General features: G+C 38.0%; 6 protein-coding genes across 7 annotated transcripts; 5 read left to right on the top strand and 1 right to left on the bottom strand.

Annotated features, from left to right (window-relative positions):
• The first annotated feature begins 17097 nt into the window (after positions 1-17097).
• On the top strand, positions 17098-19300 carry LOC121049339 (F-box/FBD/LRR-repeat protein At1g13570-like). The gene is made up of 2 exons (XM_040506138.1): positions 17098-17217; positions 17856-19300. Exon 2 carries the CDS (start codon positions 17906-17908, stop codon positions 19121-19123), a length of 1218 nt encoding a protein of 405 aa, XP_040362072.1. The 5' UTR covers positions 17098-17217; positions 17856-17905; the 3' UTR covers positions 19124-19300.
• Positions 19301-20341: 1041 nt separating this feature from the next.
• Positions 20342-22874, top strand: LOC112164562 (thioredoxin). Its single transcript, XM_024300790.1, has 2 exons — positions 20342-20730; positions 22333-22874. The coding sequence occupies exons 1-2, from the start codon at positions 20472-20474 to the stop codon at positions 22644-22646; spliced, it is 573 nt and encodes a 190-aa protein (XP_024156558.1). The 5' UTR covers positions 20342-20471; the 3' UTR covers positions 22647-22874.
• An 18865-nt stretch (positions 22875-41739) lies between these two features.
• On the top strand, positions 41740-44699 carry LOC121049499 (E3 ubiquitin-protein ligase RMA3-like). The gene is made up of 2 exons (XM_040507034.1): positions 41740-41899; positions 43747-44699. The coding sequence occupies exon 2, from the start codon at positions 43758-43760 to the stop codon at positions 44526-44528; it is 771 nt and encodes a 256-aa protein (XP_040362968.1). The 5' UTR covers positions 41740-41899; positions 43747-43757; the 3' UTR covers positions 44529-44699.
• Positions 44700-46751: 2052 nt separating this feature from the next.
• On the top strand, positions 46752-49066 carry LOC112164953 (expansin-A12). The gene is made up of 3 exons (XM_024301319.2): positions 46752-46956; positions 47459-47771; positions 48549-49066. Exons 1-3 carry the CDS (start codon positions 46806-46808, stop codon positions 48865-48867), a joined length of 783 nt encoding a protein of 260 aa, XP_024157087.1. The 5' UTR covers positions 46752-46805; the 3' UTR covers positions 48868-49066.
• A 2607-nt stretch (positions 49067-51673) lies between these two features.
• Positions 51674-55753, top strand: LOC112166982 (RNA-binding protein 25). 2 transcript variants are annotated; one of them, XM_024303917.2, is made up of 8 exons: positions 51676-52348; positions 52555-52600; positions 52751-52800; positions 52964-53005; positions 54316-54429; positions 55046-55124; positions 55227-55298; positions 55384-55585. In XM_024303917.2, exons 1-8 carry the CDS (start codon positions 51792-51794, stop codon positions 55426-55428), a joined length of 1005 nt encoding a protein of 334 aa, XP_024159685.1. In that variant the 5' UTR covers positions 51676-51791; the 3' UTR covers positions 55429-55585. The 2 variants fall into 2 exon arrangements, with proteins under 2 accessions (XP_040362981.1, XP_024159685.1); XM_040507047.1 differs by lacking the exon at positions 52964-53005 and having other exon boundaries at positions 51674-52348; positions 55384-55753.
• An 86-nt stretch (positions 55754-55839) lies between these two features.
• On the bottom strand, positions 55840-57909 carry LOC112166981 (F-box/LRR-repeat protein At4g14103). Its single transcript, XM_024303916.2, has 3 exons — positions 56651-57909; positions 56347-56553; positions 55840-56224 (listed from the first exon to the last, which is right to left on the bottom strand). The coding sequence occupies exons 1-3, from the start codon at positions 57662-57664 to the stop codon at positions 55925-55927; spliced, it is 1521 nt and encodes a 506-aa protein (XP_024159684.1). The 5' UTR covers positions 57665-57909; the 3' UTR covers positions 55840-55924.
• Positions 57910-71570: the final 13661 nt, after the last annotated feature.

The following is a 71570-nucleotide window of genomic DNA, read 5'->3' as shown; positions in this document are numbered from 1 at the left end:
TTTGTGATCCAAGTCCACTTCATCTTTTGTTTTCCTTGTGACAATGGGAAATCATGCATTGAATGGTTATAGCCCAATATACTTACAATCTCCCCCTTTGGGCATTCCCATTCAACTCATGATTTTTCATGTTTTACCCTGCATGTTAGTTCTCACAGATAAATACTAATCACTAAACAAAGAGTGCTACTTGGATTAAGGAATCAGTTTCCATCCTTTTCCAGATCCAAGTTGCCAAAATAAAATTACTTAGAAATAATAATAGAAAGCATCCCAAAAGTATCTGTGCTTATGCACTTACAAAAAAGAAAATAACTTTTGTCCATCAAAAATAAAAAATGCAGAAAACAGAAATAACAAAGAAAAATCTTTACTTCTCCCCCTTTGAATGGGAGGGCACGTCGAACTCCTCAATAAGCTTGGTGACAGTGTCTAGAAACTCCTCTTTATCAATGGAATCTGAGCTCTCCTCTAGTGCGACAGGCTCCTGCATGGCGTTGGATGGACTGGGAGCGTCAAACCTGGGAGGGTGGCGCTGCATGTTCCGGATCTCCTGTGTGAGGCTGGTCAGATCATGACGAGTACGAACCAGAAGGGAATGCATGTCATCCATGTCCGTAGTGAGGCAGGCAATTCGCCAGTCAGACACCATGATCTGGTCACGGAGACTATCCAGAGAGACAGGAGGAGGAGCAGCAGAAGAGGTACCAGAGGATGAGGAGCGAAGAGGAGGGCTCTGACTGCGTGCACGCTGCATGCCGGGATGGAGAATCCCGGCTCTGGCAGCGGCCTGACGGCCTTCCACTGGAGGAGGCAGGCGGCGATGTCCACCAAGTCAAGTTGTTTGCTTTGTGCGAACCATGGTGAGAAAAACCAGTTAATGAACGAACCTGCACACAGAGACAACCAAGAGTAAAATCCGAGGGAGACAAGAGAGGCTATATATGGAATAGTTAGGTTTAGGGAAAACCAAAGAGCACACCGATTGGGATAGCATCTCAATTGAAGAGAGAAGTTATGACAATTTATTTTTCCTAGAAGTACGCATGCAGAGAACGTCTCCCCCTCAACTTAGGCATAATCATTATGGAAATTAAGTACAGTCAGATGGCCGTCAAGGAAGGAAACGAAGAGACAAAAGACAATCGTAGAATCAGCATTTATATCAGATGATCGTTTCCTTTGCTAAGAATCAAGACAATGAATGCATAGGTCATATTGAAGAGAGAAAAAATAGCATAGTTTAATCACAGAGAGCACAAATCATGTAGTGAGGTGAACATATTTCAAAGTATGGAACATGATGTATTCTATCAACAAAGAGAATTGGTACTCATATTCAGACCTTAGTGAGTAACTCCTCTGATAAAAGTGAGTATAACCAGTAAGTGGGGCTTAGAAATACGTTTAGTGACAGAGAGAAAACGTATGAACTAAGCTCATGAGATCTCCTTAGAAGGGGTAGGAAACATTGTTCCTAAGCACGTATTTTATTGAAGTCATAGACCGCTTTTATTTAGTGACAAGTAGTACTCATGTAACAAGACTCTTCTCAGCAACTCCCAGAACAGATATTCTTAGGGTACTAAACATGACAAGGATGCTCCATGGAGAGAGTCTCGAGTAGTTGTCTGCATATTTTATTTTACGTGCAAATATCACTCACCGACTCGTTTCTTGCAAACCTTAGAAAGTTCACCACAACTAAGGCCTGATTACTCAGAGAGATGGGATGTAGGTATCCATTCTCGTTTCTTACAAAGCCTAGAAAGTTCACCACAACTAGGAACTGATTACTTTGAGAAGAGGGAAGGGATCATTTGAGCAATTCAAGTAGTTCACTTATTTCACCGAATCTCTCTGGATAGTAAACAATGAGCAGGCCACCACATATGCTATAAGTGAAAGTGCATATGAGGATTTGCTGAATAAGATACTAAACATGAGTACACAATTTTTGTCCAGAATAAGGCATGTCAACAAAGAATACATAGTGGAAAGTATGTACATTTCACTAGTGACTGTGGTCAAGGGATACTAAGATCACAAATTTCTCAAACAACAGTGGACAGTCATTCTTGTGCCTTAGTGCTCAGAACATATCCCAAGTGCATTTCTCAACATCTCAAACCTAGCAATGTCAAGGGGCTTAGTAAACAAATCAGCAAGTTGATTTTCAGTGGGCACAAAGCTTAATTCAAGTATGTTTTGTTCAACCAAATCCCTAATAAAATGATATCGAAGATCAATGTGCTTTGTTCGAGAATGTTGAACAGGATTCTTAGTAATGTTGATGGCACTGGTGTTGTCATAAAAGATAGACAACTTACCTTGAGAGATGCCATTGTCATGAAGCATTTGCTTCATCCAAAGCATTTGCGTGCAACAACTCCCAGCTGCAACATACTCAGCTTCTGCAGTAGAAAGAGAGATGCAATTTTGTTTCTTGCTATGCCAGGCAACCAAATTGTTGCCTATGAAGAAACATCCCCCTGAAGTACTTTTTCTATCCTTTAAGTTTCCTCCCCAGTCAGCGTCAGAATATCCTGCAACTTCTACGTTAGTGTCAAAGGTATAGAAAATGCCACAGTCAATTGTACCTGAGATATATCTGATGATTCTTTTGACAGCCTCCAAGTGTGATTCTTTGGGATTTGCTTGAAATCGAGCACACACACTCCCACACTGTAGGAAATATCAGGTCTACTGGCAGTTAGATACAGTAAGCTTCCAATCATGCTTCTATAGAGAGTGGAGTCAATTGATTTTCCATTTAAATCCTCGCTCAGCTTTGTAGTGGTGCTCATAGGATTTGTAACCACCTTCTTGGATTCAAGCCCAAACTTCTTGATGAGATTCTCCGCATATTTGGTTTGAGAGAGAAAGATACCTGCATCAAGTTGCTTTACTTGCATTCCAAGGAAAAAGGTTAGCTCCCCACACATGCTCATTTCAAATTCACTTTCCATGACCGATTGAAATTCATTTACAAGATATTTAGACGTAGAGCCAAAGACAATGTCATCAACGTACACCTGAGCTATGATAAGATCATTTTTCACATGTTTTACAAAGAATGTTTTATCAATTGATCCTCTTGAGTACCCTTTTTCCACCAGATGGGTGGATAGCCTTTCATACCAGGCTCGTGGAGCCTGCTTTAACCCATACAAGGCTTTCTTGAGTCTATAAACATGATTCAAATTATGTGGATCCTTGAAACCTTGAGGTGGTTCCACATAGACTTCTTCCTGCAAGACACCATTTAGAAAGGCAGTTTTGACATCCATTTGAAACAACTTGAATCTTAGGTGACAAGCAACAGACAAAAGCAATCTCACTGATTCTAACCTTGCAACAGGGGCAAAAGTTTCATCAAAATCGAGACCTTCAATCTGTGAATAACCTTGTGCTACTAGTCTAGCTTTGTTTCTGATTATGTTCCCTTTTTCATCACATTTATTTCTGAAAATCCACTTAGTGCCTATTATATTGCAGTTTCTAGGTCTTGGTACCAAGTACCACACATCATTCCTAGTGAACTGATTTAATTCTTCCTGCATAGCACTAATCCATTCATCATCTAGTAGAGCTTCCTTGACATTCTTTGGTTCAATTTGGGAAACAAAACCCCACTGAGATATAACATTCATTGTTATTTGATTTTCTGTGATAAAACAAAGTAAGGCATTACCTCGACTTACCTCATCTACACTTACCTGTGGAGCAGTTTGACTTCTGGTTTTGAGACCATCAGAGATTTGTCCAAGAATGTCTTGACGAGAATGATCTTTTTGGACTTGCTTGAACCCTCTTTTCATTTGAAGAGCTGGCTCAAAGATATTGTCAGCATTCTCTTCCTGTTCATCAGTAGTTGGTGAGTCTTCTGATTCTGATCTGAGAATAGGTGATGTTTCTGCAAAAATTTCCTCATGAATAGATTCCATAACAATCCTAGTTCGTTTGTTATAGACTCTATAAGCACGACTATTAATAGAATATCCAAGGAAGATACCATCATCACTTCGAGCATCAAATTTTCCTAGTTGCTCTCGATCTCTCAATATGTAACAAGGACTTCCGAACACACGAAGGTGGTGTATGTTTGGTTTCTTACCTTTCCACAGTTCATACGCTGTTTGGTCAGTTCCAGGTCTCAAAAAGACTCTATTTATGGTGTAACATGCAGTATTGATTGCCTCAGCCCAGAAGTTCGAGCTTAGGCCAGCAGAGTGCAACATTACCCTTGCCATGTCTAACAGCACTCTATTTTTACGCTCAACTATTCCATTTTGCTGTGGAGTGATCGGGGCTGAAAACTCATGGGACACACCTAACTCATGAAAGTAGTTAGCAAAAGCAGCATTTTTAAACTCAGTTCCATTATCTGACCTTACTCTTACTAAGCACATGTTGGTGGACTGTTTTTCAACTATCATTCTTTGGTTGAGACCCTTGAATGATTCAAATGTTTCAGCTTTGTCTTTTAGGAAGTTAACCCAAGTGTACCTTGAGAAGTCATCAACTATCACAAGTATGTATTTCTTACCTCCAATGCTTTCTGTTTGAGATGGCCCCATGAGGTCCATATGTAGCAATTCCAATACTCTTGTGGTAGTGGCAGAGTTTATTGATTTATGAGGAGATCTGGCTTGCTTTCCGGTTTTGCATTCTCCACATATCTTGTCAGTCTTACCGTTTAGTGCTGGTAGACCTCTAACACATTGCTTAGTGGATAATTTGAGTAGATCCTGATAGTTTACATGTCCCAATCTTCTGTGCCATATTTCGAAGGTTTCTTCGGCAGATCTCACAGACAAGCAATCCTGTACATTTAGAAGTTCATTAGATTGAATGTGATAACAGTTATCTGAAGATCTCTTACCTCTCATAATATTTTCTCCCTTTTCATCAAGAATCACACATCTTTGCTTGTTGAACCAAACATCCTCATAATCATCCGCCAAGTGACTGGCACTTATTAGATTTGCAGTTAAACCCTCAACATACAAAACATTTTTAGATTAGGAATTCCAGGAGTATTGACTGTTCCTCGTGCAAGAATTTTGGCTTTTCTTCCATCACCAAAGGTAACTGAGCCAGTAGTGCTTTCATCTTCGAACGAGGTGAACCAAGCTTTGTCTCCAGTCATGTGTCTGGAACAACCACTGTCCACATACCAGAAATCCTTTCGCTTGTCTGCCAATGCAGTGAGTGCTACCAGGCAGATTGCTTCAATATATGTTGAAGGGTTATCTGTACTCACACTTGTCATGAGACAGACATCACTAATAGAGTTGGTTGAATCAGATTGATTAGAATGAGTAGTATTCAAATCCTTTCTAATCCAGACAGGTTTATCTCTATTTTTCATGTTTGCTTTAGTAATTAGGTTAGCCAATTTGTTGATAAGCTCTTTCTGCTCTTTAAGCTCACAATGTAAAGATTTTACAGATAGCTTTTCTTCACTAAAAGGAATTGACTTATGTCTCTCAATGCATCTCGGTCTGATATGTCCTAATTTACCACAGTAATGACATGTAGGAATAAAGGATTTAAAGGTTGAGTACCTGTTATGATCAGTCGAAAGCATTTGGTTCATTCTTACCTGAGTGACATTCTGAGAAGGTTTTGGTTCCTTGTCAGCCCGTGTGATATTATCCTTGATGACTTGGGTGACTGGATCACTTTTCTCCACTTTTGAACTTGACTCTCTCACAAAGTGTGTGCCTTTGGAGCTTTCTCCAGAATATCTAAGTCCGAATGTATCATGGTGAGCTTTTCCGGAGCTGAACAGTCTAGATGCTGTTGCAGAGCTTATTTCAAACTTTGTGAACTTCTCTTGAGTGGACTTCAGCTCTTCCTGCAATGATTCATTTTCAGTTAGCAGATTTAAGTTTAGAGAATGTTGTCCCTTTACCTCAAGTTCAAGAATCTTGATTTTGTTTTTCAGTTCATCACATTGTATCTTCCAGGTCTGGGAACTTTTGTTACTTTGTGAGTTCTACAGCTCTTCTATGAATGTGTTCCTTTCTTGTTCCCAAGTGTTTTGAGAAGTCCTCCATTTAAGCTCCAACTTCTCATTCTTAGCCTTCAACATTACAATTTCATCTTCCAAACCTGCATTTTTTATTAATGTGGCTTTTGACGCTTTATAGAGTTGTTTGCAGCGGACATTAGTCTCATCATCTAAGAATTCTTCATCACTTTCAGATTCCAGTGAAAGGGATGACACGTAGGCAACATTTTCAATCTCCTGATGTTCATCATCACTCCATGTCGAGAGGAGGGATTTATTGTTGCTTTCCATGCTTCCTGTTACCACAATCAGTAGAAATATGGCCATAGCTACCACATTCATAGCATTTTATTCTTCCAGATTTATTTGATCTAAAATTTCCTTTGTTGTTGTTATCATTGTTAACAACATTTTTCTTGGGAGCAGTGAAATTTTGAGAGGAGGATTTATTTCTAAGGAGTTTTTTGAACTCTTTGGTCAGAAGAGCAAGATCAAGTGATTCATCTTCCTCTTCTTTCCCTTTCACAGCCTTGAAAGCCACACCTTTGGATTTCTTTTCAGGTTTTAGTCTCAGTTCATAAGTTTTCAGATTTCCAATGAGTTCATCCAAGGGGTATTCATCAATGTCAAAAGAATCCTCTATACTAGTGACTTTAGAGTGAAACTTTTCTGGTAAGGCTCTAAGTATTTTCTTGACTACCTTATCTTCATCAAAGGGGGCACCAAGACTACGACATTGACCAGTAATCTTTAGTATTCTACCATGGAAGTCATCCACAGTTTCATCATCTCCCATGGTCATAGTTTCAAATTCATATATCAGACCTTGCAGTTTTTGTGCACGTACCTTTTTGTTTCCTTCATATGTAGTCTGCAGCAGATCCCAAGCTTGTTTTGCAGTGTCGCAGTGACTAATCCTCAGCTTTTCACGTTCAGAGAGAGCAGTGAAAATGCTATTTTTGGCTTTGAAGTCGGCTTGAAGATCACGTACTTCTACGTCAGTCCAGTCCTTTCGTGGCTTAGGAATAGAGACTGATGAGCCCTCACCTTTAGCTGGGATTATTGGTGTCTTCCAACCATTTTCCACGATGTTCCATACATGTTCATCTTGCGCATACAAGTATGATTTCATGTATATCTTCCATTGAGTGTACTTTTCACATGCTCCATCAAACCATGGAGGACTATTAACAGATCCACCAGCAGCCCTATCTCGATGTTGTTCCATCGTCCCTGCAATCTACTAGAATATTCTAGAACCTGCTCTAATGTCAAATGAAAATACTAGATGGAACAATAATTGTACAGAACTTTTCTCATAGGAATTTATCTAACGAAAGTATAATTCATAACACGAAGAATTGCTGACGCAGTGTAAACCTCTCCATTGAGGAAACTTCACTGCGTGGCTTTTAACGTAGCCAACACAAAAAGATAATCCAATATGAAACACTAGAGTTTACAGAATACAAGTAGTGTTGTTCTCAACAAACACTTTCACTTAGCAACACATGCTGACTTGTTTTACAACCGTTCTAACTTCTAATCCACAAATCTAGATAATCTATCTTCAACTTTCCTTGCTCTCTAATGAATCACTGATCTTGATAGTAAATATGTATGATTATGCAATGGAAATACACGAAACAGGTAAAGAAGGTTTTTCAAAAATGATTTGAACAAGTAGTTCAAAAGTGGACGATTTTAGGCATACAAAAACCCTACCTTGAACTTTAGTTTTTGAGACCTTTTATAAGGGAGAAAAACTCCCCCTTAATCGAATCTTGTCTTAATTATCAATTAAGATAAATATAGGAAGGTTTTAAAACTGTTTTTTGAATAAACAATCGAAACTTTCCTAACCAAGATCAATCAATATCTCAAATTGATATGCATGATAAAAACTCTTTAATGCAAATGAGAATATTGAATCAATCTAACCAATATGCATATCAATTAAAATCATGCAAAATGATATGGACTGAATACCATATATGAACTCAAGATCAGTGAATCAATCCTGCTTGATCTTCTCTTCATGATCCGATTCTGTGATCTTCCTCTTTGTGATCCAAGTCCACTTCATCTTTTGTTTTCCTTGTGATAATGGGAAATCATGCATTGAATGGTTATAGCCCAATATACTTACAGATCTCCTCTAGAGGAAACTGATACTTTTTAAAAGATGCACAACTTAAACCTTACACTCAAATATCATCTCTGGTAATATAGTGATCAAGCAAGGGTCATTACCCGCTGAAGATTGTTCCTAAATTGCTAACCAAATGTCACAAACTACTCTAAACCATGCTATTGAACAGTTAACGAAAATAAATTAATTAACTTACCTAGACTCAATGGAATTTTCTGGAAATTTTACAGGACACTAAAAACACTTTTAATAATACGTATACAAAATTTTAGAATAATCGGAGTTGATTTGATATTTGAAATAATTCACGTAAAACTGAACACAGTAAGATAACAAAGCAGAAACAGATTTTATAACTTTAAAACTATTGACAGAAACAAAGCTAAGGACTCATTCTCCACCACCAAACACACTCAATCATATCAAAGCTCAGTTATGGAATCTTAATTCTCAATTGAATTTACCCGAAGTTAACTCACAAGCTCGAATTAACCCATTACCCTTTCTTAGTTCCTCGTTAAGTGAATACAAGCTAACCACTTAATCTATTTCCGATTATGCAACCTAGACACAAGCTTGCTAAGTTTAACATATCAAAATCATTAAGCAATAAAAGGGTTTGGATAAATCTAGGGGCACAAGTACATTGGTAGTCTTGCTAAACCTAGGGTTTGAGTCACATGTAATTCAAGAAAACATTTTGCTACTCAATTGGAATCAACACACGACATACACGAATCTAGTGTTACTCCTAGCATTAGAACCCTAACCTATTCATTTAGCTGCGCACCTAAACAAACAAGCAAAGATTCATCTTGTAGACATGGTGAAACAAACACTCAATTGATAATATAGAAAACCAAAAACTAAATTATCATCAATATGAATTGAACATGTTTGGGGCTTTGAAATCGCCCCTAGCTACAAAAGTATTTAGATAGACATAGTCATGAACAAAACAAAAACTAGAAGAAAGGAAGAGGAAGAGATGGCGGCTAGTTGATGGCAGAAGATGTCGTCCTCTCTTTCTCTTGTGCGGCCCTCTTTTATTGCTTAGGTTAGGAGATTTTCACTTCTTTTCCTTTTAGGAATCAAGTAGCTTCTCCTTTAAGATTCCTAATAATTTTCACCCATAAAAATATGTCATATATCTCTAATAAACAGAGATATTCAGTTAATACTAGTCGGTGGGCTTCTAAAAGGAATTCGGGCCTCAAATCATGGATTTCCGTCAAAGTGTCAGATTCTCGGACTGCTCGACCTTGCTGTACTAAATCGGCCATAACTTCTTGTAGAAAAATGATATAAATGAACCGTTAAAAGTTCTGGAAACTAGATATCCAAGGCTTTCCAATAATATAAAGCTCACTATCTAGTTCATTCTGAGCTTCTCTCAGTTTCATGTTGAAGTTGACTGATCTGCACAGGCATATTTACTGATTTAGCTTCCTTTCTTCTACTTTGCTCCATAACACCTACAAAACATAAAAATAAAGTAAATGACTCAAATAGATGGAAAACTAGCTAAGAAAACATGAAGAAATCAATACAAAATCATGTACATTTATGAGCTTATCAGAAACCAGTGAGCCAGCTAGGGTTTCAGGTTTGAGGAGGCAGATAGAAGAAGACGAGGATAGGAAACAGCCTAAGCAGAACCTGGCGCTTGCACCTACAGAGTTGTAGCTTGAGAATTTAGGACTGGAAATGTACTCTGTAGGTTTATTTGAGGTGACCATTACTTCTACTGAAAAGGTATAGAAAAGGAAGGGCAAGTCCCGTGGCCGAAAGAACAACCCAAAACTCATTCAGCCGACTACAAGGTTGGCTCGTTCTAACTCCATGCAGACTAACTCGTTGGAGATAGTCTCTATGTCTCAGTTTCGGGGGGATTCAGAGAATGAGTCACTTTTATGAGTGGGTTAAGAGGCCTAGTCCTACATTGCTCATGTTTGCTCCTTGATGAGTGGAGATGTACACCATGAAAGTGTTAGGGGTCAATGCTTGTCAAGGGGGTTGTTTGATCTAGTGTAGTGTAGGAGCATCTTTTTATTTTTCTGCATTTTTTTGGGAAAAGTAAATTCACACTCACCATCTTACAATTCACACTTCATGTTTCCTTTTATAGTATCTTAACATCACATGTTTACAATCTACTCTACAAAAGGATGAACTTACAATACTAAAAAGAGAAAATATGGAGTGTGGCATTTTAAAGTGTGGATTTCACTTCCCTTTCTTTTTTGGATATTAGTCATTGAATAATTGAGCATATTGATGTATATTGAGAGATCCTTGGATCCCTCTAGCTTGACCTTGTAAGGTCGTATGATTTTATATCAATGGAATACTTTTCCTTTCCCCTAAAAAAATAATAAAAAATAGTCTAACATAAGTGATAAGCCCAAGTCATATCGGCTTAAAAACAGATTGCGCAATGCGGGAATCAAAAAAAAAAAAAAGGGTCTCTTATAATTAAATGAGAGATTGAGAAGAAATGATGCTTCGTTTGAAAAAAAAAATGATAAGTTTTTTTTTTATTTGTCAATCACACGGTGTCCTCAAAAACTTCCTAGGCCCAGAGACTAATTTGTGCTCGGGGGATCTTGTCAGAACGCTTCCTCCCCCCTGGCCACCAAGAATATATTGGGATTTAACTCCAATAAGCGTCGGCGGGATTCGAACCCGGCTGTGGGGGTTCCACACCTGGAGGCTCTTACCAACTCGACCACCTGTGGTGGTTAAAAAAAAAAATGATAAGTTAAAGATTGAGAATTATCCTCTCTTTGTTTGACATAATGTGTTGGAGGTCAGAAGAGAAACTGTTTTTCTTTCTTCATTTTCCTCCTTCAAGTGTTTTATTTCCTTCCTGGTAAAATTAAAAATAAGACTAAAAAATTAGAAATCAATCTTAAATTAGTATTGGACAAATTTGAGACCCCAAGCATCATCGTCAAGGACTAAAATATCTTCAATACTTTCTTGAAATTTTTGTTTTTTACAAGCATAAACTTTTTCAAATTATATTTTTCTGTTGATTATACAATTTTTATCCAAAATTTTGATATTATTTCTAGGGCAAACGTTATAAATGGTCCCTGTGGTTTGGGGTCATGACTGTACTTGCCCCTGTGGTTTAAAAATATCCAATTTTGGTCCTGTGGTTTGATTTATCAACTAATTTTGGTCCAACTATAGCATTCCGTCTAACACCGTTAGTGAGGCTCTCACATGCGCGTCACATGCTGGGTAATTTTGTCTTTTGCCTTTAACCCACACTCACCCATTCCCTTTTTATGACTCCAAGTTAAGGACTGCACGTTCCATCTTTCGAACTTCTCAAACTGCTTCTAGGATTACCAAAAGAATCAACTTCCATTGCCCATGTTCTTGGTCAGATGACTCGTAGAGGAGATAAATTCGATAGACGGCCTCAAGACCTAGGTTAGAATATCATAATCTTTCTTTGTGCTATTTTTCTTGGAAGGGAGTTAGCAAATTAGTTATACTTTGAGGGTTCGAATTCTATGTTTGGTATTTTAGTCTAGGGTTCGAATTCTATCTCTATAAAAAGGCTATGTAGTGAATTTTAGTCTAAGATTTATATAGTATTGTTGGGTGATTAGATGAAATAGCTAATACGCTAATTGATGTTTGTCGACAAATGAAGAATACCTGATTGTTGAATGTTATATATCACTAAAGAATTAACTATAATATCCATTTAGTTCCAGTACTGATGTGTTGGTATTATTATCCAAAATAGAGCCTAGTTTCATTAAAGGCAGTTTTGATGTATAGTTGTATACAAATGAACGGCTTTTCTTTTTATTTGTTTTTAAGAAAATTGTACTAATGTGTTACTTACAAATATTTAATCAAATTGAAGGTAATGATACACTGATTTATAATTGGGATGAGATTCCTGATGACCTGCTCTCTCAAATCCCAGATGAGTTGTTCAGTCAAGTTCCCAGTCTTGATCAACATACTAGAATGTCAAAGTCTCAATTTTCTTGCGAAGTGGAACATGGATTGAATGAAGAAGAGAATTGTGTAATTGAAGAAGAGGAAGGCATGTATGATAATTTTGTGCAAAATAAAGGGGAAGATGATCAATTGCAACAGAACCCTCGATTTGAACATGGAAGTGAGAGTGATGACTCCGATTATGAATTGTATGATGAAGAAAATGATGTTGCCATAGAGGATGATCATTTATTTGATGATACTGCTGTACATGTGTTGACTCCATTAGGGAGACCAAATGTTGAAGATGATGATACTTTGTCACTAAACCTTTCACAAGAGAACACTGTGTTAGAGGATGAATATACCATGGAATCTGGTTCCCTGTTACCATTAAATTTCATGCAAGATAACATTGTCCAAGAGAGAGAATATGATTCAGATGATTTGAACAGTCCAGTGAATTCAGATGATGAAGAAGAAGGAATGATTAAATATCCTGAGTTTAATGCTGCCACAGATATGGAGAACCCCGTATTCGTGATCGGGATGCTGTTTGCCACAAAAAATGATGTGAAGGAAGCAATTAAGGAGTATTCAATCAAAGGGGGTTATGAGACAACTATAAAAAAGAATGACAAGACCCGGATGACTGCAAAGTGTATCCCAGGTTGTCCTTGGAAAATTCATGCATCTCCGAATGAAGAAGGTACATGGCAAATCAAATCTCTGGTAAATGTGCACAACTGCAATAGGCAATATAAAAAGAAGCCTGTTACCTATAAGTATATTGCTAAGAAGTGGTTGGATCGGTTTAGAGATGACCCTAAGTTATCCTTAAAAACTTTGAAATCGACTGTTAGGAGAGAAATTGAAGTGGATGTATCTCATGGTCAGTGTACTAGAGGAAGACAAGAAGCCATTAAAATGATTGAAGGAAGCTACAAAGAGCAGTATAGTAGGATCTGGGAGTATTGTGCAGAACTGAGGCAAACTAATAAGAATAATAGTATGTTTGTGAGGGCAAATCCTCCATACTTTCAAAGGCTTTTTGTGTGTCTTGAAGCTTGCAAGAATGGCTTCAAAAAAGGATGTAGACCGATTATAGGAGTAGATGGATGTCATCTTAAAGGCGCATTTGGAGGTATTCTCAATTCTCTCATATATGAATTAACTTCCATATATAATTGAATTCCTATAAATTAATATAAAGAAATTGAGTAGTCGATATATTATTATAGGGCAACTGCTAGCTGCAGTGGGCATTGATGTCAATGACAATATGTATCCAATAGCCTATGCAGTGGTGGAGAGTGAAGATAAGGAAACATGGTGTTGGTTTCTACAACTTCTAGTTGAGGATCTTGGACCTGTTGAGATGTATGGATGGAATTTTGTCTCTGATCAACAAAAGGTAAAGTATGATTTCTAATGTCTATTACTTGTTTTGTGCATAAGATCGATATAGAAGAAAAATTATATATTAACTTAATATTTTTTGCATTTTTGTTTTTAGGGTTTAGATGAGGCTTTTAAAATTGTGGTACCAACTGCAAATTATAGATGGTGTGTGAGACACTTGTACGGGAATTTCAAAAAACTTCACAAAGGTAAGGCTTTGAAAGACTCGTTGTGGAGTGCTGCTAGGGCACCTAATAATGCCGAGTTTGAGACAGAAATGATGAAGTTGAAGAAGTTGAGTAAACCTGCATATAATTGGTTGGTTGGAAAAGATCCTAGAAGATGGGCTAGGTCTAGGTTTACCAATAGGTTGAAGTGTGATATGCTTTTGAATAACCTATGTGAGACATTCAACAGTTGGATACTTGCTGCTAGAGACCAGCCCATATTAACCATGTTGGAGATGATAAGGTGTAATCTAATGAGAAGATATCAAGTAAAAACACAACAAATTGTTGAATTTCAGAATGCGGTATGTCCCAAAATTCAAAATAAGTTAAACAAGGTTATTCATGCATCTAGGTACTATATACCAACATACTCAGGGAATTTTGAATTTCAAGTGGGAGAGACTATAAAAGACAGGCATGTTGTTAATTTAAGAGAAAGGACATGTAGCTGTAGAAGGTGGGATTTGACAGGAATACCATGCCTACATGCTGTTGCATGTATTCATCACAATAGGGAGAAGCCAGAGGCATATGTTGATAAATATTACCATAAGGAGACGTACTTGAAGGCTTATGAGCCTATGATTCACTCAATCAAAGGGTGTGACATGTGGCCTAAGTGTAATCAAGAGCCACTCATTCCCCCATTAGTGAAAAAGCAACCAGGGAGGCCAAAAAAGGTTAGGAGAAAGGACCTAGAAATGGAGAAAGATCCTAACAATCCTATGCAGGTTGTGAGTAGAAAGGGAAAGACCATTACACGTACCAAGTGTTATGGAAAAGGTCACAATAGGAGAAGTTGTAAAAATCAGCCTGTAGATGTCCCTCCAAATGTCTACGTTGATAAAAGATATGCTTATCCAAGGCCAGCAAGTGTTGGTGAGAAAAGAGGTGAACAAAGTGGTGAAAATTTAGAACAATGTTCTAGACAAAGCAACAAGGTAAACATACTATAGCTAGTAAGCTTGATTCATTAAACGTAAGATTAAATTGTATGTGATTTATACTAGATTTTTATTTTTGATAATATTCTCTATGTTTTTTCTTCTTTGTTTTTTTTTTTTTTTTTTTCAGACAAGGAAGACTACAAGTGCTAGCCCTACTTCATGGCCAAATATACAGCCAACTGAAAATTCAAATATGCCTAGTGCAAACACAAATTCATGGTAAGGGCTGTATTGTAATCCACATGAGACGAGCTCTGTATATCTCTTATTACAGCTTATGCTTATGTTATATACTTGTATGACATTGTATGTAGAGAGCTGTAATTAAGTGGTCTTTCGCTTACAGGTTCAAGTTCCACATCAACCTACCATTACAAGAGCGTCAAGAGGTGGCACATTCACCAGAATTCCAAGGCACATTAATAACTCTTTCAAGACGAGTAATATCTCAACTTCTAGAGTAAACATGCATAAACAGAAGGTTGGAACTTCAGCTCCTAAGTTTGGCACATCCACAACTACAACGCAAAAGAAATCTTCCAAGAATAGTACTAGACAAGGTTCTGCACCCATATGGAGACCACCTGGAATGACTCCTCGGCAGAAAAACTGAGCAATGTTGGTGCTGCACGTCCATGAATTTTTCAGATGATTGTGTTGGTTTGGTTAGTGGCCACATGATCTTTAACTATTCGGTAGTCTATTTGATCGTCAAAAAATTATTGTCAACATGCTTGGCATAATAAAAGAGTTTGACACTATTATGGATGCTTGAGATGATTTTCAATTATGTATGTTTTTCATTTTTGTTTTGTTTTGATAAGATGTATGTTTTTCATAATTTCCAGCCAACTAGAGCTGTCTAGTATCAACTCTAGGTCGTCATTTATACATGTATTATTTTTCTTTATTTTTGTTTCAACATGAACCTAAATGCACAGAATTTGTCATACCCAAAATCTCAATCTAAAACGTATGTTTAATTACCCTGCCCGAAAACCAAAAGAGTTCTCCTCAATTGGAAGATTAGAGACAAATAACGAGAGAGAGAGAGAGAGAGAGAGAGAGAGAGAGAGAGAGAGATATATATATATATATATATATATATACAGATCCGATCCAGAGCGAAGCTCCGCTTTGAAATTAACGTGTGAAGTTCGAGTTTTGGGTCACTTTTTGGTCGCATATCCACATCTCGACAGTTCAGTTTTTAGGTACTAGTGTATAGATCATCTCTGCAAATTTTCAACCAAATTGATGATCGTTAAGGTATCTAACTCGCTTAAACCAATGGACGGACTGAATCTGTCAACCTGAACCGTACTAGCTTTAAGGCAGTTATCAATGTCTTAACGATCATCATTTTGGCTGAAAATTTGCAGAGACGATCTATACACTAGTACCTAAAAACTGAATGGTCGAGATGTGGATATGCGACCGAAAAGTGACCCAAAACTTGAACTTCACACGTTAATTTTCAAAGCGAAGCTCCGCTCTGGATAGGATCTGTATATATATATATATATATATATATATATATATATATATATATATATATATATATATATATATATAGTTTACCTGCACCATGACAATAAAATCTTTGATGTGCAAATTTCAATTCATACAGAACCATAATCTTTCAATAAAGGGATGCAATTGAAACTTCAGCAGCGCGAAAGGAATGCAATTGAGAGTCGTAAAAAGGGAATGGGTGAGTGTGGGTTAAAGGCAAAAGACAAAATTACCCAGCATGTGACGCGCATGTGAGAGCCTCACTAACGGTGTTAGACGGAATGTTATAATTGGACCAAAATTAGTTGATAAATCAAACCACAGGACCAAAATTGGATATTTTTAAACCACAGGAGCAAGTACAGTCATGACCCCAAACCACAGGGACCATTTATAACGTTTGCCCTTATTTCTATGAATAATCGATATTTTCTCGATATTCTCATCTTTCTTGACATGTTGGTCATTTGACCACAAATGACTCAGAACTTGGAACCCTATTATATGAAAAGCAAGGCCCAAAGACAACAGCAACCAAGAGCAGGCCCAAGATTAAACAGGCCTGAAGGCAACCGTACGTGGGGTTTAAGTTACGTTAAAACCCTCTACATCAATTGTTGGAGCAGCTAGGGTTTGCTTCTTAAGTCGTTAGGGTTTGTTTGAGATATTGCTTTGTTAATTATCCCTATTAATTAGGGTAGTGCTGTAGGTTTGAATCTTTCCTCAACCATATTCCACGTTTTTAGTTAGTGTTTAACGTGGGTTGTTACTCGCATTTTCGATCAGTTTCCCTTGTAAGGCTTCATAAGCCAACAATTTGCTTTGAATTCAATAAGACTATTCTTCCAGATATTGTAGTTTCTTGTGCTAGAGTTTGAGTATTCAACATCAATTCGATCATTCAATTCATTTCCAACCCCTTCTTCACGAATCACGACTGAACCACAAAACCCCTCTCTCTCTCTCTCTCTCTCTCTCTTTGAGGTATGTTCTTGCTTGAAATCTTATTCAAATATTTTCACTGAATTGTGACACTGAATTTCTTGTTTTGGCTTAACGTACTCTATTCATTGCTGTTGTTTGTTTTTTTGTTTTTGAGTAGTCCATATTTTGGATCGCTTCTCTGTGTTCGTCTGTTAGTATTACTTGGTCTATTGATTCATTGATGATGATGGGTTTTTATAAAACTTCAAAACCCACCTTCAGATCTTCAAAATTGATTGCACGATTTGCATCAATGTATTATTGGTAGGTCACGAAATGGGGTCCAAAAGTGCGTAGTTAAAATATGTATTTTCACGCATGATTGTGTTGATTTCCAAATAAAGAAATTAAATGGTGATGGTTGGAATAGAAATTGAGCTAGTTTTGTAGAGAAAACAGATGCATAATGTGTCCGTAGAGAAAACAGATGCATAATTTTATTGGTCATGAATCCATAATGCTTTCTGCACTCGTCAGTTAGATTTAAGCCCATAAGATAATGGGATTCTCACTCTGTTGCTTACCAACGCTCATTGGCTCCTGTTATTGCGTTAAATGGATAGTATAGTGATATTCCTAATTTTGGTTTGGTTAATGGTTGTAGTGATATGTTAATGCATTGTCCGTGTTAACAACAGGGACGTGATATAGAGCAAAAAGCACCGCCCGATTCCAATTGGATATAGAGATGGAGTTGGATAGAATTAGCAACTTACCAACTGGCATCATAGAAATAATATTGTCATGCTTGCCAATGAAGGACGCAGCGAGGACAAGTGTTCTATCAAGCCAGTGGAGGTACAAAGCAGCAATGCTTCAACATCTTGTGTTCGATTATCAGTGTCGCTCAGCTCACAATGATACTACATTTGCGGACATTGTTGATCATGTACTTTTAGCTCACATTGGCCCCATACACAAGTTCAAGCTTTTTCGAGCTCATTTAGCTAGTAAAGACATTGATCGATGGATTCTTCATCTATCAAGAAACTCTATCAAAGAGTTCATACTTCACCATCAGCAGAAGCGATACAAGATTCCTTCATGTTTGTTTTCTTGTCAAGATATAATTAGTTTAGAGCTATCCCGCTGTTTGCTACAGCCTCCATCCACTTTCAAAGGGTTCAGGAGTTTGAAGAGCTTTTACTTTGAGAATGTTATCTTTGCCCAAGATGTGTTCGAACACCTGATTAGTTGCTGTCCTTTGCTTGAGAGTTTAACTTTGGTGTACTGTGACAGTTTCAGTCATCTCATGATTGATGCACCTAATCTCAAATTTCTTGATGCTAGAGGTTCTTTTAAGGATGTTCTTCTGGTGAATACCTCAAATCTTGTTGATGTCTCCATTGGTTTGGAAGATTTTGAATTCTATGTTTCCCAAAGACGGGTTTCTGACAGTTCGAGCAATTTGGTCAAGATTCTAAGTTGCCTGCCTCAGGTTCAGAGGCTCGATTTCTACTGTTGCTCTTTAATGTATCTGGCTATTGGTGCTTTTCCAGTAAAACTGCCCAGACCATGTCTGTATCTGACCTGTCTTCATATAACTCTAAGCTTAACTAGTTTGGAGGAGAGTTTAACTGCTCTTTGCCTTTTTAGAAGTTGCCCAGCTCTGCAAGAACTAAATGTTCAGGTCTTCCCAGGGCAAGAGGATGTTGGAAAAGGGAATTCTTGGTTAGATGACAACAGGAGATGTTCATTCAACCAACTGCAATATGTGTTCGTAAACGACATCAGAGATGTCAAAGCTGAATTAGATTTCATCAGATATCTGCTTTTCAATTCACCTGTGCTCGAGAGGATGACTGTTCAGCCTGTTCCTGGTGTTGAGTCGTCGAAACTAGAAAAGAAGTTGCTCCGGTCTAGGCGTGCCTCAGTGCATGCGAAGACAATCTTCCAGGACCAATGATTGATCATTGATTTCGGCTGCTGACAGGACTTGCTTGCCGAAATGTAGGGTTGTTGAAGTCCTTGATGAATATGTCTGCATGTTTTCCACCGGCAGTACCTATCCAATTATCTAGAAACTCTTCTTTTCTCTATGTACTAGCACCTTTATATTCCAGTTTATCTTTCTCACTCTTCCTATTTGTTCTTATTAATGCTTTTAGTATACACTTTTTGCCAAAGATTGTTTAAGTTTGTGGTAAATACAGACGGGATTAATTATGATAATGTTCTTGGGGACTCAGAATACCCAAAACACATTATAAGCATAGCAAACAAGCACAAGACCACTTAATAAAGACGACTTGACCATACATTAGCTAAAATTGTTCGATCCACCATGAATAAGTAGTGCTTTTACTGAGACTTGGGAATGATCATGCATGTAGTTAAGGTCTTGGGTGTGGCGTGCTTCTCAAGGTTCAATTAAGCTGATCAACATTGTGTTACTGATTGTGGTTCATCAGTATTTGAGGATGCTGGTATTCACTCTTGATAGCTCCCTAGTCTTCGTTATCAACTGATTGTTCAGGTCCCAAATTTGAAAGCCCTCCAACCAAAAAAGAATAGAAAGATCGATCACTAGCGTTTTTCTTTTATATATAGTTGAAATCGTTTAAATTTTGATTTGATTGTTGAAATTAGTGTTAAAAATACAGGCTTACACGTGATCATGTTCCTGGTGAGTTATGGAAAAGGAGACCCACCTAGTAAGAAGGAATGCATAATTGAGACTTTGCGTGTGGCATCATCCCATTTTGAAAAGGGTTTTCGAAAGCTAAAACGGATGAGAAATTGAGAATGACATTTGATAGGCTAAAAAGTCATCAATGCCCTTTACAGGAATTTTTTGGCGACTAAAATTTTCTATTTTAAATCTATTTTATGCGGCTCAATTCAATTCACCAACTAACGTCGTCACTAGAATTCAATTCATCAATGATGTTTCTCATCCTTTAGTGGCCGGGAAAAGCGCGCACACAAAAATGGTGTTTCTCATTGGTTAGCTCCGTCTTCAATTTTTTGTATTTTTTTTCTTATCGCTCAGATGTTGGAATCCAATCAATCGGTGAGTTAACCACAAAAATAGGGAAGAGGTCAAAGTCGTCATTCCAGCCTCGTATGCTCACTTTTTTTTTTTTCCGTTTTTGTTTGGCAAGTGGATCCTCATCTAATGCTCGCCTCCCCCACTCAACACACTCTGGGCCATCCGTCATCTTCCCCTGAAAACGCTACCAGCCAAACTCTCCCTCTCTCTGCCTATCCACATCTCTCTCTCTCTCTCTCTGGAGCTCTGATCCCCTGCGGAAATGGCCACCGTCCTTGAATCCATCGTCATTCCTCGCTCCTCCGCTCTGCCTTCACCTCCTCTCTCTCCGATCGCCGCCTCCTCGGTTTCTTCCCTCACCGGCCGCCGTGGATTGCCTCACTACTCCGGCCTCAAGGTCAGCTCCGCTCTTCAGACTACTCGCTCTGTCGGATCTCTCAGCTACGGTCCCGCTTCCGGACTCGCTCCTCGTCGCCGGCGTGGTCTCGTTCTCTGCGAGGCTCAGGACACCGCCGTCGGAGGTCAGTTTCGTCTCTTCAACTTCTGTTCTGCCGTTTGTGCAAGTGTTTGGATTCTTTTTACATATAAAGTAGAACAGACTTGGAACTTGTATGATCGACTCGTTTTATGTTTTTGATTGTTTTATTTCACGGCTTTGTGTTTGGTATTGATTTGAATTTGTTATGGATGTTTCGTATCGTTATGAGGTGATAGAGTGAAATGGTTTACTGTGTAGAGTGAAGTTTTTTCGAACTTGTAGCCAAGAAAGTGGCTTTGTCTTAGTTGAGAAGATGAGTAAATACAATTCTCAGAATAGAACTATTAAGTTGGTGTAATTGGTGATGTTCTTAGGAAGTTTGAGAATTAAATGAAAGGATTCGATGAGAAAACTATTGGTTGGATATTGAAGAAATGATAAGAAGTGTTGGTGACCTTATGAAACCGATGAAAGGTATCGGTTTTGGAACTTTCTTAAAATCGTGGTTGGATTCACAGAAGTTTGAGTTTATGAATAAAGAGAAGATAGCAGGAAGTAAGAACTGAGGATTTGCCCAGCAGAGAAGCATGGAATGGGCTTTAAGGTCTTAGTTAAGAGCTATCTCAGTGAATTGAATTCTGGTTCTGGTTTCTTGTAGTTCTTTGTTTGAATCCATCATGAGTGCGAAATGGACCTACTTCTTGATGGGCTAAAGGCAAGCTAGCAGTGACACTATCAAGGGCTTATTGATGCTGGAGGGCCTAATAATGCAAAGTTAAATAGTAAGAGGTTCAGGAAAGATTTTGATAAAATTATGTTGAGGCGGTGACCTATTATTGAAGATTGAAGCAAATAATAAATGCAGGGATATCTCTGGCTCAAGTGCATAACTCTCGAGTTGTTCACCATATGGAACCAAAGTTACTTTGAAACATGTACTGCATTAGTTTGCAAAAGGTACTAGTTTATTTGGGAAAGAAAGTTGGGCGATGGGAAAGGTCTAATAGGATGACCGTGTTTGTGGTAATTTGGTTGGTAAAGAAAATAATAAAAGGATGTTTAAATCTTTAGGGAAGAGGGAGCAAGTGAATGTTTTGAGCTTGTGTATGTTTAAATATTATTTTGAAACTATGCTTATGGCGCATAGTATCTTCAGAGTTTTAGGAAGTTTCTTTATGGTAGAATTGCAGATTCAGGGCCACGTTATATAGGAATCTGTTGTTGTAATGCAATTTGGCTATCCAAATGCCAGTTACTTTATTAGACTAAAATAAAGTACAGACTTTCATCAGGGTTAAGACGTTAAGTCTATTCGTTATGGCCAACAGATGTGTCTTTTATGTAAGAAGTGAAGCATTAGAAATATTGTAAAGTCTTTTGATTAGAACATTGTGAACTTGATAGGAAGTTTTTGGTGTAGAATTCATATATTGTACATGTTGGGGTTTGTTATGTAAGAAGTGAAGCATTGGAAATATTGTAAAGTCTTTTGATTAGAACATTGTGAACTTGATAGGAAAAATTTGCCATATATTGTACTTATTGGGGTAACTGTTTTCAATAGAAATGATTTACACATATTATCAACTGCTTTTAGTACTACCATAATTTCTTTATGATAGTTTTCTGCTCTTAAAAATTACAGTGCCTGCTGTTTCTGATGCAACATGGCAGTCACTTGTCCTTGATGCTGAATTACCTGTTTTGGTTGAATTCTGGGCCCCATGGTGTGGTCCATGTCGTATGATCCACCCTATAATTGATGAACTGGCAAAGCAATATGCTGGGAAGCTCAAGTGTTACAAAGTAAACACCGATGAGAGTGCTTCAGTTGCAACCCGATATGGGATCCGAAGCATCCCCACTGTCATCTTATTCAAGGATGGTGAGAAAAAAGATGCAGTTATTGGGGCTGTTCCCAAATCCACATTAACCACCAGCATAGAAAAGTTCTTGTAGAAGTGGTAAGTAATGAATGTCTTTTCTGGAGCTAAGTTGTGTCTTGTATCTGTTTCTTCTCCTTTTAGATTCTGCGCCTTCTCTCAGAGTTTAGATACTTGTCTCTCAAAATAAACTGACCTCCTCTGCTGTATAGTTATTTGGAAGAATCTGTATCTATTTTCCATTTTCAGAGAATGCTAGTAACATTATATATTTATCCATCTGAATATCCCTTTTAAAACTGCAGTTGGTGTACTTTTGAATATTTTTGGCATACTATCCGTATGATGTGTTTCTTTATGTTCTGATTGAAGATCATAGTGCATTGCGGTAGAACTATGCATGTAGAATTGCATGGAATCTATAAGTAGTAAAGTGATGCTCTTCATAAGGTAATTCCATGGGGTGGGTTCAAAGGACAGAAGCATAGTTCTAGAAAGTCATGAAAATTGTTTCCAACCCCTTTAGAGGCCTTTAGGGAGTTTTTACTTGGTAAATTGTTGCTACATCAGGGAAACTAGCCTTGTAGTCATCACCTTTTCTAATGCTGAGCTCATTGTCATTGCAAGATGCCTGAGCGAATATAAACTGGAATAGAATCACCTCAAAGAATTTTCATCATGCAAAGAGTAGGCAAATTTGGCTCGTTAGTCATGTAATTAAATTTTCATATTCAAAATCCAACTTTTAGTAGCTTATTCTCTGCAGTTCCTACTTTATAAATGTATAGTAATGCTCTCTTTCTCGATCAAGATCACACATCCAATACATACTACTTAAAAAGTTCTCTTCAAAAGAACTCCATGAACATCGCATACCAATTCATGTTCAATGCATAAAATTTTGCATATAATTCTAAATTACAGTATTCCCTGGGCTAGATCTTTGCAATTTGCATCCATTGAATTAAATAGTTTTGCCCCACTACATAAACATATCACCCTCATAACCACGTAGGTTTTAGGCTTTTAGCTGTTTAGGCAAAGTTAGTTCTGAAATGGGGGGTTTCCTTAAAAATGGTTTCTTGGCACTTTCAGTATCAAGGTGATTTCCTTTGCCATATGGTTTCTGGCTATTCAAACAAGGACAAGTTTAACGAGTCTTGTGGCCCATCTTCACCAGCTCCTTTTCCCCAGAGACAAAATTTCCAGACTCTCTATGTTTCTTCAATGTCAAGTATGCAAGCAATCTGTTCTGTGTGTCTGCATGCAGATTCCTCTAGTTATGTGTGATCTTCCTTCTGGAGGATTCAATCAATATGATGAATTCGTCCTTTTGCAGTATATAATAACAGGGATGAAGATGACAGCAATCTGTAGGTTTTAGTTTTGTACTTTTTCCTTTTATTTCTTAAGCTTCATTATTTGAACTAATTCACACCTTATAAGATCCACTAACATTTGGAAGGACTCATTTTTGGATTCAATATCAAACAAGTTTTGATCTAATTGCTGCTGTCCCACCAAGCCTTGCTCTTTCTTCTATCTAGAAATATTTGAAAAGGTGGATGTTTTGTCAGAATTTTGGCGAATGGTGGTCACCAATTTGTTATTGGTCTAATATTTTTTCTTATGCCTGCCAGAATTTGGGATGAGTTCTTCCAAACAAATTTATGAATTGATGTTGGCTTATGTGTTGGAAATACCTATGAGATTGAAGTAACTTATTCACAATGAGTTCATCAAAGATATGTAAAGACAACACCACTCAAACCTAGCTGGTTTAAAAAGGGAGCGAACCGAAACCATTGCTCCGGGTTTTCTTCCGCCTTGATAGTCGACGGTTTCATCCGCCCTTTATGAGTGGTTTCATCCAATTGAAGACTTATTATTCTTTTTTCCATATTGTCCTTTCCTTTCTGTTATCTTTGTGCTCTCTTTGTTTGCTTTTCGTATTTGCTCAATTCCTTTAATTACCCCAAGCTCTCCTGCAAAATCTATTCCCCTTCCTATTCTAGATCCAATTTCGGGTACCGATGCGTTAAACATTTTCACTGTTCTTCAACCACCAATACGAACGCGGCCGTCACTGATGTTCCTCCTCAGAGTGTTGGTTTGAGCGGTTTTCTGCTACCGCACACATGATTCTACTTTCTACCTAAGAGCAACTCGAACTATGGAGTCAAAAGCCAAAATGGCTCCCCCAATCAAAATCCACCATCTCCAACAATATGCAACATGTAGTCATTTTGACTCAAAAGCCAAAAGCCTAGTCAAATTAGCTAAAGATTCTAGAACGAAAGCGATATTGGCTTCGGTGGGAAACAGACGTGGGCCCCAGCGTCCACTTACATGTGGGCTATCAACAGTTATAAAATCAACGGCCTCGATTCACTCATTTTAATTCAATTTAAAATGAAATGCCCAGATTAATTCATTCTAAAAATAAAAAAGTAAATATATATTTACAATCTGAAATAGGAGAAAATGACATGAATTAATATCAACAGTTAATAATAAAGTAATTGTGTTTTAAACCTAAAAAACCTTTAAAAATACAAGAAAATTTTCTAAAAAATCATAAAAATGTTGCTTTATTGACACGTGGCACGAATTTATAGATTCCTAAAAATAAATATAAAAAAATTAAAAATTCAATTAATGATGATATATTATATAAAATAATTATGTATGATATATAAACTCAGATTGTAGTTAAATACAAGGTTGCTCACCTGCGGGACACATTTTAAGGGACAAAACGGGACAAATCAGTCTCAGCTGTTGGATCTTAAATGAATAAATCCTGCGGATCTAATGGCAGCAGCATTTCATCCCATTTCTTATCCAACTCCTGCAAATCTGTTCTTCTTCTCCTCTCACCTCTCACCTCTCACCTTTCTAAGCCACATAGCCAAATATGTTCATCTTCTTCTCCTCTCATATCTATCTAAACCCAAATCTGTTCATCTTGTTCTCCTCTCAAACATATCTCTCTAAACCATGCTATCTGCTCTTAAAACACATCTACGCTCTGCTCTTTTATTTTCATGGGATTGGTCTACTTCAAATTAATTTCTCATATCAACGGATATAAAAAGCACCCCTATGCTTGTTTGTAGGATAGGTTCTTCTTTTTCTTATATTGTGATTGATTTTCTCTCGAGATCAGATATTTTATTTTTCTATTTTTGTTGGATTTAGTTTACATGTTGCTGAATTCAAATTACACCAGTCCTATGGAAGATGAGGAAAGAATAACATGTGAGGCTCTTAAAAAATTGGATGATGAGATGCGGAAAGAAGAAGATGAATAGAGCTGGGTTGCAAAGTCTCTGAAATGGTGGGATGAGGGAAGAAGATGAACATATGAGAATTGGAATGAAATTGTGTTTTTATTAGATCTGTAGGATTTATCACTGAAAATCCAACTGCCCAAATTGATTCGTCCCGTTTTGTCCCTTAAATTGAGTCCTACAAATGAGCAACCCATTAGTTAAATAATTGTCTAAAATGATTAATTTATGAAATGACTTTGACTTTTGACTAAAGATGGTTGGAGATGCAAAATATGAATAAATAATGATGACACTAGAGGGAGCCATCCAATTGATCGAGTTCGGTAAGAAGATGGCGGTGGTGGCTCCGTCAGTATTGTTTGAAGAGGCCGTGGTGAGCCTGCTTGGTGGAGAGGATGCTATATATCCATGATTCTTTTTTCTATCTCTGTGGCCGACTTCTGTCCAAGAAGGCGGTGGTGCTTTCGTCTTTTTCGGCGGCGATCTCCAATGTTTAGGGATTGAAGGAGAGGGTTTTGATCCGGCAGGAGGAGGAGGACATCTTTGTCTTCCAATTTAAGGAGATGGAGGTGAAGAATCGGGTTCTCTCAGGGGGTCCTTGGTTCTATAACAACTCCATGCTATTGCTGGCGGATTACGACGGAGTTTTTGACCTAGAAGCGGCGCCGCTGCATCTCCTTGAGGTGTGGGTGGCTGTGAAAGGGTTGCGAATAGTGATGCGGAATGAGAAAGCCCTAACCCTAATCGTACGAGCACTGGGGGACTTTGTTCGAGTTGATCAGGGGGCGGTGCAGAGAAATGATCATGTCTAGAGGATATGTGTGATTCATGATGTTCGCCGGAGGATTTGGGCGCGACGGAGGTTTGACTTTTCATCGGTTGTTTCGGTGATGGTGGAGTTGCAATATGAAAAATGCCATGGGTTGTGTGTGGCTTGTGGTCTTTTTGGCCATGGGGGAGGTCCGTGTGACGAAAGGTTGGCTGCAGAGGCGCTCGGGCTGGTGATGCCGGGCGATGAGGTATTGAATAGGGAGGGCCTGGGCTCGGTGTCCGGACCGCAGGATTCTCCGGTGGCTGCTGTCGTGGGGCCGGAGGTGTTTTCTCTGGTGTCAGAGGCTCTGGGTTTGGTGGCGGAGGCGACTGGTGAGCAGGTGGTGAAGGTGGGTGGCTCGGAGTTGGAGGTTGCAGACGCTGCATCTGGGCTGGCTGCTCCGGAAAAACCGGCGAGAAACCCTAACTTTGAATTAGGGTTGACCGCAGGTTTGACTGGGGGCTTGATTGGGTCTGTTGGGCCAGGGGAGCAAAGTTTGACTGGGTCCAAGTCTGCAGGGCCTTCTGCTACTGCTGGAAGAAGTCCAAACTTGGGCTTGGGTGTGAGAAAAAAGGTTTTTAAACCTAGTCTGGTAGTTATCCCTCCGGAATTCCAACTGGGTGAACTAGTGGAGGTTCCAATTTCGATGGGATTAGCTCCAAAGAAGAAGGGTCGTCCACCTGGACGCCAAGCTAAGCAGTTACAATCTCCAAAGAAAGTGGAAGGTAATGATGTCGGTGTGGATTTATGCTCCAACTCGAATAGGAAGGAGCTGCTTATTGTTTGATCGTTCTAGCTTGGGTTTAAGCCTCTTTAAGGGTGTCTTAGTTTCTATGAGTCTTCTATGACGTTTCTAGTTTCTTTCTTGTACCACAATTGCCTGATTGGCAAGGGAGGGCTAGTTGAAATTTCTTTCCGTAGGAGGCGAAGCTTTGTCACTCTTGGGTAGGCTTGCTTAATTGTGAGCTTCCCAATGATGTTAATTAGTTTGTTGTAGCTTGGATAGGTTTTACCGGATTTTCTTGCCGGTTTTTCTTATGTAAGCTTTGTAAGCTATGGCCAATTGGCTGTTGATTATTTGAATAACAATCAACTTCTATTCAAATGATGACACTAGAGGAGTCAAATTTTGCAAATGACTTTGGTTTTTAACTCCATTGTTGGAGATGCTCTAATAGTGCAACAGAGTACTGTTAACCATTTGGTCTACACTCCCCTTGTGCTCATTTCACCAAAGCACTCTTCTACTAATTACCATCCTCTTTATCTTCCACGTCTAGAACTGAAACCCTAAACCCTAATCTGTAAATTCAGATGTAATATAAACAAATCACTACATTGGTTTACAGTTTTACACAAACTTATTTGACCACTTGCCACAGCCTAGGCTCACCAAAGATAATCGAAGGGCAATATAACAGTTTGATTTTGATTGAGAGATGAAGGGTAATTTGAAAACGCAAATAAGACTAAGACATGAAATATTATATATAAAAAAATAAAAAAATCAAATGGGAGTGTGAATTTCACTCCCCTTGATATATGAGTGTTTTTTTTATAATTATTTTTTATTATGATGCCTAAACCCCATATTACAATGCACCAACTAGCAACTAGGGGTTCAGGTTTTATGTCCCCCCTGATGCCTAATTTACCTTTAATGAATGAAACCGGGTGCGCTTTAAAAAAAAAAATGAAACCGGGCGTGGGGTGAGCCTCCCAGTTAGGCTGGGTTCCAAACCCTATTAAAAAATAATAATGATAATAAGCATCGAGAGAACTTCTCAAATAATGCCAAACTTAACCAATTCTATGTATTTTAACATACACCAACTAATAAGAGTGCTCCAATGGCTACTCTATTTGCTTTACAATAACGGTGATATATTGAAAAGATAACGCTAATGTAAAGCTATAAGACAATTAAACCAGCTTTTCCACTATGCTAATCTGTTTATTATTGGTTTTCTTTTGTTGTTTATAACTATTACAGTTGTGTGAATTTCATGATTCCTTTACCTTGAAGTAAGAACCCAATATCATTCTTTGCGACAAAATAGTTCTAATATATATGACTTCAAGCAAGAAATTAATTTAAATATAATATGATGCAGAAGAACGTGATTGCTGAACTTTTAATGTGAATGTGAATTCATATGCTTTAAAAGCCGCTAAAGTTTCATTGATATCTTCATTGTTTAAAACTTTTGGCTCCTTGGAGTCCTCCTCTAAGAACTTAAATGTTCGTCCTTTTTAAACAAAACTTAGAATCAAGACCCATGTGAACAAATAAATTTTACATATATATATAGTTTGAATACGACATTCCAACCCCTGCCCCTACTTGCACTGGCGGAGGCAGTTCAGGACGAGTGGGGGCTACTGCCCCATTGAGATTATGACACATGGCTCATAAGGATACAATTTGCCCCCATCAACTGACCAAATATAAACATCATATATGATATATGTATACATATTGTGTTCGGTGTTCCCTCAATGGCATAATTCAAAGCCCACAAATATGATAGTCCAAACCGTCTAAACATATCAGTAGACCCACAACACACAACTCCCACAAACCAACAGCAAAAACAAGAAAAAGGGGAGCATGAAGCTTCTTGTGCAACCCCATTCAGCACATATATATATTCAAACTCAACTACCAAAGCCAGCACTCTGCACTCAAAGTCAATAAACTGATATTGTTGGCTTCCTAGTTGCTGCGATGACTTCATTTCTCAAATCCCAGATATCAATATCTCTTTGTTGATCAAACTCAACTACCAAAGCCAGCACTCAAGTTGATTAATTTGTTTGTTTCTTTTTTACTGTTTTTCTTCTCCTCTGTGGCTCTGTTCTTGTGTATTTCCTATAGACTTATTGAGAACAATGTGAATTGATGACTTGATGTTCTATCATCAGTATTATGCATTCATGTTCTACAGGGGATGTATTTTGGTTCATCAATGGTCTTTTGGTGTTTGGTTAAATTTTTTGACTCCCATACATATATATTCCTCCCTCCGCCACTGCCTACTTGTTGTCTTCCCTGTCACACTCTAATGATGCAAATCTTCACCAAATTCAGAAAGAGGATATGGTATCATGATCCCACTAAAGTTTTGAATCATAAATAGATATGGGGGTTATAAAGCTAAGCGGTTAGGTTTGTATTATCTCTCTTAAGAGCATTATTCAATGTGATTACATTACCAACATTTCTTAAGTGCTATAATTTATTTAGCATATGGTCATATAGTCATGAACTCATGATATAGCTAGCATGAAATAAATGGATTAAGGTCTACATGGCACCATATTGCATTGTTAGATTCATAGTAAAATATAGAAAAAATACATACATACATATATCTTCCGACGTTAGAGTGATGCATGTAGTGTAATATTTTGTTTGATTTATTTAGATTAGACTAAGAATATTCAGTATTATTTGATGTAGTCACATTAGTGCTTACTTTGTAAGTGGAAGATTCTTAGTGCTTCTTTTTGCGAATAATATTTTTTTAATCAGTTAATTTGGTACCATTAGATCTAAATCAAAGGTTAAAAGAATGTTTGATTACTAAAATGTGGATACAATTACAGCGTGCATGTTTTGCTAATTTGCTATGAATAAGGGATGAGTTTCACACCACCAAAGCCAATATTATCGGTCAAAAGGCTTGGCTGGTGATGGAAACCCTAGGTTTCGTGTAGGTGGCGGTGACAACTTTGTCTTCTGCCCGACCATGTAGGCGGCATCCATTGATGTCATGTATTTGTAAGAGGACAGAGCACTCCATGCTCTGATTGGCCAGGTGCGAATCCTACGATGGTTTTTCGCACCGGCTAATGATCTCTTTTTGAGTTTTGGTGACAGAGTGGCGATGACTTTGCAAAGGCGGCTTTGCTCATTAAGGTACTTGGTGTGGTGTCAATCCTTGGTCAGGGAGCAGGAACACAGCGTTTTCTTGGGTTGCTAAAGGAGGCGATTGGCTCATGATCAAACTTGGGCGGCTGTAGTGTAAGCAGAAGCACAAGCTTTTGGTGGGCGGGATAACCGTTGTGTTTTTGCGCCTGGTGAAACCGCCAAACTAAATTGGTGGCTGCAACAACTCTGGTGGTCTCGCTAGGGTTCCTGCAAAGACTAGTCCAGGTGCAAGGATGAGAGAAGTGGGAGTGGGATGGGCCTTTTGGTTTAAGCTCACTTTCCCTCCTCTCTCTGGCTTGGGTTGGATTTGGAGATGAGTCCTTTAACGAGTCTGTTGTGGGCTAGACTCAACACAATCCTAATTTGAGGTTGTTCACTGCAATGTCTAGTGGAGGGGTACACCAAGAGAGTTATTAGGCCCCAAGCTAGTCAAGGTAGATGCGGAGAATTAAGATTGTGTGGGAATAAATTTAGTTGTTAGTTGTTTTTCTTTGCATTTTCCTTCCCGATTTTAGTTCTTTTGCATTCTCTTTTTGAATTTTAGTTTTTTGCATTTCGATGTTAGCTTGACTATCTGTGCAATCTGTGCATTATTTGAGCAACGAATGTAATGGGGTGGTCTTCAAACTTATACGGTGGTATGATATTTTGATCACAGGAATATTTCTTTCTTTTCCCTCAAAAAAATTGCAGCGTGCATGTTCTATACATGTGTGTTTGCAGAATTTCTTCCATAATTGGATGCAAATTCGTGTCCAAGCATGCACATGAAGTAGTTATCTATTAGTAATGAGAGGTAATGAGACATAATTTTCTTAGATAGAGACACTGTTTGAAATTATTTTTGTACAAATATTTTCATTACATATAATGCTTGTGTCGAAATTATTTTTTTATTTTATTTTTTCAATTTCTTGCCACTAACCCTATCCAACGGTGTAAGTTACTTTCCGCTGATAAATTTCCATTATATTTTAGTCATTGCCAGAAATTTTGATTCCATAATCACATCCCAACAGATGATGATGATGAGTGTATTTTGCGAATCTTTGAATTTCTTATCTCTTCATCTTGGTTTCTAGAAGCACTATCAACTCTGATGCCAAGTGTCGTGTCGGTTATTCTTGTGATCGATGGAAGGAACACGTGGCTCTGCGTAGATCGATCACCTCCCGTATACTATTTCGCGGGAGCTGACATGCCTGATTACATATACATATAATAATAGTCTAGTCAGCACATATGGTTAGAAAGCTAATTAATCAATTCCAACTCCTAACGGTCTGGTCTGCCTTTGATCAAATCAAATTCCTCTCTCTTTGAAAGTCAGAAGATGATGAAGGCTTTCATATTCTTCTGGATGTTCCCAGCTCCTTCGGTCTTGATGTATCTTATTAGCTTCTTACGTTGTTAGTGTGCATCTCGACACCTAGTCTTAAATTCTATGACGTACGTACCTTGAATTCTATCTTAAGTACACTCCATTCTTCTTTATGTTCTTCGTTCAAATCTCTTGGTTGAAAAAGAGGATTTCATTGGTATATTATTCCAGTAGTACCACAATCTATTTGGTCGACATAAAGGAAAATCAAACTAAAACAAAAACAGCTCTTTCTTGACAAATTATCTTTGGGTGCCTCAGAAAGAGGGAAAAAAGAAAATCTTGTCTCTCAGTGGATTTAATCGTGTTGGATATCTACTTTCTCATTATTACTATTCATTATTTTACGCATATTCTTAGTAAATTACATTTTACTGTTGATGTTTATGCGTTAGGCTACATTCAATGTGACAATTTAATTTTAAAATCTTATTTTGAGTAAAGAAATTTCTCGATTTTTGACTTTAATCGCTTACAATCAAGTTGTGGTGATACCCCAATTCATTCACTAACATTGATTGCAAATAAAATGTATATAGATAACACAATGCGTTGGAGCTACGTACTATTGGTCATTGGGTTGCAAGTCAAAAATTAAGATAAACATTATAGGACACTTTTGGTTCATGTCATCACCTGGTTGCTTGTTAATATAAACTTGATCCAAAGGTATAAAAAATGCACATGTGAAGTCAATCATTTAGGATTTGACATTTAAATGATCGTCCACCAATTTAGGATATGTACAAAGAGATAAGATTGAATTTGAGGATGTACGTGTATAATAAATCTTAGTAACTTGGCAAATGAAACCTGAATCAAAATTTAAGAATATATCACATGTAACATGGCAAGGAATAGGAAATGGGGATTTCATTATCAGTTTCAAGCTATCATTGGACATGTCGATCGACATGACAATGTGTCCCCAGTTTCTGGGCACAAATAAATGCAGGGCAAGTCAATCAATGGATCTGTAAACATGGTTTAAGCTCTAAGTGGGGCATAACAATATTAGTAATCTGCCGACTCCGTCAACTATGCAGTGGTAGGAGAATCAATGTTCACCCAATTGCAAGCCTGCAAGTGCAAATGACGGTGATGCTCTTTCTATCTATCTAGAAGACTAGCTGGAAGCTTTATTTTACTATCCTGCCGGCATCTAGAAGACTTGGATAGCTAGATCACACATCATATTTCTTAAGACTACTTCTTAGTTATCTAGGAAAATAAGAATAAAATTTTTGGCAAATGCATATGTGTAATATATGTATATACACTGTTTTTATCTTATGGGATAATTTAAGTTCATTGGTTCCATAAGTTTACTCACAATTTAATCTTTCCTTCCTCATCGCTTAAATTTTATGAATTATTAACTTGAAACGTGTATAGAAATTTAACCCACAAGTAAAATTAATACGAAAAGAATATATATTAGTTCAATCTATAATCATTAGATTATCATTTTTTTTTTCATTCTAGATTAGTAATTAAAGATATAGAATTGAAGATGATTGTATATTGCCTGGGGGTTTACATTCTATGTCCGATTTTGTTGTACTCTTACAACATTAATTAAAATAAGATGGATATAGAGATGAGCTTCCCACCTTACTCGTTCCAAATTCCATTTAAAAAACAACATCAAGTGAAGTTATGTAATTATATGGACTGTGAAGTACAACTCCGACCCAGAATTGTGGGAATGAGGTAGATGCATGTACTAGTTTGGTAATGAGCTAGCCTAGCGACGTGAACGTAATTGGCTTCTGTTGGCTTGGATAAGATTGAACGTGGATTAGGAGGATCGCAACCTAGCTTTGACATTCCACTGTCTCCCCATCGATCTTATCTTTTACCACAACTCACAATCATCGATCTGGAAAATATGTGATTTTTTTGTATGGTTCTAGTGTAAACTTAGAGTAGTTGAATGAGACATTTGAACCCCGGCCTACACGTCTTTTGTATATACTTATATAGTGTTCTAAACGTAACTTAATTTTGAATATATTAGCACTGATCGAGTACTAGTACTCACCGACAAAATCATTCATTCTGCTCATGGAGGCATTCGTCATCTTATGGAATTTAAAAAAAATAAAATAATAAATTAATAGAGGATTAAACGATATTAATTCTTCTGCAATAGCCAATTTGGAGTGACTAGCACTCACCCACAATCTCAAAAGAAAAGGGATCATCGCAACCGGAAACCTCCCGCCCGTCTCTCTATTTTATTTTATTAATAAAAGAAAAGAAAGTACAAGAAGAGATCGAGAGGGGGATATGAACCAAAACCTCTCTGAGAACAAAATGAAGTAAAGTACTCAAAGTGAGCACTAAGCTAAAATAGTTACGAACTGATGAATAGAAGAAGAGCATGCAATAACCATGCATATATATGTGACCACGCAACAACCACTTATGTGGAACACACATATAGTGCCTCAGCAACCATGCAGCAGAGACCATCATAACCCAAGCCTGTCTTTTCATGAAATCTATCAAGCGAAAATTAGCTATTCGGTAAACCTTACAGATTGTGAACAAAGGCAGCCGAAGCACAAGGAGGGCAAGAGTCCCACCAATAATGCCCCTCATGATCCACCCCATAGTTAGCTAAGCAGTCAGCTACTTGATTCCCTTCTCGATAAATATGTGAAAATCGAATCTGCATATAGGAGAGAATAGTACAACAATTGACCCAATCAACACTTAGACGCCAAGGGACTGAGCAATTTTTATTCGCAAGAAAGTAAATTGCTATCGCTGAATTATACTCAATCTAGAGAGAAGTCCATCATTTTCCTAATGCTATTGAAACTGCATGAATAATGGTTTGAAGCTCTGCTTCCAGGGCAGTAACAATACCCATGGAACCAGCAAAACAACTCATACAATTGCCCAAGTGATCATGAAAAATACCTCCATAGGTCGCAAGCCCTAACGTCCCACGAGCAGCACCATCCGTATTAACCTTTTAATTGAAAAGCACAAGGAGCATGCCAATTTACTTCGTCCTTTTATGGAATCTTTTCAATTGTGCATATCCATTTACAAGTTGTATAACAATCTTGGAATTCCTTTCATATAGGTTCGTGTTTCAAACCATTAATGTTAGCTCAACATAAGGGTCGAAGTTCATATTTTTCTTTTTGGTCAAAATTGAAGTTCAATGACATCATCGTTTCATCACTAAGATTTATTTTTCTCTTTGACAAAAATTCCACTAACAAAAAAATCTATTAAAATTGAAAGTTAAATAAATGATAACTTCGCCTTAGAAAAAGTAACTAGACAATAAAATAAGGGCTAAATACTGATTACTACCCTGTAGTTTGAGTCCAAAATCAATTCAGCCCCTGAACTTCTAATTTCATCAAGAACACCCCTGCACTTTCAATTTTGATCTAATAGGTTCAATTTATTAGACTTCCGACAATTGAGTCATTTAACTTGTTGACATGGCTCATATATGATCTATGTTTTATGATGTGGTGTTAATGTGGTCTGCATAGTCAATTTAGGAGTGAGATCCACTATAAGAAATCTATCAAATAAATAGTTTTTCAACAAATAATCTAACTATAACTTGAACCCATAATAAAATATTTACTAATTGGACCTATATATTAGATCAAAATTGAAAGTGCATGGGTGTTTTTGATGAAATTAGAAGTTCAGGAACTGAATTGATTTTGGACCTAAACCACAGGGTACCGGTATTTAGCTCATAAAATAAAGAGGTCGTGACCACTTACCCATTTTCAACTTAAAAATTGTCCACCTACTTCACTAAGAGTTTTTTAACCATATTTACCCAATCTAACATTCATTGACAGTTTTACCCCTATTTTAATTAATAAATTACATATCTCTCTCTCAGACTCCCTCTCTCTTCGATCTATTTTCTCTCTCCTCCCCCTCATCAATCTCTCCCTCTCTCCCTCCCTCCCTCCCTCCCACCTCTGGTCTCTCTCTCTCTCTCTCTCTCTCTCTCTCTCTCTCTCTCTCTCTCTCTCTCTCGGAATTCCTTACAATCTTGGAATTCCTTTCATATAGGTTCGTGTTTCAAACCATTAATGTTAGCTCAACATAAGGGTCGAAGTTCATATTTTTCTTTTTGGTCAAAATTGAAGTTCAATGACATCATCGTTTCATCACTAAGATTTATTTTTCTCTTTGACAAAAATTCCACTAACAAAAAAATCTATTAAAATTGAAAGTTAAATAAATGATAACTTCGCCTTAGAAAAAGTAACTAGACAATAAAATAAGGGCTAAATACTGATTACTACCCTGTAGTTTGGGTCCAAAATCAATTCAGTCCCTGAACTTCTAATTTCATCAAGAACACCCCTGCACTTTCAATTTTGATCTAATAGGTTCAATTTATTAGACTTCCGACAATTGAGTCATTTAACTTGTTGACATGGCTCATATATGATCTATGTTTTATGATGTGATGTTAATGTGGTCTGCATAGTCAATTTAGGAGTGAGATCCACTATTAGAAATCTATCAAATAAATAGTTTTTCAACAAATAATCCAACTATAACTTGAACCCATAATAAAATATTTACGAATTGGACCTATATATTTTCTCTCTCCTCCCCCTCATCAATCTCTCCCTCTCTCCCTCCCTCCCACCTCTGGTCTCTCTCTCTCTCTCTCTCTCTCTCTCTCTCTCTCTCTCTCTCTCTCTCTCTCTCTCTCTCTCTCTCCACCCACCTCCGGCCAATGACATGTTGACCACAGATCTGTCCTTGACTCTCAACGAATTGAAGTGCAAGCTTTGCAAGTACTCGTCCTCCCTCATGAACCCTCTTAACTGGCTCGCCCATCCCTCGCTGATCACATGCACCAACTCCAAATCAATCTTGGTCAGGCTCACCTTTGGCAGCGACTCGGCCTCTAGAACTTTAGTCCCACGGTCGCTTTCCAGCACCACGAGATCAACAATTAGGGCACGGGGCACGGGGCAGTGGGCAGTGCGCATGGGGGCACGGGTAGTGGGCAGGCCAAGGGGGCGCTGACTGGGCTATTGTAGCAGCGGTGGGTGGAGGGGGGTGGGATGCTGCTGTGCCTGCCAATGGCAAGGCTGGGAAGGTAGTGGCCTGGGAATCCCAGCCTGGCATGCAGGCTGCTGTAGGCGAGGAAGAATTTTTTATTTTTTTATATTTTTTTTCGAGTCTGATAGAGGAGAGAGAGTTGGAAACCAATTTACTAATGAAGATAGTGTAATTGGCTTTTATTGGGGTCTATTGGGTAGCAATGATATGATTATTGAGGGCAATAATATGATTATTGGAGGGTAATAATATGATTATTAGGAGGCAATAATATGTTTATTGGGGGACAATTATATGACTATTTATTTGAATAAACCTATTAAAACATTCAAAATTAAAAACATCTTCATTTTTCACTAATTATTGATCCCCAATGAACTTGTTATTAGGGAGCAATAATATGATTATTGGGGGACAATAATATAGTTACTCGGTATTATTAGGGGGCAATAAATTCAGACGCCGGAATCAGAATTTCGGTGACTGGTTGCAGGATTCCGGTGATCATTCATCGGATTCCGGTCGCCAAAGTCCGCGGCTGGCCATTGGTCACAGAAGTCCGGCAAGGGCTCCACTGACTTCTTTCTCTAAGTGATAAAGGAGGGCAAAAATGCCCTAAAAAGAAATTAAAAAAATAATTAATTGGATATTAGGAAAATGATCTCTTAGAGTGTTTGGGTAAGTGGGCAATTTTTATCCTAAAATTGTGTAAATGGTCATTATCCCTAAAATAAATGTTTATCACTTTGCAATATACATATACATATATATACACACACACACACACACACACACAGATCCTATCCAGAGTGGAGCTCCGCTTTGAAAATTAGTGTTGAAGTTTGAGTTTTTGATCACTTTTCGGTCGCATATCCACATCTCGACCGTTCAGTTTTTGGGTACTAGTGTATAGATCATCTCTGCAAATTTTCAGCCAAATTGATAATCGTTAAGGCTTTGATAACTGCCTTAAAACTAGTGCGGTTCAGGTTGACAGATTCAGTTCGTCGATTGGTTTAAGCGAGTTATATATATATATATATATATATATATTTATATATATATATATATATTTTTTTTTTTTCTTTGATGGGTTACTCTTATTAAAATTCAAGTAGACTAGGTCTTTCCTTTAAAAAGAAAGAAGAGAAGTACGACATAACAATAGTTCAGGTACTGAAGTACCAAACCATTATTTGAAAAGAAAAAAATTATATACATATATATATATATATATATATATATACAGATCCTATGCAGAGCGGAGCTCGGCTTTGAAATTAACGTGTGAAGTTCAAGTTTTCGATCGCATATCCACATCTCGTTCGTTCAGTTTTTAGGTACTACTGTATAGATCATCTCTGCAAATTTTCAGCCAAATTGATGATCGTACCTATTTATATATATATAAATATATATATATATATATATATAGCCATTCTCAGGTGCGGACATCCGTACCTAAGCAAAAGGTACTGATTTTCATTTTTTCTCCAGTTTCCGATCATACATTTACATTTTAACCGTTCAGTTTTTAGGTCCTAATGTATAAGTTATCTCTGCAAAATTTCAGCCAAATTGGTGATCGTTAAGGCATTCAAAACTGCAATTTACAACAATGAATACAAACGGTTCCAGTTCGACAGATTCGGAACCGTCGAAGCTTGATCGCGGAGAAATGAGGGACGTCCGCACTTTTTCTAGGTTGCGGACGTCCTCTTCAAAAACTCTCTCTCTCTCTCTCTCTCTCTATTATATATATATATATATATATATATATATATATATATATTGGATTTTTCTCAGGTGCGGACATCCGTACCGAAATTTTGGTACGGATTTTCTGTTTTCAACCACTTTCCGGCCACATTTTTACATCTTAACCGTTCAGTTTTTAGGTCCAAATGTATATATCACCTCTGCAAAATTTCAGCTAATTTGGTGATCGTTAAGGCATCCAAAACTACAATTTACATGAACGGACCGAATCTGTCAAACCGGAACCGTTCGTATTTATAATGGTAAATTGCAATTGATGCACTACAAACCGCAACACTAAGAACATTATGCTCTATATTAAAAGGTAAACCCCAAATCACTATTCATTAAATATGATTGAACGATTTTGCCCTTGTATGTTGCAAGTCTACCCCGCATTTCTGCAGGGGCTTAGCAACTAGTTATTACTAAAAAGTAGCGGTGATCAAAATACAAACTTATTAGGTACGATTATATGGTATAGTGACCCGTGACCGATACTATTTGTCGGTTGCTTCCAAAAGTTATTTACCTGCCCAAACATTTTCCATACATTCCTATTTTTGCTGCTGACGGTTTTATCCAATTTCCTATTCTCTAAGCTTAATTTAAGCTAAAAGCTTCTGGAATCAGGGTGCCATTGCTTAACGGTTTAGAAAAGTTGGTTGTTTCTGGAAATGTTTGATTTTTAATCCCAAGAAGGTTCCAGATTTACCACCCGTTGTTTTCGAGCCATCACAAACCACGTCTCAAAACCAATGTGTATAGGACACTGGGACTGACTACAGCCCGAGACCCATGAACAGCGCCGCAAACCATAACGGCTCTATACACACTTCGACGGCCACGTATAAATAATTAAATATCATCAGTATCTTTTTCTTGTTTCTCAAGGTTGGCATAATCTCAGATCCAAACCCACATGCTGCAGACAAAGACTGGGGGGAAGAAGATAATGGTCCTAGTCAGCAGAGCCCTCAAATATCAAACCCTATAGGGTTTTCTTTAAACTTCGAGTCACATTCTTCTCGATGGTCAATGGTATTTGCTGTTGGTCTCAGCCACCTCGTCAGCCTCGCATAGATTTGTCAAAAACAAGGGTAGTAACATGCACTAACCCATTAACCGTGTTCCCCATCGTCGTTTTTTTTACCTGACTAACAGAGTTTTCTTCTCTGTCTTTCATCATGGCTCCTTTAATCAAGGAAAATTAGGAAGTCGTACGTGGCATTTGGTGATTCGATGGTGGGTCCACCATAACTGGCTGCTTGGCTCTTTTGACCCATTGGGTACTGTAATTTTCTTACATATGGGAATGCATATGTCATGAGAAATTCTTGCCGGGCTGCCGTGGCAATGCGGCCCTCCGATTAGAATTTTTTTCTTTTTCTTTTTCGAAAGTGTCCCTGATTTTTAATGTAAAATACTCAAAATACCTCCCTGCTTGGGCACTGATTGGGCTGCTGCATTGCCACGTGGTGCGGGTGCCGTACAGAAGTCTCTCTCATATGTCATACATGTGTAAAACATTTACAAGAGTTGTAGCTAGATAGACTGGTTCGTGTTTTGCATGTTACCAGTGCAAATAGATTTAAGAAGAGTCGAATCGACCAAATGCTTTTAGTCATTCATCATGGGGACCAGGGGCGGAGCCACATATAGGCCAGCTTGGGCACTTGCCTAGACTGAGTTTTTCTTGTTTATCTTGATTTATTTATGTTGGCTGAAGGAAGCTACCTAAAACATAGCAGAAAAGGGCAAAACTAGATGAATCTTGCCTTACCTAGGTTGGGTTTTTCTTGTTTGCTTTGAATCTTGCCTTACCTAAGAAACTTTTCTGGATCCGCCACTGATGGGGACATTAGGGTTTCGTAACTAATTAACTTATTTAGTTAGTTTATATATACATTATCTTCATGTAGAGTTTAATATGCTCCATAACGAATTATTATTTCACATGCGGTTTATATAGAATTTGAAATTAAATATTTATCTCAAATTGAGAACTTCACGCAAAATTTGAAGGCTAGACCTTAATAAGTGAACAAAATCAACTTAAATTCTATACCTATACTAATCAACCCTAAATTAAAAGAGTATATTCAAATGCATGTTTAGCAACAATTTGTTTGATATGTTGCTCCAAAAGGGGTTTTAAGGATCGAAATTGTACATTTTCTGGATCATCTATAAAAGATCTACATATAAAAATAGAAGATCGTGAGTTATCCAACTCACAACCAAATGAACAATTAGCCATGATGATGTCAGATATTATCGAAACCCTCCATAATTTTTACTGGAGATTTGTGATTTATAAATAACAGTCTTTTTAGTGTCTACTTAAGGGGAAAGGACTGTTCACTTCTCCAAGGAAGCAATACGTGGTACATTGCGACATTTAGCCTGTGACGTCTGCTTATTCGACAAGCTACATTGGAGTCTCATTGATGGTACAACTGTGTAGCTTGACAACTATTGTGCAACTGAGGAGGTTAGTAATTTTGTGTTTTTTCTTTTATCATAGTAGAAAGAGTAGAGACGATTACAAAAGTCAAATTCAAAACCTCTTTACCTACAAATAATGGACTTTTATCCTAGTAACAATAATTACTGCATATAATTTTCTCAGCTTCCAACCAAATTCCTCACACGTGACACACAATCCCATCACTAACTCAGGATCATAACAGAAAAAATAAAACTGGGGAAGAAGAATAAATTGAGAAAAAGTTGAAACAGGACGGGTCCAAGACGTTGAATTGGAACCATCCAAAAACCAATGACGAGACGCGGTTACAAGTACAGTCATATTCTCCCCTTTGTGTAGTAACCCCTAACTCCTTAGATTGTTACGTATTTAAACAGGGAGCCAATACCCCTCTATAAATTACCAACACTCCCTCTGTTCTATAAAAACCCCTCTCTTCCTTGTTTCGCTCTCAACCCATTATCCTTCCTCCTCTCTTTGACGCAAGCAACCAAAAACCCACATCTCTCTCTCGCTCTCGCTCGCTCCGATCTCCCTTCGATTACACTCCCTACCTTCATCGGTTTCAACTCTTTCTCGGTAAGCATTCTCTCTCTGATTCCTTTTCCACCTTTTCTCGATCTGTTTCCGGAATTTGTGTGCCAAAGTTCTTGAATTTGTGAGTTTTCTTTGATGGGTTTCTCTTTGATTTTGATTATCTTGATTAGATCGATGATGGGTCGATTTCTTTTGTTGGCGTTTTGATCGGAGTTTTTTCTTTTTACTTTTTTTTTTTCAATGAAACCGACTCTTGTGGAGGCGAGTTTTCCCATTTCGAGTTTTTTGTGAAAGAAACCCTTGTTTGAAACTGATATGTAAAATTCTTTGGCCATGTGTCTTATCAAAGATAGATGTATTAAATAATGAAGGGAAATTGTGGAACTAGGAACAAGAGAGAATTTTATATGACGGCAGAGTCTGTTTGGCTATGGAGAATTGGAAATTTAGGTTGTTATGTACTTATGTTAGACTTACTTTAGCTACCCCAATCCTGAAACAGTAAGCTCTAGATAATTGAGTTTATGAAGGGTTTTAAGCAGTTTCATAAACAATGGACATCCTCACTTTCAATTGAGTTGCCGTTGAATAATGTATTTCCTCTTAATGTATAGTTTTTTTTGCCCCCTGTTTCGAGGATAAATGCCCTTTCAGGCTTATATCTTAATGCCTTTGTAGGATATGTTACAGGTAGATTTTTCCTTCTGAGACCAGTCCACCTTCATATTACTTGCTGCAACTGCTAAAACTTGGAATATAACCATTATGATCTCAAGTAGAATAAGTCTTGTATAGTTCATATTTCTATGCATCTGACAGATCAAGAACCATTTTGTAGATGATCAAGAATTTCATTTCTGAGAGAATACAACATTGTTTTTCAGCCTTCCCTTTTTCCCCTAAATATTTGTACAGTTATTGTATTTCTTTAAGGACAGTAGAAAAAAAGTTAGTATTTTTTTTGTTTAACTAGGTTGTATCCAGAGAAAAACAAGTGGGAAATTTGGCCTTCTTTTTCTAGAAGTATTAAGTAGTTTAATAAGATTCACAGTTGAACAAGTCAGGTCATCTAACCCTCAGAAGTCAGATGCAAGATAGAATGGTTGTCTAGGTTAAAATTGTGTTAAATTGTTGATGTGCTTGAAGTCGCATTTCCTACAATTCACCTAGTGCAGTGACCCCTTTTATCTTTTGTACTGGTGAACAAGTTCTTGTCTCAAAAGGATTGAGTACTGTTAAGATTGCAACAGCACCTCTCTTCATCCCTAGACCGTGTGAAGAAACATAGTCTTGGTCTTATTACACGATCTGTTATTTGAGATACAGAAAAAAATTACTGAGAATTTGGTGCAAGGGAGTATGGCCTTAGATTATAGAGGTCTGTGGTATAAACATAAAAGTGAAATTGAGGGTACAACCATGATTATGCTGGTGGAATTTTAGTCTTTTTTTTTTTTTTTTCAATTGTTTGGTACTAAGATAGGTAGGGTCCCTTATAATTATTATTCTTATCTGTGATAATTATTATTTCCTCCAATTTAATATCATGGAGCCAGTGCCAATTGATGCTTCTTTATCCTCTTGTGATTTTGTTACTTTAAAGTTAAACAACCATGCACTAATTTATATGATTGTTCCTTTGTTTTATTCATTTCTGCTTTTCTAGATGCTTTGTGTTTGTTTAGAAATTTGGTTGGGGAAAGTTGTCAGTTGCTGGCATTTTGAGTATGATATATATTTCTTTTCTTGGGGAGGTGAATTTATCTAGATACAACTGTTGAATACTTTTGCGCTTGGTATTTGAACTTGATTCACTTGAGTAGGTATTAATTGTTCTGCTCTTCTTGTGTGCATTGGCTTACTAATGTTGTTACTTTATTTTATAACAGAACACCTCGCCATGGAACAAAACTTCTTTGAGCCTCAGGGACACTTTGAGTCAGATGGAGATGTTTCGGTCAAGAAGTGGAAATCAATGTCAGCCCCTAGTACAGTCTCGGACAATGATAGTGGCTGCTTTGAGTGCAACATATGCTTAGATTCAGCACATGAACCAGTGGTGACACTCTGTGGTCACCTGTACTGCTGGCCTTGCATTTACAAATGGCTTCAGGTCCCGAGTGCTTCTGATGAAACAAACCAGCTGCAGCAAACCTGTCCTGTCTGTAAGGCTAACATTTCCCCATCCTCAGTGGTTCCCCTCTATGGCCGTGGTACAGGTCCAAAAGGAAAGAAACCCAATTTGGATCTGATCGTACCACGTAGACCACCACCTAGGTTGGACACTTTGATTACATCTACTAGCCCTACATCACCTTCAAGACAGCAACTTCATTCAAATTATTTCCATGCACAAACACATCCAGAGTCAGTTTATGATCAATACAGCCCTTATTCTTACGGAGGTTATGCCACAAATTCAGAATCAGCTTATCTTGGCAGTACGATGTTGACACATTTATCCAATCCAACGATAGGAATGGTTGGAGAGTTTGTGTTTGCAAGGATGTTTGGCAGCTCAGACACAAATTTGTTTACTTATCCTTATTTGAATTCATACCCGCCCAGCAGTCCTAGGATGAGAAGACAGGAAGTTCAGCTTGACAAATCTCTTAATAGAGTCACCATCTTTCTTTTCTGCTGCTTTATTTTGTGTCTTCTCTTGTTCTGAAGTCGGAACATATTCTTTGGTAGATTTGCTGTTGTACAGTTGTAAGAAATGGCCGTCCCTATAGATTAGACATGCTGTTAGAGATTTTGCACGAAGGACTCTTGTATTATCGAGACATCTGTACATAAAATTTCTAATGCTAAATTGGTTCATTTTTTTTTCCCTTATTAATCGAAGTGTTTTTCCCTTGATTGTTATTTTCAACATGCTAGTAACTCCATACGGTTAATGGTAAATTCCCACTGTGTAACCCCCAAATTTCCCCTGGATTATCTAGTACAAGTGCATAGCGTTCTGCTATAGCTAGCGTGCTTAGCTTCGATCAGCCCACGGACTGATCGTCTTATATGCAAAATGAAGAGCACAACTATTCGGTCTAAATATATTAGTCTCTGATTCGTAGTTAGTAAGAAACTGTGGGTTCAACACTTCAACTAGAAAGCATATTTCCTAGACATCTTTTTAAAATATTTGCCACCGATTGATTGGGAAGCATCAATCCTTTGCATACTGTCTGGAATTTGCTTGCGCAACTATATAGGTTATATGACTTATATCCAATAAGTTGGAACATGAACTGGATTCACTTGTACAATTTAAATCTAGATATTGGTTAAATGTTTGGTTTTTTTTCAGTGAGAATCTTATACAATTTTAGTATTTTTGTTGTTTATTTATTTACTAGCCTCATACTCATACAGTCATGTCATGCATCCGTGATTGATGAACGCCCTTCAATTGTGACCCACTTCTTAAATTTATTTAATATGTATTTTTCTGCCTTTTCTTTTATTAAAATAACTATTTGGATGATTTCATAATAAATATTTTTTAGACTAACGGGTATTTTGAGCAATCTAATTTTTGGTGAAGCTTGAATGTTTCGCTTTTCAATATTGATAATTGATTGATAGATAGATATCTGTCCACTTATGTAGCTAAGACAGCTCTTTTCTTCGGTTAAAATTAAAATAGGAGAGTACAGCCTCCACAGAGTTTCCATTTGCCCCATGTGTATTTATATTTTATGTATCCACTTGTATAAGCTCCTCTGCGTCTATCCATTTGTTGCTGGGAAGTAATAGGTTGGGTCAGACCAAGCATCCAGCAGTGCATTTGATTTTGTGTTGCGCCCACGTATCTACTCACCAAATAAATACGGCTAACTATATGCAATATGCACAGAGCGAGATCAACGTACACTCTTCACCATATACTGCGTTGTTCGAAAAATTTCAGTTTCATCTTTCATCCTATAAGAAATGAAAACGTACATTTCAATTTTATTTCAGGATGCAACTTTGTAGTGTCAAGCTTTTGGCGCTGTTGGGCACCTAAGCTTATTGAAGTTAATTGGTATCCACCTCTTATTTTGGTTGGATAGGGTGTGGAAGGGTGCCACCGTCATATAGGGATGGCGTGTCTCAGGATTACAGAGGAATTGATATAGTGCTATTAGTGCTTTTTGTAGTAATTTAGATATGCCGTAGCTTGTTACAGCAGAGGTTATAACGATCATCAAACCTATTGAATTCGGAATTAGAGATTATTTGGTTGGGGGGTGGCTCCTCACTAGTTCCAAGTTTCGTTCACTCTCCTCATCTTGTACAGTTGTACCTTAGCAACTTCGAGTTAAATGGGCTAATTGCTTGCATCGATCATATCAAATGCAATTCCGTTTTGTTCATGAAGAGATAAAGTACGTTAGCTGATTATGAGTTTATGATACTACTTCAGGATCGTTTTGTAGAGATTTGGCTTCAGCATTCATTCTTAGTGTTTGCGATTGCGATAAAATGAATCTTCTTAATTTCCGGTTTTGCTCAACTATAACTCTATAAGGGTAAAGGGGTATTTCTAGTAGTGCATAGTTCTTCAATTTCCAACGTATGCAGCAGTAATATGCCAGAAACAGGGGGCAACAAATCACCGACATTGTGACTTTTAAAAACAGATCGCAGAAGCTGCTTCCTAATATATACCTCCTCACATGCACTTGTTCTTCAGTGTCTGAAAATTAAAATGGTCATTCCCAAACGTACATGTCTTTCCGTACTTCATAGGACGTGAAAGAACGCGTTTTGTGAGTACTGATTTGTATATTTCAACAATCTTCTACATATCGTCTTATTTAATTCACCGACGACGATCGTGTTTATTTGATCCATCAGTCTATAAATGGAAGCTAGCTGCTGCTTCTTCAAGAAATACATCAAGTTTAAGTTTGTCTGCTGAGAACAAATATAGAAATTGATATATTCCGTGTGTTAAGAGAAAATGAAAGCTGCAGGTTCTTTCTGTGTTCTTTTTTGGCAGATTATCTTCTTTGTTAGTGTAGTTTTGGAGGGCATCAATGGCGCTCAAGCTAATGGTTGGCTTAACGCTCATGCAACTTTCTATGGGGTCAACCAGGACCCTGCCACCCTTGGTAAGTCACAACGTAGATTTTGAAAAGATACAGATAAATCTGCACTCCAAGTTGGAGATCATATATCATTATTCACCCTCGAGACAAATTAGCTAGATTAAGCTTTTAGAGTTCGGTAATTATTTAAAATGATATCAATTAAAGTTCTCGGTTATGAATTCAAGAGGTTCTCTGAAACTTCTAACCCCCAACGTTTTTGTAGTTTTACTTATTTTTCTTGCAGGATGCATGAGGTACATAAAAGATCCGCAACTCTACTAATCTTTTCTTTTGCATTTAAACTATGAAGTGCATGACTTTCGTATATGGTTCATTTATCTATCTATATTATTAAGAGGACACTTCTTGGTAATCATTATATATGAATTACAAATTAGTGAAATTACATGTTTATAGTACGTAGAGTTGCTATCTCTTTTATATATTTCACAGATATGATGGTGGTCATGCATCAATATTTAAATGTAAATTATTAGTGTTAATTATCAATTACATTATACAGGAGGTGCGTGTGGTTATGGAAATACATTAATGCTTGCGGGGTTCGGAGTGAACACAGCAGCAGTTAGTGGCATACTTTTCAGAGGTGGCGAGGCATGTGGTGCTTGTTACCAAGTGATGTGCAACTATAAGTTGGATCCAAAGTGGTGCCTTCAACGACGAGCCGTGACTGTATCAGCCACCAATTTCTGCCCGCCAAACAACAATGGAGGGTGGTGCAATCCCCCTCACCACCACTTCGACATGTCTATGCCGGCGTTTCTTCTCATTGCACGACAAGGAAATGAAGGCATTGTTCCTGTGATCTACAGAAGGTAACTTCATTAACATTACCCTCTAGTAACAAAATAATAAGGGAACATATATAATACGTGCAAATTGGTTTTAGAGCGGATTTTTCAAACTTCAAATAAGTCTCCACTAAAACTAATTTGCATATATTATATTGTTGAAAAATTGTACAATGTGTTAATTAAGGCCATACTAAAATATTGTTTGGTTGCATTCATTTATATCTAACGAACTTGGACATAGTTTGAACTATTTCAAGGCCATACTACATTACTACCCGGCTCTGCCGTGAGCCCGTGATTGTATAAGGAAAAAAACCCACCTCTGGATCCTTTCCAAGTCCAAAACGTGTTAGGCTTTTTTTAATTTATTGACAACATGCAATAATTAGCTAAATTTTAAGGAGGGAAATTTTACAATATGTTAACATATGACATACATATAATTATCACTTTTATGACTTAATTACTCAAATGAGAAGGTACCACAATTACAACTTTTAAGACTTAATTGCTCAAATTAGAATTTATTTTACTCTAACGAGGACCTTATTTACCTTATTGAGAACTTTTTTCTAGTTACATATTTTACTCTAACGAGGACCTTATTTACCAGACTGATGATTTTTTTTTAATTACCACTTAAGCTCTCAAAGTGGTAACATGAGTTCTCAAAGTGGTAAATATTACATAAAATATGACATGTATGAGAAATGTTAACGTACCATAGCTTTACCCAAACTTTAAACATTCCATCATATATACTGAAATTAATTAATGTGTATGCATATGAAAATAAAGGGTGGCTTGTAAACGAAGAGGAGGAGTCCGATTCACGTTGAAAGGGCAATCGAGTTTTAACATGGTGATGATATCGAATGTTGGCGGAAGCGGCGCCGCGAAGGGGGCGTGGATAAGGGTGTCGAGGATGAGAAGCGGCACATGGATACCGATGCATAGGAATTGGGGTGCGAATTGGCAAAGCAGCATCGACCTGAGAAATCAACAACTTTCTTTCAAGCTCACTTTGATTGATGGAAAAGCCCTAGTGTTTTACAACGTTGTTCCTTCCACTTGGAGATTTGGACAAACATTTTCATCCCAGAACCAGTTCTCTTAGTTGATTAATGCTATCAGAAATTAATCATTACTTTTCATTACTTAAAGGACGTTCTAATTAATCTCTAGATGATGAAATTTAAGGGGACGTACCAATTAATAACTGTATTTATTCAATTGTACGTCGTTTACTTCTTGTAATTTCTATTCAACAAAATTTTTGGGTTTTTACTCAATGATTGTAGAGCTAAAATCATTTTATTTTCTTGAATTTTACACCTAGTTAAAATCGCTTGTGCTCCCGAATTTATAATTTAATCGCATGTGTCTTTGTACTCTCCAATTTGATTGATTGTAGCAAATTCTTAACTAATCCATCAATTACTTCCTATAGTGTTTCACACCAAACTAGTTTTTGGCCTTCAATCATGCAAGAGACACACCAATTTATATATATGGCCAAGGCTAAAAATTGACCCTGAGTGAACTCGCATGGAAGTTATCACCATGTCATAAAAAATGTGGGTTATACTTCAGTCATGTGAATTAGCACTTACCGATGAAAATTGACAGATTGAAAAAACATGGTAGACAGCAAATACATTCTCATACAGAATCAAGAGCAACCCACAAAGTGAGCATTCAAAAGAAGTCCTTTTGTGCTTGGAGCTACTCAAGACAAAATACCGTACCTATGACCAAAAACAGTAAATTAAACAAGCCAACAATGGAGCACCTACTAAGCATAAAAAAAAAAAAAACATTGAGAAGATAGAGTAATGTTCTTTTAACCTGAGGAAAGAAGCCGAGAGAGCCAAAGAAAAGAGTTTGCGACTTGTAGTGAGGATAAGAGTTAGTCTAATGTATTAACATGGATGTAGGCATCTACAACCCAGTTTTTGAGTGTGGTGGAGGAGGAAGAAGAAGAGGTTGAAGAGGAAAGTTTTTGAGTTCCGGCCTTTGACAGTCTTTCAAATATGACGGCTCTTTTAGATTGGCCTTCAATTTCGTTTTAAGAGCCTTATTTTGGTCAAGGGTTCTCAAAATATAAATAACGTTCAAATTCTAGATATTTAACTTAGCTACACAATTTAACAGTTTGGTGATCAGAGCAATCTAAGAATTTAAACCAATATATTACATAAGTAGGTTAAAAAGTAACCTACTAATCAAAATGGAAGCTATAGATCCAGTGGCGGAGCCAGGATTTGATTTCAAGTGGGGCACTTACAAAATATCAAAACTTTTAGAAAGAAAAAAAAAATGTATTCACAAAATATCAAAACTTCATAAGAGGACAGGAAAAACACCAAAAATGATATCTTGTAAATTTCTTAAGTAAATTGTCGACAACTACATTAAAGATTTTGAAAAATAATTCAAAAGCAAAACAAAAATAGTGTTAATGTCCAAAACATAATATATTATGTATAAACATAAACATCTAGACCAAAAAAAAAAAAACCCTAAAACCCCACTTTACCCCACAAAGTGGGATGGTTTGGAAGCCTCGAATCCATGAAGTTACAACCAAGCAATTTCCAAGCATCCACCACGCTACACTGCTCAAACTGCTTGATAAGCAAACTAAGAATATATAAAAATTACTGGGGCATGGGACCCAGCATACCCCAATGTGGCTCCGCCATTGTATAGATCCTAAGCCTCAACTCCTTCAGGCAAGAGGTTGGCAAATCTGTAGACTGGGCGAATGAAAAACCAAAAATCTCAGGGAAAAACATTAAAAACTGTTAGAGTGATTGTAAATGAGTAATTAAAGAAAATAAGGCAAACTTGAATGCTTTCCTAATTTAGTCTCTAAAAATCCGAGCACGCAATACAAATTCAAAAAAAATACTTTTAAATCACATCGCTAAGTGTAAATCATCATGAAATCAGATATGAGTATCTAAAGAAAAATCATTTCAAATCGCCACATAAAATATGCGATAACTAGAGGGTATTGCTGACTAGTCATCTCATGCCATTTGGAGATTACTGCCGACCAGATGACCTATCGGAGGTACTGCGAACCGAAATACTAGGAGACAATGACTAGAGGGTACTGTCGACTAACCATCTCCTGCCATCTGGAGGGTACTGTTGACTAGATGAAGCATTAAAGGGTATTGTCAACTGGTTATATATATATTCTGGAGGAGGATTTCTCTTCTATTCTTTCAAGTCCCTACAGCTCGTAATACCTTCGTGGATTGAAAGAGGAGAAAGAGTGGGTTTGATTGCCACCGGCAGTGTGCTTAGAGAGGGTCTGACAGTGGAGATCTCATTGGATCCTGAGTTTGGTCAAAACTGAAATAGGGTCGCGTTTAGGGTCAAATGTGAACTGGAAATGGCTTTCCCGAAATATCTATATACTAAGGTCTGAAATAGTAACTCAGGTTTTTAGGTTGTAGCTTTTCCATACAAACTACTATTTTGGTGATGCACGTGTCTACGAACTCGGTTTAACATACTCTACAACTTTCATAAGAAATATTTTTAAATTATCAGGTTAAAGAAAAAGTCAACTTTTGGTGGTCCCCTAAATGGTAAAACAGAGATCGAGGAAGTAAAAATCGTCATTTACTAGCAGTAAGCTGATAGCAGGTTAAATTAAGTACGGGGTGTAACGAAATTCACCCTAACACCTGCGTGACAAATACGGAGACCTCGCCGGTACACGACCCAGCGCCCCCGTTTGCTCATCCCTAAATTCACAGCTGACTAGGCAAGTAGATTATATAATGAAATTTTGAACCTCCAAATTTGTTTAACTAAAACCACCCTTAACAAAATTTTTTGTCACAAACAAAATAAAAAATATGAAAGGGGTATGAGTTATTTGGGCCAAGAATTGGGTTATGTTATGTTGCATAGCCTATGATTCATTCGCTGCGGTCCATATCAATACTAGTGCAAAGCTCACTCTTGAGAAACACAGGAACGAACTCCTCCCACCTCCCCGTCTCTCCCTGAATTAGCAAAATGGGAAAAGATCGAAACGGCGCCGTTCTGGAGAAAGCAAGCAAAACCTCAGACAAAGACGACGGAAGCGAAAGAAAATCCGGCAAATCCACAGAGCTTTCCGATTCCAGCGACTCCGGAGAGGAAACCAGGCGCAGTAAATCGAGAAGAAAAGCGCGGGAAGTCTCCGAATCGAGCGATGAGGAGAAGCCCGCGCGGAGGGGGAGGAAGAGGAAGTCGCGGCGGCGGTACAGTAGCAGCGACGACGATTCGGATTCGGAGTCGGAAGAGTCCGAGGAGAGCGGGTCGGATTCGGGTTCGGAGTCGGTGAGCGAGGGCGGTAGTGATAGCGAGAGTGAGCGGCGGCGGAAGAGGAGGGAGAGGAAGAGGAGGAGAGAGAAAGAGGAGAGGAGGAGGAGAGAGAAGGAGAAGAAGAGGAGGAGGAGAGAGAGAGAAGAGGAGAAGAAGAAGAAGGAGAGGAGGAAGAAGAGGAGGAAGGAGAAGAAGGAGAAAGGTAAGAAAGGAGCGGTCACAGATTCTTGGGGGAAGTATGGGATTATCAGAGAGACTGATATGTGGTAAGTTCATATTGTGATTTGTTTTAGGGTTTAGAGATTCTGTTTTTACTGCTATCTGATTTCTAGTTTAACCGAAGCTAATTTACTTTCTGTAAATTGTTTTGGGTAGTTTTAGTGTGTTGCAGAGTGTATATGAGTAAAAAATGAATTTTCGATGAGGGATTAGTTGATTAAACTTTGCCCTTTTGATGTTTACTGTCATATAGGAACAAACGACCGGAGTTTACTGCATGGTTGGCAGAAGTAAAACAGGTAATTCAATGCCAACTACTTTGTTTTTGCCAACCCATGAAACCGTAATGACATTGTTCTTTGACAATAATGATTATGATTATTGTAATGCATTTATCAGTTACTTGTTGGTAATAGAACTCTAAGGATAGTTGTTTCATGGTTGTTTAGGTGAACCTGGAGCATCTGGCAAATTGGGAAGAGAAGCAGATGTTCAAACAGTAAGTGTTTGTGCGTGGAATGCATGTATTTCTTCTTATCATTTTGACCTCTCTTTTAGTAAGTGTTTGCGTGTGAATTGTCTATGTAATAAGGTGACTGAAATTTGTTACCTTTCTTGCATTTTGAGTTTTACAATGCAAGCTGAGAATTCCCTTTTTATAGGTTCATGGAAGATCACAACACAGCTACATTCCCTTCCAAAAAGTAAGGTTCTATTCTATTAGTTTATACACTAAGTTTTAGATTGTCTAGATATGAAAAAGTCGTACAGTTTTTTTTCTTGCCCTAATGATGTCAGAGTTGTGCTCTCCTTTTAGTAGGGAGTTAGGTTAAAATTTTGTTTCTTGTAAATTATGTAGCTTAAACCTTTCAGTAGAGAGTAGACACCTATATTAGTCTGATTAAATTTATATAAATAGCCTAATTTTATACAAACAGCTTAATCTGAACTTGGGGTTTTAGTTTTCTTACTTTTCTCCAAGCGTTTAGAGGAGCATGAAATGTATGAGCTATCTAATTTAAGTTGAATATCCTTCATATGAATTTGGATTTGTCATCGGTCTATTTTGAGTGTAAGGATTTCTATTCACAATAATATAAAAAAGAAAACAAAAAGAACTTCAAATTGGATGTCTAAATCTGTTTGAGGGTTGTTTTCTTAACTATGTGTGACCAGGCATTTACTTGTTATGCAGAACTATACACTAGCATGGTTGTTGTTGACTGTGAAATAGGATCTATAATAATCCTGCAGAATCATGTTTGAATATGTGGTTGAGTCCTGACTCATAATTTTGCAAATAACAAGTCAAATATCTGGGATATATAGATATTACATATATATGTGTCATAGTATATATATATGGGGAGTGAAATCCACACTCTCCATTTTACAATCCACACTCCATGTTTCCTTTTTTAGTATCCTAACAACACATGTTTACAATCCACATTACAAAAGGACAAAACAAACTAAAAAAGGAAACATGGAGTATGGATTGCAAAATGGGGAGTGTGGATTTCACTCCCCTTATAGGGACAGTATAGGGATATTTCAAGTTATAAATCATCTTTGCAGTGTATACTAATTGAATGAAGTGTTTTCGATTGATCTTTCTCGTCAAGGATAAGGGTACGTAATGACTAATGACATATAGGACTGAAGCAAAGTTAATCAAACAGTATAGGGACAGTAAACAAGTTCTTTTACTTGTTTTAATCACACACACACACACACACATTCGAGCTTGTTATTTGGGGAAGGAAATAAAGGAAGGTAATGTGCAAAATTAAGAACTTAATTTATTTTAGGGTTGAACATGCTCTCAGTTGGTTTATATCTTAGACTCTTGGTGTTTTCATTGAAAATTATTTTAGTGTTTGTACGTTCTTCCTTTGAATTTGCACTCTCCTCACTAGAAACTTGTGGAAGTGCAGCACACTAACAAAACTTTGAAACAATACCATGTAGCACCATGGAATGACAAGTAATTGCTTAACTTTTGTGATTGCAGGTATTATAGCCTTGATGCTTATTACAGGCATAAAATGGAAAAGGAAATGAAAAAAGGTATTAAAAAGGTTGTGGAAACAGAGCGTACTGTATTCAATGATGAGGAAGTGCGACGGTACGCTTCATTGCTAACTCTTTTATGTTAATTATTTTTGGTCAAGCTACCTCTTCAACTTGAATTTTGGTGAATTTGAATATTATAGGGCATCTTTCATTTGAAGGACTAGTTACGGCAATATTTTGTTTCAATTCATAAATAGAGTAATTTATTTTCTTTAATATAGCTAATGTTTCAATTACTCGTGTTCCGGCATTTAGACCTAGTCTAGTAACTTCATTATGTATCTTATATCAGAACAATTGAACTCACAGAGATAATTCTTTAGAAATATTCTTGCATAAAAAAGTTCTTCAAAAGCCACCCTTGAAAGAAGACATAAAAAGAACCATTGTAGTTTGTTATTTGGCCAATTGCATGACACAGTTTACTTATTGGTCAATGCACTTGTGTTGGAATATTCTTTGCATTTTATTTTGGCAGTTTCATGCTCCGAGAAAACAAAAGGTCTAGGCAACTTCTTTTCGTTGCGGGATATGAATAGGACAATGTGGGTTTGGATTTTTTAATCCAAATATATTGCAATGATAACACTGTTGGGTTTAGCAATTTATTAGAAAATAGTCGTTTGGCCTGGAAGAGATTTAGCCAATAACATCTTAATGTCTTTCAGGCAAGAAATGATGCGAGTCCGTGAAAAACAAAAGGAAGAAGAAGTAGAAGCCCTGAAGCGCTCTATGCAGAGTGGACTGGTCAGTTTTTGCTTCATTATTGTTGTCATAGCTTTACTTTGTTTATTGTACATTTCATAGTAAATAAACTTCCTCCCTCTTCATTTCCATTTGAATTGCCAGGCACAAGCAATGAAAGAGCAAGCTCAACTCCGGGAAGAGATGGCTTACCAGTACAAGATCGGAAACTTTGAGGTAGGGATTACTAACTTTTGCTGACTTGGTGTAATACTTAATCGTGTTGTTGATTTTTATGTTTTGTCACCTTTTTTCATTTCAGGCTGCTGCTGCAATCCAGAGAAGGTTGGACCCTGATGCAGAGTGATCCTGCTATATGACAATGGCTTTAAGGAGTAATTTAAGGAGTTTAATCCCATCATGTTTCTACTAGCAAAAGAGTTCATAGAAACCCCTCTGTATGTGTCTAATTATCTTACTTTTTAGCTCAACCATTTTTGCAGATACATAGGAAATTATGTATTCTATTGTATTATTTACTGCTTTCTTACCCATTTGGCCATTTGTTATGAAGGTCAAGTCACTCTGTTGTGCTTACAAGATACACCAACATTATTGAGGCTGTATCTTTAATGTTCATTATTATATGCTGATTCTTAATCAGAGGGAACATGTCAGTCGTTTCAAACAAACCGACATTTTGAAAATTCACTTGCTGTTACTGGAGGTTCTCACAAATAAATGGCAGCTGAAATTTTAGAAATATGAAGAAAAGAAAAGGTAGAAACACATCAGTGGACAAAAACTCTTGATTTCATAAATTTTTTTCAATCAGTAAACGTGATTTGGTCTATGAAAAAATTTCATTGTATGCAACTTTTTGTTGATATTATCTCCACTTCACATGCTTCTGCAACTGTGGGGATTTGTAATACATGCTCGGAAAACATCATATTTGGTGATGCTTCTTGGACATGAATAGTCATCTTTTGCAACACTTCTGCATGCCCCAAAAAAAACTCTACAATTGCCAACTCCTGCGATTCCCCCTGAAATCCCCTGATCTCGATTTCTCTGAGATGAAGAGACATGCATTCCGGAACAGGTTCTTCCGGTCTCCAGAAGAATACTGTTTTGTAACGACAACTAGTTAAATCCAATTCCTGTCACAATAAAGAAAAGAAAAGAGGGTCAATAATTGGATCATTCAGAAACACCATGCATGAAAACAGGTTCATACATGCAATTGAAACAGGAAAAGTTGGTTCATTCAGGGTCGACTCACCTTCTTTAAGATAAGGTACTCCACATTAGGCGAGCTATGCAGTAATAAGGGCAATAAACTCCAGCTCTCACAGGTACGGAAACCCAGCTCCAAAAAGGTCAAAAATCTAAAATACAGCTCAAAATTTCTCAAGCGGATGAGTAATGCATTTTCATCGTCATCATCTAAACCGGTATGTTGTGCAGTCTCATATGAACAACTGAGAGCCTGCCATGAGATAAATTCCAAATTAGTTTAACCATGACTAAATACCATACTAAGTAGTACTATAAAAACCTAGCTGAGAGAATGGAGAACTGCATACCTTTGTAGTACCACCAGATAATGATAGAGACTTGACATTCGAGAGTTCTTCGAGGACCTCAAACGCACGATTAGAGGGATTTACATCGCCATAAAGATCAAATGCTGCATAATCTGCACAGGGGTATCCAATACTAATCTTTGCATAGTCAAGAACTTTCAAATCCCTAGCACTATACTTGGCCAAGAAGTCATCACGGAGATCAAGGCACTCAAGGTTAGGGCAATGCAACACAAAATTGTACTCAATACCACCCTGAAAACTATGTGCCAAACGGTATTCAATTTTCAACCTCTTAAGTGAACTCAATATCACCAACAAAACCACTCTTCTATTCTCATCTAATATTTCACCCTCTATGAACAACTCTTCAAGAATAGGGCAGATGTGATCTCTGAAAAGCTTCTGCGTCAAGTTAACATCGTTTGCGTCATAAACCTTTATCCAAAGCACCTTGAGTCTTGGAAAAGAGATGGAGTCCCGAAAGTCGAGACTTACATTCGCGTTTAATTTCAGTACCACCAGCCAAGTACTACCATACAAATTCGAAGGCAATTTGATAGGGTTTTGACTGTATACTCTGATATTAACCTCACTGACATTGTATTTGCATGCCGTATGTAACCAACAATTTATGTGATCTGGGTCATAAGGGTAGGAGCAACAGAGTTTGAGTGTTTGAATACATGGCACACTGATGAGGCCGAGAACATGGTTCACGAAATTAGAGAATAAAGAAGGAAGGTGGTGAATGGTTTCGGAATTACTTTCGGGATGGAGGAGTAGGCTGTCGTCAAGCTCTAGGTTTTTGGTTGAAGCCAAGGTCCATAGGTTTTTCCAACTTCTTGAAAGGATGGTAGTGGACACGGCGTGTTTAGTTGACAAGAACGAGAGAATGTGGCGGCGAACGTCTTCTGGTAATTCGGTGATCATGTCTTCTTCTTCTTTCCTTGATTTCTTTGAAAGGTGCGGTCTTGAATATGTTTGAGTAGTTGCTCTTTTGCGAAGCATCATCAACTGATCAAAGTCGATATACAAATATTTTGTTGGTGGTTTTGTGTTGATTGTGGAATATATAGGGTTAAAAGAAAGCGAGATATGCCCGCCGGAACCCCAAGGAATAAGAGAAAGCGCTGTCGGAGAGCTGTGGCTGACACCGGAATGCGTCACTCCGACGTACAGCTTAAGCTTTCTTTTGGCCAACTATTTTGTTTTGGCCAACTATTTTGTTTTGGCCAACCGATAGAGAGAATGATACACCATTCAAGATTGAACGTACATGTGTGGCTTATTTATAGACAGTTGAATTCAATAGGTATATGATTTGGGAAAGTGAGTACGCCAGAAAAGAGAAACTTGGAGAGCAAGTGTGTTTTCTTGGGGAGCAAGATATTGCTGGAAGTTTTCCACCGAAACTCTTTGGAAACCCTACAATCTAGTTTAAAATTTAGTAGAAAATAAAAATTGTTGATAAGGTCATTAACACATTACTCCAAAGTCCAAACATGATTACTGTTCATAGTAGATATTTGCAATATTACCGTCAGACTTTAAATAGCCTATTGTTCAAGGAAAACCTAATTTGTGTTTAGCCCAAACTCTAGGTTACTTGATCGACCTAGTGGTAATAGGATTTAATTAGAAGGATCCTATTCAATGTAGAATTACTTTCCTTGTATGATTGAGATTTTATGCATTGTAATCCTCTATATAAAGAGGCCCCTATTATCAATGAGAATACACAGCGATTATCTCTCAATTCTCGTTTCCCTAAAACACGTTATCAGCACGAGCCCTAACCCTAGCCCTAAAAAACAAAAAAACCCGAAAACTCTTCTCACCAAAACTGCCGCAAGCTCCTAGCCCTTGTTAGCTATGCCCTATGCTGCCCCTGCAGCCCTTGCGCACCCGTGTGCCGCCTACTGCCCCTGCAGCATTGCCGCACGCCTGCTGCCCCCTGCAACACAGCAGCACGCTGGTTTCTGTGCAGATCAGTCTGCTTTCACGCGCCGAAACGTCTTGTTCGGAACCTCTGATGAAAATACTTTCTTCATCAAAGTTGTTCATCTATGTCTCTTCTATCTGATCTCCAAATTTCAGCCCTATTGGAGTCTTTTTGATACATGTACACGATTCAAGGTGGGAGCTGTTCAGCATGCTCGTTCCTGTGCATATCAGTCAGTTTTCAAGCCCCGAAACCCCTAGTTCAGAACCTCAGATCAAAATTCTTCCTTCATCAAAGTTGTTCAACTCTGTCTCTTCTATCTAACCTCCAAATTTAAGCCCTATTGGAGTCGTTTTGAGACCTGTACATCAATCGGAGTGGGAGCTGTTCAGAAGCGAATTTGCTCCGAATTTCAACAAGTTTGATTCGCCTAGGACTGAAGCTCGTCTGCAATCCTACAATAAGGATCGAATACGCTCTGCAATCCTAAGAGGTATGGTTTACTAAAAGTTCCCATTTTTGAAGTTTTTTTATATTCTTTTTCGCTTCTTTTTCTCGGGGACTTGCAACCTCCCTTCTTCTACCCCCTTTCTTCATTATAGGGGAGACCAAATTAAGCCGAACTGTGGGGGTTCGTGCTCACTCCAAGCTTAGAGCTTGTTGAGATCTCCAAACTTAAAGTTTGTAGAGAATTTATGATCGACCACTTACATCATTGTTTCGATCTAATCCAATATCTCTTGGAATCTAATTTCTTGGAAGCGACTACGCTCGGAAATTCCTAATTTCTTGGAAGCGATTACGCTTAGAAATCTCATATGTTTTCGTGGTAGCCTATTTCGCTCCGAAACTAACCCTAATTTCTTGTTCTCTTTCAGGATGAGTAACCTGAACAAATTGGACTTTGCTCCATTGGGAACAACTGGCTCTGGATATCACAGGTGGGTTCGTGATATCTGCCAGCATCTCAAGGCTGATGGAATCCTGGATATGATTCTCGAGCCTAGCCAGGACGTGATAACTGTTAAGCAAGCTTAAGCTTTGGAAGCAAATAGAGCAGCCTTAGAGGCAAATAAGGCGAAAGCCATCATCCTAATGACTCGTCATATGGATGATTCACTCCAGTACGAGTGTATGAATGAAGAAGACCCCAGAAGGCTGTGGATCTCACTCGAAGAAAGATTTGGCAACGTCCGTGACTCCTTGCTTCCTGACCTAGAAGTGAGATGGCATAGCCTCCGCTTCTGTGATTTCAAGTCAGTTCTTGACTATAACTCGGAAGCACTTCGCATTAAATCCTTAATGGAATTCTGTGGTAAAGAGATCACAGATGCGATGTTGATTGAGAAGACTCTCTCTACCTTCCCCGTCTCTGTATTGATGGTTGCTAAGAACTATCGAATCGATGTTAATGCAAGACGGATCACAAGGTTTCATGAGCTCATTGGAGCTATGAATGTCGCTGAAAAGCATGACAATATCCTTGTGAAGAACTATAATTTGAGATCCGTGGAAACAGAGCATATTCTGGAATCCAATTATAGTCGCACCTCTAAGAGAGGGCGCTAAGAGCGAAACCCTAATTTTAGGTATACTTCTGGACATTCTGATCCATATAATAGCTCTACTTAGGAAGGTAACCGCCAAAATAGGCGAACACGGAACTGAAGAGGTAAACGTGGAAAGAGAGAGGGAGGCAGCGCCTCTGGCCATGTTGGTGGTGCCACCAACACTAAGAGCCATCTAAATGACGCTTTCAAAGCGCCTCAATCAATGGAGTTTGAGCAAAGAGATGTATGTTCTCGATGTAGAGTGTCTAATCATTGGACACACATTTATAGAGCTCGTGAAGAACTTGTCACCACCTACAAAGCATATTGTGAAGCAAGAGAAGCTCACTATGTGGAACAAGAAGATCAAGAAGATGATCTAGAGTGAAGGGTTGAAGACTATAAATCTGGCTGGGATCAATAGATCGCCAATTCTGTTTAAGTCTTTATTTTGCCAAGAGATGTAGGCGATTGCCATATTACTTTTTATTGGATTAGATTTTCTTTGATCAAAGAAACAATGACGTACTCCGTTGTCTTATGAATAAAATTTCGAGTTCTTTTCATTATGACTCAATTTTGATTCTGAGCATGTTACTTTGTGACTACGATGGCTGTGCCATCAATATTAATTCAAGGACATGGAATAGCCCAAGTTCCACTTGCCAAATGGCACCTTGATTACTGCTGTCACAGAAACTCTCTACGCTCTTAGGGTAAATCGTACCCTATGAATAGCCAACGAATTCCATGCGAACATGCATGTAGAGAACGGAAATGAGTTCCTTTGCATTACCTCTAATGATTACGAACACAGACGCATCTTAGAGAAGTTTATGTGTCTCTATAGTGGATTCTATGTCACTATTCGAGCTATTAATCCAATAAAGTTATGAGAGAAGATCTCTTGGATTTAGACACATATTGGCTTTGTCACGACAAGATAGATCATCCTAGTCATGATATGATGATCCGTCTACAAAAGACTTCACATGGACATCATTTCTTTCGAGCGAAATGAAGCATGAATCAAAAGTTGATTCCTAGACTAAGTGTGACCGACGCTGTTGCGTAGGGCACCGCCTCCTTCCACCATCAGCCTAGGGCTGGCATAGTCCATATCCATCACGCCATGGATAGCGTCCATCATGGTGATGGTGCCCCAGGTGATGTTGCAATCACCAACTTACTTCACATAGCGTTTCAAACGCTCAGGCCTAACCAAAATACTTAATGGTTGCTTCTAAGGCCTCTCGCTCGTTTTACAAATCCAGTTCCTTAGGGAAACTAGGACTGAGACCGTCCTATGCAAAGGATATAACAATACTCATTCTGTTCTTACAAAGAATCCGTAGGGATTTTGTGGATTAATTCAACCAACTTGCGGACGCTTAAATATTTTATGATGTTGGTTGACACGCAAACACGCCGGTCACGTGTTGTGCTATTGTCCACCTATAAATGCTGCTTATGCTACACTCCTAGCACATATCATATGACAAAGGGCTCACTCCCCAGATCATCCTATTTAGTCAATTGGATTTGACTATGCTAGAGAGTTTACATCGAAAGACTTTCGATGGATATTGCAATGGGTTTGATGTTGGACATCACATTTCCATGTACACACCCAATTGGTCTCGCGGAAACGACTACGATGGTAGTCCGAACATTGGTAATGCGCACCAATCTTCTTACATCTGTTTGGGGTGATGCAATATCACATGCAGCTATGCTAATTCGTCTACGACCTACCACCACTCAATGTACCTATGCGTTACAGCTAGTGATTGGGTACACGTCTTTTGTACTTACGCACATTTGAGTGACCCATTTATGTGCCAATTGCGCCGCCACAGCGCTCTATGATGGGTCTTTACAGACGAATAGGCAACTACGTTGGATTTGAGACTCCAACAATCGTCCGCCACTTAATGCCCTTGCAAGGCGATCTCATTACCGCTAGATTTGCGGGTTGTCACTTTGATGAGACAGTCTTCCCGTCGTTAGGGGGAGATAAGAACACAGATGTTCAATAGGAACAACAGGATTTGTCGTGGTCTGTCCCCACTATGTCTCATCTTGATCCCTATTAAAGAGACGAGATCACACAAATATGCTGCAAACATTCTTGCAAGGAAGGACGTCCCTACGAGAGGACGTAGCGCCACCCTACACGAAGGTAGGCATGGCGCCAATGCCAAAGAGAGTGGCACTATGGCGTTACAGGCCATGGCCCCAGCTAGGATGCGTGGGAGGCCCGTGGGTTCGAAGGATACTTTGGCACATTCCAATCCTTTGATCATCAAGACTCAAAATCCGTCTCATGAGTATCTTCCGGGTTATGGTTACCGTTGGGGGACGCCTCAACATCAGAACCTATTCCTGAGAATATAGAGCTCTATGAAACTTACACTAGTGTACATGAGACGTGGGATAAAAACTCCATCACAATTGATGATGTAGTTGCGCATTTCGTTGCGCATGAGTTTGTTGAGTTAGATGATATCGAACCACGCTCCGTTGATGAATGAATGCCAACGTAGAAAGTTTTGGCCTAAATGGAAAGATGCGATCCAGGTTAAGATGGATTCTCTAACGAAGAGGAAGGTTTTTGAGCTAGAGATGCCAACACCTCCGAACATAGAACCTATTGACTAATGGGTCTTTGTTAGAAAGCGTAGTGAGAAAAAGAGATGGTAATCTCGCCTTATGGCGCAAAGCTTCTCACAAAACGCCCTGGAATCGACTACGATGAGACATATTCTCTCGTAATGGATGTAATTGCACTCCACTACCTTTTCAGTTTGGTAGTTTCCGAATAACTGAACATGCAGCTTACAAATGTGGTCACTACGTATCTCTATAGGGATCTAGATACGGAATATACATGAAGGTTCATGGCGAACTTCATTTACCCGAGTCAAGAGGTTCTAGACCACGGAGCGCGTTTACAATAAGGTTGAAACGCTCACTAAAGTGACTACTTGATTGGGAAGGGATATGCCCACGCGTTTCTATGACAAGTTTCTGATTCTATCGCGGTTCATGTTGGACATGATCTCCATTAGAAGCCTTTAAAGAGTTAAGGGAAACCGCTGAACACTTGAAATCCGTAGTTTGAGATGAAGGATTTTGGGAGAACACGATTATGTCTCGGTTTAGAACTTGAGCATCGTGTCGATAGATGCTTAGGCATTTTGACAAGGTCAAGCCTTCAAGCACCCCCATGATCGTCCGTAGTCTTGATCCTGAAAAGGATCCTCTTCGTCGAAAGGATGATGACGAAGATGTGCTAGAGGAAGAAGTGTCTTACTTAGTACAGTAGGCGCATTATTGTACTTATCCCAATGCACAAAACCGGACATCTCATATGTTGTGAACTTGTTAGCTAGATATAGCTCTGCGCCAACGCGACGCCATTGGATTGGTGTAAAAGATATCTTTCGATACTTGAGATGTATGAGTGATATGGGCTTGTTCTATCCTTACAAAGAGATGATGGATTCAGACCTATCACACACCAGGTACGCCGCCAACACTGGCCTGCGTCCACTATCCCCATCCCAAAACGACATGTGTTTTGGAAGGTTTTGCTGATATTGGGTATCTCTCCGACCCACACAAAGGTCACTCCCAAACTGGTTATGTGTTCACCATGGGAAAAGACCATGATATCTTGGAGGTCTACAGAATAGACCGTCGCTCTATCTTCGAACAATGCAGAGATCATTGCTCTTCATGAAGTGGTTTGTGAATGGATATGGATTGGATTCATAATTACGCATGTTCGAACAATTGTGGTTTGAAGTCTACCACAGATGAGCCTACGAGCGTTTAGGATAATGCTACTTGTTTTGAACAAATGAGGCAAGGCTACATCAAAAGCGATAACACCAAGCATAATCAGCAACAACATAAGTTCCTCAAGATCAAAGTGAACCAGGTTCGATCTGAGGACAATGCGGCAGACTTGTCTACTAAGTTATTGCCCAAATCCACGTTCGAGAAACATGTGGCAAGAATTGGCTTGCGGAAATTATCTGAACTCCCATGATCGTAGTCATCAGGGGGAGGCGCAGACATCAGGGGGAGATGTCTACATGTTCGTCTCGAATCGTGAAGGGTGTGTTGTGCTCTTTTTCCCCTTCGACCGAGGTTATTTTTGTCCCACTGGGTTTTTGTTACTCGGCAAGGTTTTTAACGAGGCAACGAGAGAAGCACCGCGTTTGGGCAACACAAGGGGGAGTGTTCAAGGAAAACCTAATTTGTGTTTAGCCCAAACTTTAGGTTACTTGACCTAGTGGTAATAAGATTTAATTAGAAGGATCTAGAATCCTATTCAATGTAGAATTACTTTCCTTGTATGATTGAGATTCTATGCATTGTAATCCTCTATATAAAGAGGCCCCTATTATCAATTAGAATACACAGCGATTATCTCTCAATTCTCGTTTCCCTAAAACACCTATAATATTTTGACTTTATAAATATCTTGCCATGTCATTAGTATTTAACGTTGTTATGGATAGAGTATCAAAATTTTAACGGTAATAAAGATGAATCAATACTTGACTACGAAAGTGAAAATCATTCTATAATTTAGGAGTTATTTTTTTTATATTTTTTTTTATTAAAAGACCACGAAGTGGAAGTAAGTCATTATGATAGACTTAAAGTCGATCGAAGTCGAAATAATAGTACAAAATTTTGATTCTAACCGGACTGAAATGCAAATCTACTCTGCTAGAGTGGATTCAAATTAAAGAAAAACGGAGAAGTTGATTATATATCTCCATATCATTATGTGAGGATTATTTAAGGACGTTATTTGCAGCCTGCATGCGAAGGATATTATGGTCAACCAAATTCTAGCATTACTTGGATGAAAACTATGTCCTTAGAATATACCAAAAAGATCATCGAAGAAGATACTGAAAATAAATTCCTGGCAGCATGGGAGAAACTAATAATAACGGTGGTCATCCTGAGGCTGTTAGCAGTAATCTTTTTCTATCTATCAAGAAAAAGGAAACCGATAACACCGATTCCACTTTAGCTTGTTTTAAGTGGATCGAGAATATTGAAAGTGACAATCACTACAAAATGTATGAAGATGCAAATGTAGAAGATAATGGAACTACATCAATGATGGAAAATGACAATTCTTTCATACTAGGCCACAATTCAAAAGTTGACGAAAACATGTGACCTGCTCAAAGAACATCTTTTGCTTTTCAAAAAGAAAGAGGTGATAACACCTTATCAAGAAGGAATGTGCTTTTGTCATACGACCTCAATCATCTGGAGCACTCAAAAGCAGAATTACTATTGAGCTTCCATGTAGATTATGTGTTTTTGAATTCCAGTTTGAGTTCCGCTCCCTATATAAAAAGTCTTAGAGTCAGTTTGTAAGGCATTAGAAAAATTGAGCAGACTAATTTTATCTCAAGATGTAAGAAAGCCAAAATAGTAGTATGCTAGTAGTGTGTAAGGCATCAGAAAAATTGAGCAGAATAATTTTCTCTCAAGAAGTAAAAAAGCCAAAATAGTAGTGTGCTAGCAGTGTGCTGACCCTTTCCTTCCTGTAAGATTTGGTGTGGAGTGGTGTGCTTTTACTCCAAGTAAGTACTTGTAATCTCAAATTATGAGTAGCTAAACAGCTTTTAGCTGTTTATCCAAGAGTGAGGCTCTGGGTTCTTCGTATGTATATATGTTTGAATAAATAAATTTTAGTTTGTGCCCAGTACATCGTCACAAAAACATTTATTTTACCTTGATATTAGTTTTGTTTATGTATGTTAAAGCTCTTGCATACATTTTAGTACCCTGCTTCTAACTTAAAAACAGTACCATACTAAGGCAGCAGTGATTGCGCCCTGTTAGTAACCACTTAGACAAGAGATCGTTAGGTCAAAATAAGAAATTGAGGCATGTTGAAGGCTAGTTCTTATTTGGGAATGTTTTGACAGCTGATTGCATGGTATTTTAAAATTTTTTGCAAAAATTTCAACTTAAAGGCAAAACTTAACAGTGTTAACTTGAAGTACCAAAATGATGTTGAAATGCAAAATTGATACACCAATATGATAGTTTTCACAATTCATACACCAATATGTAGAATCATTCATACTTCATACATTGTTCGTGAAAATTTCCCTCGGAGATAATCCCAGGGGAAGAAAACCAGTTTCGGAAACTAAAATATGCTGTGCCTAGCAATAGACTTCGGTTAGAGTCATAGAGATGGTAGGGCGTGTAGCTGTAATACTTGATCTGAAATGTCATGTTGGAATTTCATACCTTAAGCTTAAAAAGTCATTCTAAACTTTGAAATAGGAATTCATCCAAAAAGAAAAAACTCTAAAATCTCTACCAAGCTCGCCCTTGTTTGATTTGATGCATGTTAGACGTTAAAATAGACAAAAGTATAAGTTGAAGCTTCAGTTTAAGTTGCTGGTACCCTGGCAACTTCGTGTTTGTTGGCTCAATTGTTTAAGTTGCATCTCAAATATGACATTTCGATCTTCTCATATTTTTCGTGAAGGCAATAAAGTTGCAGATGTTTGGCTAATTACAGTACGTGATTAACTCAACTGATTTGGTGGGATGTGCCCCCTCCTTTTATTTTGTCCTATTGTAATAGTGACTGTAAGGGTCTTCCTCAGTTTCGATTTTGCTAGATTTGTTTCATTGTTAGTTTGCTTCTAGAGGTTTTGGTTTGGTCCCCCTTTCTTGTTATTTACTTTTTTTTTGTTTAATTCAATAGAGTGTTAGGGAGATTACTCCTCTCTTTCACTCATCTTTCTGCCAAAAAAAGAAAAAAGAAAAAAGAAAAAAAAAACTGAAGCTTCAGTTTTTTGTTTCAACAGCCTGGATGCCTCGAACTATGAAAGAAAGTAACAGCAGACGCAGATATCTAGAAAACTCCCAAATTTGCTCTGCAGTCTATGATAGAACCACAAAAATTAAATTGGACTAGAAATGGAGTGCTTGACCGTACTGGTTTTCAGAGTGAAAAACAATATTTGACATTGAAGTTGTATTCCAACTAGAAACCTCATCTCTGAACTTAGCATCACCTAGAACTTTGATGGTTATATTGAAGATTTAGTGATACGGTCAAGATATAGTTAACTTGCAATTTACGTTTGTGCATGTGGTGAATCCTTTATTATTGCAAAACAAGCATGGTGGTGGTGCTGCAGCATGGTATGATGGTACAAATAGTCCTTTCTCATTCAATCAAGTTTAAAGCATGGTGAAGCAAGTCTAAAGCATGATGTCCTTTCTTATTGACTTTCTTCTACTGCAATCAATTTAGGTAGGATTCAAGTAGTGTGAATCCTCTTAGTCTTCTTTCTCTTTTCTTTGTCTATATATTTACTCATTCATGTAAAGGTTCAATCACAATTCAATGCAAAGAAAATTGCAACCATCAGTTTGTGTTTTTTCTACAGGTTATTGTGTAACAGATAGTGTGGACATTGTTGTCCTTGTAGCCAAGCTCATCACAGAAGAGCTACAGGAGCGAAAGAGTATGCAGTGATTTGAATTGCATTTGGATCTTCCATTGAATAACACTGCTAATGGTAAAACCTATTGCCAACTGAGAGAGGGCCAGAACTGCCCCATGCAACTTCTCCTTTATGTTGAAGAATGTTGACTTTAGTGTGCCTTGTCAAACTAGGATTAGTTCTGTAGTTGTAATAGGAGAGATTTCCTACTCCAAATTAGAATTTGTACTCCAAGATTATGTACTTTGTAATCCCTATATATAGGGCTCCTATTATCAATGAATACACACAACTATTCTCCCAATCCTCTCTACAATTTTTCTGCATTCCAATTTCCTTTAACACGTTATCAGCACTAAGAGCGTTAGAGGGGAGTTCATGCTAAATTACGAACTAAGAGCGTTCGTAAACCACGAACTAAGAGCGTTCGTAAACCACGAACTAAGAGCGTTCGTGAGCATTGAAATATTACGGACTAGGAGCTTTCGTAGGCTACAGACTAAGAGTGTTCGTGAGCATCAAAATTTGACCATACAAACGTCATTGTTTTCAATACAAATCCAAATTTTAGAAATTATCAACAAAGACAGTGGTTATAACTCTTTCTCACTAGGCTCATCCAATTAATTGTGATGTCTAGGAAATGTTTGAATTGAGAGAACAGTTTTACAAGTGAGCATAACTCCACCAAGATCTCGCCTTACTTTACCTGGTCACAATCAAATTGGAGTTACCGAAAGGATTGAGTAACTTCTACTTGTCTAAGCTTGATTATCATTTTTGATTTAGAAACTTTGACATAATCATTGGCTTTCATTGAAATAAAGTGTCAATTTTGATTCGAACTTTATTCATTCAAGTATGTTTCCTAGAAAGCTAGAATGCCTCATGGATAGTGCCACCATACTTCGAAATAGGCAGTTATTTCTTAAGATGATGCCTACTTGATCTTCAGTGACTACGATGGCAGGGTCATCTAAATTAATTCATGGTCGAGGACCGGCTCAATTCTTGTTTCCAAATGGCACAATCATTAATGTCAGTGAAGCTTTCTATGCTCTTAGGGCCGGAAGAACCTTTTTGAGCTTTAAAGATATAAGAGCCAATGGTTTTCATGTGGAAACACATTGTGAGAATGGACAAGAGTTTCTTTGCATCACCTTTACTGACTACAGACATATACGAGTATTAGAGAAATTTATGTGTCATTCTAGTGGTTGTATGCAACCACTATTCGAATCATTGAATCCAACCATGTCATGAGAGATGACTTATGGGATTCTAACACATATAGGCTTTGGCATGATCTTTTGGGACACCCAGATCGTGATATGATAATCCGTATGTTAAAGACTTCACACGGACATCCTTTCTTTAGAACGAAGAGAAGTATGAATCAAAAGTCGATTCAAAGAGAGCATTGCACTGCCGGCGGCCGGCTAACACCGGCGCCGTGATCCCCTTGAGGAAAAATCATGGCTTTGATGCCATGTATGGAGATTTGGCTCCCCTCTCTACTTCTCAAGTCCATTGTGACTTCATGGCTCAACCAAAATCCTCATTGGTTGCTTCAAAAGCCCATCTTTTGTTCTACAAAACTTGCTCTTTAGCAAAATTAGGATTGAGACCATCCTACGCAAAAGAACACTAAAGAAAATATTCTATTCTTACTAAGAATCCAAGGTGATATTTGTGGACCTATTCAACCACCTTGCGGACCATTTCGATATTTTATGGTGTTGGTTGATGCATCGACACGTTGGTCACATGTCATGCTTTTTTCCACAAGGAACACTGCATTTGCTAAACTCCTAGCACAAATTATTAAGTTAAGGGCTTACCATCCTGATCATCCTATTAAGTCAATACGCCTTGACAATTTTGGGGAGTTTACATAAAAAACTTTTGATGATTATTGCATGTCCATTGGGATTGAAGTTGAACATACAGTTCCTCATGTTCACACTCAAAATGGTCTGGCAGAAGCTGCCATTAAACGACTACAAATGGTTGCTAGAGCATTGGTAATGTGCACCAATCTCCCTATTTCTGCTTGGGGTTATGCAGCTGTGCTTATTCGTCTGAGACCTACTGCCACTCAACCCTTTTTTGTGTCTCAGATGGTTACTGGATATGAGCCTAATGTCTCACACTTATGCATATTTGGGTGTGCAGTTTATGTGCCAATTGCGTCGCCACAACACACCAAAATAGGTCCTCAACGATGTTTAGGTATTTATGTTGGATATGATTCTCCAACTATTATCCTCTACTTAGAACCCTTGGTAGGCGATCTCTTTACCACTAGATTTGAGGATTGTCACTTTGATAAGACAATCTTCCCGTCGTTAGGGGGAGATAAGAACATAAATGTTCAACAGGAACGATAGGAATTGTCGTGGTCTGTCCCCACTTTGTCTCATTTTGATCCCCGAACTGTACAGTCCGAAATTGAAGTGCGGAGAATTCTTGATCTTCAGAACGTAGCAAATTCGATGGCTGATGCGTTTTCTGATATCGCTAAAGTGACGAGATCACACATACCTGGTGCAAACGTGCCTGCAAGGATTGATGTCCCTAAAATTAGAGGACATGATGCCACCTTAAGAAAGACTAGGCATGGCGTCAAGGTCTCCCCTTGTGGGGATGTTGTGGCTTAGGTCGGGCTCTCCGCCAAGAAACGCGGAAGGCCCAAAGGTTCGATGGATTCTCCCCCAAGAAAGAAAGCAAGTTTGGCACAAAATAATCTATTAATCATCGATATAAATAATCCGTCTCATGAGAATATTCTGGATTATGGTTAGGTCCAAGAGACATCATTGGGGGACGCTCCAATGTCAGAACCAATTCCATAGAATAGAGAGATCTCCATGAATTACACTAGTGTACATGAGATGTTGATTAGAGTATCTATTACAATTGATGATGCCTTTGCATATTCTATTGCAAAGGGAATTATAGAGTATGATGATATCAAACCTTACTCTATTGAAGAATGTCAACGAAGAGCGGATTGGCCTAAGTGGAAAGATGCGATCCACGCTGAATTGGATTCACTAGCAAAGAGACAGGTATTTAGGCAGGTAACGCTGACACCCTCAAGTGTAATGCCTGTTGGCCATAAATGGGTCTTTGTTAGAAAGCGTAATGAGAAAAATGAGGTTGTTAGATATAAAACCCACCTTGTCTTGTGAAGCAAGGTTTCTCACAATGCCCTGGAATCGACTACGAGGAAACATATTATCCCATAATGGACGTAATAACGTTCCGCTACCTTGTCAGTTTGGTAGTTTCCGAAAAATTTGACATGCAACTTATGGATGTGGTTACAACATATCTCTATGGGGACCTAGATTTAGAGATATATATGAAGCTCCCATATGGACTTCAATTACCCAAATCAAGTGGCTCTAAACCACGGAGCGTGAATTCTATAAGGTTAAAACGCTCACTATTTGGATAATCAGACGGATGTGGTATAACCGTCTAAGTGACTACTTGATTGGGAAGAGATATATTAACAATGAAATATGCCTATGCGTGTTCATTAAAATGACAAGTTTCGGATTTGCAATTGTAGCAGTTTATGTTGATGACATGAACCTAATTGGAACTCTAGATGAGTTAAAGGAAACTGCTAAGTACTTGAAATTTGAATTTGAGATGAAAGATCTTGGGAAAACATGGTTTTTCCTCAGACTAGAACTCGAGCACCGTAGTGATGGGATTTTGATCCATCAGTCAGCATATACTTAGAAATTACTATGACGCTTTAATGAAGATAAAGCAAAGCCTGTGAGTACTCCCATAATTAGCCGTAGTCTTGAGCCTAGAAAAGATCCATTCTGTCCAAAGAATGAGGACGAAGAATTATTTGAGGCCGAAGTACCCTATCTAAGTGCAATAGG

This window comes from Rosa chinensis, chromosome 5 (genome assembly GCF_002994745.2).
Source record: "Rosa chinensis cultivar Old Blush chromosome 5, RchiOBHm-V2, whole genome shotgun sequence".
Taxonomy (NCBI): domain Eukaryota; kingdom Viridiplantae; phylum Streptophyta; class Magnoliopsida; order Rosales; family Rosaceae; genus Rosa; species Rosa chinensis.
The sequence above is the reverse complement of the archived record's forward strand: the minus strand, read 5'-3'. Positions and strand labels throughout refer to the sequence as shown.

Bases quoted from the DNA above. Each gene is read 5' to 3' on its own strand.
- LOC112164562 (XM_024300790.1), top strand. From the start codon at position 20,472: ATGGCCACCGTCCTTGAATCCATCGTCATTCCTCGCTCCTCCGCTCTG. The intron at 20,731-22,332 runs GTCAGTTTCGTC...TAAAAATTACAG, and splicing joins TCAGGACACCGCCGTCGGAG to TGCCTGCTGTTTCTGATGCA.
- LOC112164953 (XM_024301319.2), top strand. From the start codon at position 46,806: ATGAAAGCTGCAGGTTCTTTCTGTGTTCTTTTTTGGCAGATTATCTTC. The intron at 46,957-47,458 runs GTAAGTCACAAC...TACATTATACAG, and splicing joins CCAGGACCCTGCCACCCTTG to GAGGTGCGTGTGGTTATGGA. The intron at 47,772-48,548 runs GTAACTTCATTA...ATGAAAATAAAG, and splicing joins GTTCCTGTGATCTACAGAAG to GGTGGCTTGTAAACGAAGAG.
- LOC121049339 (XM_040506138.1), top strand. From the start codon at position 17,906: ATGGAGTTGGATAGAATTAGCAACTTACCAACTGGCATCATAGAAATA.
- LOC112166981 (XM_024303916.2), bottom strand. From the start codon at position 57,664: ATGATGCTTCGCAAAAGAGCAACTACTCAAACATATTCAAGACCGCAC. The intron at 56,554-56,650 runs GTATGCAGTTCT...ATCTCATGGCAG, and splicing joins TATCTGGTGGTACTACAAAG to GCTCTCAGTTGTTCATATGA. The intron at 56,225-56,346 runs GTGAGTCGACCC...TTATTGTGACAG, and splicing joins AGTACCTTATCTTAAAGAAG to GAATTGGATTTAACTAGTTG.
- LOC121049499 (XM_040507034.1), top strand. From the start codon at position 43,758: ATGGAACAAAACTTCTTTGAGCCTCAGGGACACTTTGAGTCAGATGGA.
- LOC112166982 (XM_024303917.2), top strand. From the start codon at position 51,792: ATGGGAAAAGATCGAAACGGCGCCGTTCTGGAGAAAGCAAGCAAAACC. The intron at 54,430-55,045 runs GTACGCTTCATT...AATGTCTTTCAG, and splicing joins AATGATGAGGAAGTGCGACG to GCAAGAAATGATGCGAGTCC. The intron at 55,299-55,383 runs GTAGGGATTACT...TTTTCATTTCAG, and splicing joins ACAAGATCGGAAACTTTGAG to GCTGCTGCTGCAATCCAGAG.